The sequence below is a fragment of the Nicotiana tomentosiformis genome, chromosome 2 (assembly GCF_000390325.3).
Source record: "Nicotiana tomentosiformis chromosome 2, ASM39032v3, whole genome shotgun sequence".
Classification (NCBI taxonomy): domain Eukaryota; kingdom Viridiplantae; phylum Streptophyta; class Magnoliopsida; order Solanales; family Solanaceae; genus Nicotiana; species Nicotiana tomentosiformis.
The window spans coordinates 31552552-31624640 of NC_090813.1; the positions used below are offsets into that span (position 1 = coordinate 31552552).

The 72089-nt window shown below is 40.4% G+C and overlaps 2 protein-coding genes and 3 non-coding genes across 5 annotated transcripts; 1 reads left to right on the forward strand and 4 right to left on the reverse strand.

The window, feature by feature from the left end:
* Positions 1-18658: 18658 nt before the first annotated feature.
* On the reverse strand, positions 18659-18752 carry LOC117275101 (small nucleolar RNA snoR26). The gene has a single exon (XR_004505264.1). It is a non-coding gene; the product is annotated as a small nucleolar RNA snoR26 (small nucleolar RNA).
* A 43-nt stretch (positions 18753-18795) lies between these two features.
* LOC117275102 (small nucleolar RNA snoR27) lies at positions 18796-18892 on the reverse strand. Its single transcript, XR_004505265.1, has one exon. It is a non-coding gene; the product is annotated as a small nucleolar RNA snoR27 (small nucleolar RNA).
* Positions 18893-30429: 11537 nt separating this feature from the next.
* Positions 30430-37189, reverse strand: LOC104089779 (ataxin-3 homolog). Its single transcript, XM_009594744.4, has 2 exons — positions 36782-37189; positions 30430-31234 (listed from the first exon to the last, which is right to left on the reverse strand). Exons 1-2 carry the CDS (start codon positions 37013-37015, stop codon positions 30653-30655), a joined length of 816 nt encoding a protein of 271 aa, XP_009593039.1. The 5' UTR covers positions 37016-37189; the 3' UTR covers positions 30430-30652.
* Positions 37190-39121: 1932 nt separating this feature from the next.
* Positions 39122-43712, forward strand: LOC104089780 (proteasome subunit alpha type-4-like). The gene is made up of 2 exons (XM_009594745.4): positions 39122-39360; positions 42732-43712. The coding sequence occupies exon 2, from the start codon at positions 42740-42742 to the stop codon at positions 43484-43486; it is 747 nt and encodes a 248-aa protein (XP_009593040.1). The 5' UTR covers positions 39122-39360; positions 42732-42739; the 3' UTR covers positions 43487-43712.
* A 26628-nt stretch (positions 43713-70340) lies between these two features.
* LOC117275100 (small nucleolar RNA R71) lies at positions 70341-70447 on the reverse strand. The gene has a single exon (XR_004505263.1). It is a non-coding gene; the product is annotated as a small nucleolar RNA R71 (small nucleolar RNA).
* Positions 70448-72089: the final 1642 nt, after the last annotated feature.

Below are 72089 nucleotides of genomic sequence, written 5' to 3' on the forward strand. Positions count from 1 at the left end.
CGAATTTTTAAGATTTCGGTATCGATTCGGAGTCGGATTTGAGTGAAACTGGTATGGTTGGACTCGTAATTTAATGAGTTGTCGATTTTCGTAACTTTCGTCGGATTCTAAAATTTGGGCCCCACTGACGAATTTTTAATTAATTTCGGGATTTTTATTAAAAATATAGTATTTTCTTATAGAATTGATTCGTATAATTTTTAGTGATTGTATCGAATTATTTTGGCTAGATTCGAGCCAGACAGAGTTGGAAAATCGTGGAAAAGACCTTCTAGTGGATTAAATTGGAGCAAGACGAGGTAAGTCTCTTGTCTAATCTTGTGAGGGGGAAATTACCTCATAGGTGATTAAAATTAAATAATTATTGCTAATTGTGGGGACTACGTATGCACGAGGTGACGAGAGTCCGTGCGTAGTTACTATTAATGCTAAAGTTCAGGTAGTTTAGGACTCAAAGCATGAATTAATTGTGTTAATTGTGTAAATTTTATTCTTTGTTTAATTAATATTATTTGACATATATATACATATATATTGTGAATTGTAAGATAAAAATATTAGTGGATGGAAATCTCGTATACTTAATTTTTTTCTTCTGTTTAAATTTATTTAATTATTAAGAGAAATTGTCCACCAGTAGTCCGACCACCGAGAGGCGGAGGACAGGTGTGTAAGGGGCATCCTAGAGGTGGAGGTCAGCCAAGCGGAGGCCAACCAGTTGGCGATCCAGCTCGATTCTATGCTTTTCCGGCTAGACCAAATGCATAGGCCTCAGATGCCGTGATTACAGGTATTATTTCTGTTTGTGGCACAGATGCCTCAGTATTATTTGATCCAGGATCTACATATTCATATTTGTCATCTCTATTTGCTCCATTCCTAGGTGTTTCTCGCGAGTCCTTGAGTACTCCTGTTTATGTGTCCACTCCTGTGGGCGATTCTGTTGTTGTGAACCGGATCTACCGGTCCTGTATTATTACATTCTGTGGTTATGAAACTAGAGCAGATCTCTTATTGGTTGAGATGACCAATTTTGAAATTATTCTGGGCATGGACTGATTATCTCCATATCATGCTATTCTAGATTGTCATGCCAAGACTGTTACTTTGGCTATTCCAGGATCTCCTAAGCTGGAGTGGAAGGGTTCGCCTGTTAGTTCATTTAATCGAGTTATTTCTTTTATAAAGGCTCAACACATGGTTGAGAAGGGTTGTTTGGCTTATCTAGCCTATGTTCAGGATACTACTGCAGAGACTCCGGCTATTGATTCAGTGCCTGTAGTTCGGGAGTTCCCCGATGTCTTTCCGTCAGATCTTCCAGGGATGCCACCTGATCGTGATATTGATTTTTGTATTAACTTGGCTTCAGATAGCCAGCCTATATCTATCCCACCTCCGAAAGAATTGAAAGAACAACTTGAAGAGTTACTAGCCAAAGGGTTCATCAGACCGGGTGTATCGCCTTAGGGTGCACCAGTATTATTTGTGAAAAAGAAGGATGGAACAATAAGGATGTGTATTGATTATCGCCAATTGAACAAAGTCACTATTAAGAACAAGTACCCGTTGTCGCGTATTGATGATCTATTTGACCAGTTGTAGGGTGCTAGGGTATTCTCTAAGATCGACTTGAGGTCCGGGTACCATCAGTTGAAGATTCGGGATTCGGATGAACAGGGTATTCATGCCATATATTGATTCGTTTGTCATTGTCTTCATTGATGACATATTAATCTATTCGCGCAGTAAGGAGGAACATGAGCAGCATATGAGAGTAGTGCTTCAGACATTGCAGGAACAAAAGCTATATGCTAAGTTCTCTAAATGTGAGTTTTGGCTAGAGTCTGTAGCATTTTTGGGACATATTGTATCGGGCAAAGGTATTAAAGTTGATCCCAAAATGATTGAGGCAGTTTAGAATTGGCATCGTCCCACTTCGGCAACTGAGATCAGGAGTTTTCTAGGTTTAGCAGGTTATTATCGTCGATTTGTGGAAGGTTTTTCATCTATTGCAACACCTTTGACCAAATTAACCCAGAAGGGTGTTCAATTCTGATGGTCCGATGATTGTGAGTCAAGCTTTCAGAAGCTCAAGACAGCACTGACTACAGCACCCGTGTTAGTGTTACCATCTGGTTCGGAAATATATACAGTGTATTGCGACGCGTCACGCGTTAGCTTGGGTTGTGTATTGATGCAGGAAAGGTGAGTTATTGCATATGCTTCTCGTTATCTGAAGCCCCACGAGAAGAATTATCCAGTACATGATTTGGAGTTAGCTGCGATTGTTCACGCTCTAAAGATCTGGAGGCATTATCTTTATGGGGTGTCTTGTGAAGTTTACACTGATCATCGCAGTTTGCAGCATTTGTTCAAGTAGAGGGATCTAAATTTGAGGCAGCGCATATGGCTGGAGTTACTAAAAGATTATGATATTACTATCTTGTATCATCCGGGCAAAGCAAATGTGGTTGCAGATGCCTTGAGCAGTAAGGCGGAGAGTATGGGTAGTTTGGCTTTCATTTCAGCAGAGGAAAGGCCATTAGCCTCGGATATTCAGTCCTTGGCTAACAAACTTGTGAGGCTGGATATTTCAGAGCCCAACCGAGTTCTTGCATGTGTGGTGGCCCAATCTTCACTATTTGAGCAGATCAAGGCTCGCCAGTATGATGACCCATACTTGATGGTTCTTCGTGAAACAGTACTACGAGGTGGTGCCAAGGAAGTTACTATTAGAGCGGATGGTGTTCTGCGACTCCAGGATCGTCTATGTGTTCCTAATATGGATGGACTGAGGAAAAAGATCCTAGAGGAGGCACACAGTTCTCGGTATTCTATTCATCCAGGTGCTACTAAGATGTATCGTGACTTGAGGCAACATTATTGGTGGCGACGAATGAAAAAGGACATAGTTGAGTATGTATCTAGGTGTTTAAATTGCCAGCAAGTTGAATATGAGGACCAGGGGCCAGGTGGCCTACTTCAGCAGATGACTATACTAGAGTGGAAATGGGAACGAATTACTATGGACTTTGTAGTTGGGTTGCCGCGGACCTTGAGGAAGTTTGATGCAGTTTGGGTGATTGTTGACAGGTTGACTAAGTCGGCACATTTTATTCCTGTTGTGACTACGTATACTTCAGAGAGGTTGGCCCAGATTTATATTCAGGAGATAGTTCGGTTGCACGGTGTGCTAATTTCCATCATATCAGATAGAGGCCCTCAGTTTACTTCACATTTCTGGAGAGCAGTACAGAGTGAGTTAGGGACCCGTGTAGAGCTCAGCACAGCCTTTCATCCGCAGACCGACAATTCAGATTTAGGAGGATATGCTCAGGGCATGTGTGATCGACTTTGGAGGTCAGTGGGATCATTTCCTGCCTTTGGCCTAGTTTGCTTATAATAACAGTTACCAATCCAGTATCGAGATGGCTCCATTTGAGGCTTTATATGGTCGGCAATGCCGTTCACCTATCGGATGGTTTGAGCCAGGTGAGGCTAAGTTATATGGTACTGATTTGTAAGAGATGCCTTGGAAAAGGTAAAGTTGATTCAGGAGCGACTTCGTACAGCACAGTCCAGACAAAAGAGTTACGCGGGTCAGAAAGCGCGTGATATATCATTTATGGTAGGTGAAAAAGTTCTCTTGAAGGTTTCGCCGATGAAGGGAATTATGAGATTCGGGAAGAAGGGCAAGTTGAGCCCAAGGTTTATAGGCCCATTTGAGGTGTTGAAACGAGTTGGGGAGGTTGCTTATGAGCTTGCATTGCCTCCCAGCCTATCGGGAGTTCATCCGATTTTCCACGTATCTATGCTCCGGAAGTATCATGCCGACCTATCACATGTGTTAGACTTCAGCACAGTTCAGCTAGATAATAGCTTGGGTTATGAAGAGGAGCCAATTGCCATTGTTGATAAACAGGTTCGCCAGTTGAGGTCCAAGAGGATTTCTGCAGTAAAAGTCCAGTGGAGGGGCCAACCAGTCGAGGAAGCGACTTGGGAGGCCGAGGAAAATATGCGGAACAGATATCCACACTTATTCAGCAATTCAGGTATAATTCTAAACCCGTTCGAGGACGAATGTTTGTTTAAGAGGTGAAGAATGTGATGACCCAAAATATCATCTTTAAATTTAAAAATTAATTATGTGTTCTAAGACCTCCAAAAGTACTATTTATGATTCCTCGACTTGCGTGCGCAATTTGTAAAGATTTCTGGAAAGTTTTTATGTGAAAAATAGATTAAAATATGAATTAGAGCTTTAAAACTCAATTGAGTTGACTTTGGTTAACATTTTAAGCAAACGGACTCGGATCAGTGTTTTGACAGTTCCGATAGTTCTGTATCAAGATTTGGGACTCGGGCGTATGCCCGGAATCAAATTCTGAGGTCCTAGCCCGAGATATAGAATTTTGATAAAAAATTAAAAGTTTAAGTTCAAATAGCGACCGGATATCTAATTATGTGCAAACGACCCCGAAATAGAATTTTGATGATTCCAACAGCTCCGTATGTTAATTTTGGACTTAAGAGCGTGATCAGAATTTTATTTGAAAGTCCGTAGTGAAATTAGGCTTGAAATGGCTAAAATAGGAATTTAAAGTTTGGAAGTTTGACCGGGGAGTTGACTTTTTAATATCGGGGTCGGAATCCAGTTCTGAAAATTTTTATAGCTCTGTTATGTCATTTATGACTTGTGTGTAAAATTTGAGGTTAATCGGAGTTGATTTGATAGGTTTCGACATCAAATGTAGAAGTTAGAAATTTTAAGTTTCATGAAGCTTGAATGGGAGCATAATTCGTGGTTTTAGCGTCGTTTTATGTGATTCGAGTTTTCAAATAAGTTTGTATGATATTTTAGAACTTTTTGGTATATTTGGTTAAGGTTCCGAGGGCCTCGGGTGAGTTTCGGATGGATAACGGATCAAAGGTTGGACTTAAAACAGCTGCTGCAATTTTTCCTTTCTGCTGGAAATTCTGGCCCAAAATCGAGGCCCAAAAATCGATCTCCCAAAAATCAAGGCTGAGATTCGAGGCCGAGGATCGAGGCCGAGATTCGAGGCCGAGAATCGAGGGCTGCCTGGGCAGAATTATATAAGAGGGCATTCGTCTCATTCGCCATTTTTAACAAATTGGAGCTTGAGCAGAGGCGATTTTTGATAGATTTTCAAGAAACAATCATTGGGGTAAGTGATTCTAACTTGGATTTGGTCTATAAACATAAATATATCATTGTTCTCATCATTTAATTAGTGTTTTGAGATGGAAATTTGGGAAATTTTTAGAAATCTTATACAAACGAATTTTTAAGATTTCGGTATCGATTCGGAGTCGGATTTGAGTGAAACTGGTATGATTGGACTCGTAATTTAATGAGTTGTCGATTTTCGTAACTTTCGTCGGATTCCAAAATTTGGGCCCCACTGACGAATTTTTAATTAATTTCGGGATTTTTATTAAAAATATAGTATTTTCTTATAGAATTGATTCGTATAATTTTTAGTGATTGTATCGAATTATTTTGGCTAGATTCGAGCCAGACAGAGTTGAAAAATCGTGGAAAAGACCTTCTAGTGGATTAAATTGGAGCAAGACGAGGTAAGTCTCTTGTCTAATCTTGTGAGGGGGAAATAACCTCATAGGTGATTAAAATTAAATAATTATTGCTAATTGTGGGGACTACGTATGCACGAGGTGACGAGAGTCCGTGCGTAGTTACTATTAATGCTAAAGTTCAGGTAGTTTAGGACTCAAAGCATGAATTAATTGTGTTAATTGTGTAAATTTTATTCTTTGTTTAATTAATATTATTTGACATATATATACATATATATTGTGAATTGTAAGATAAAAATATTAGTGGATGGAAATCTCGTATACTTAATTTTTTTCTTCTGTTTAAATTTATTTAATTATTAAGAGAAATTGTCCACCAGTAGTCCGACCACCGAGAGGCGGAGGACAGGTGTGTAAGGGGCATCCTAGAGGTGGAGGTCAGCCAAGCGAAGGCCAACCAGTTGGCGATCCAGCTCGATTCTATGCTTTTCCGGCTAGACCAAATGCATAGGCCTCAGATGCCGTGATTACAGGTATTATTTCTGTTTGTGGCACAGATGCCTCAGTATTATTTGATCCAGGATCTACATATTCATATTTGTCATCTCTATTTGCTCTATTCCTAGGTGTTTCTCGCGAGTCCTTGAGTACTCCTGTTTATGTGTCCACTCCTGTGGGCGATTCTGTTGTTGTGAACCGGATCTACCGGTCCTGTATTATTACATTCTGTGGTTATGAAACTAGAGCAGATCTCTTATTGGTTGAGATGACCAATTTTGAAATTATTCTGGGCATGGACTGATTATCTCCATATCATGCTATTCTAGATTGTCATGCCAAGACTGTTACTTTGGCTATTCCAGGATCTCCTAAGCTGGAGTGGAAGGGTTCGCCTGTTAGTTCATTTAATCGAGTTATTTCTTTTATAAAGGCTCAACACATGGTTGAGAAGGGTTGTTTGGCTTATCTAGCCTATGTTCAGGATACTACTGCAGAGACTCCGGCTATTGATTCAGTGCCTGTAGTTTGGGAGTTCCCCGATGTCTTTCCGTCAGATCTTCCAGGGATGCCACCTGATCGTGATATTGATTTTTGTATTAACTTGGCTTCAGATAGCCAGCCTATATCTATCCCACCTCCGAAAGAATTGAAAGAACAACTTGAAGAGTTACTAGCCAAAGGGTTCATCAGACCGGGTGTATCGCCTTAGGGTGCACCAGTATTATTTGTGAAAAAGAAGGATGGAACAATAAGGATGTGTATTGATTATCGCCAATTGAACAAAGTCACTATTAAGAACAAGTACCCGTTGTCGCGTATTGATGATCTATTTGACCAGTTGTAGGGTGCTAGGGTATTCTCTAAGATCGACTTGAGGTCCGGGTACCATCAGTTAAAGATTCGGGATTCGGATGTTCCGAAGACAGCTTTTCGGACTAGATATGGTCATTATGAGTTTCTGGTGATGTCCTTCGGTTTAACTAATGTCCCGGCAGCGTTTATGGATCTGATGAACAGGGTATTCATGCCATATATTGATTCGTTTGTCATTGTCTTCATTGATGACATATTAATCTATTCGCGCAGTAAGGAGGAACATGAGCAGCATATGAGAGTAGTGCTTCAGACATTGCAGGAACAAAAGCTATATGCTAAGTTCTCTAAATGTGAGTTTTGGCTAGAGTCTGTAGCATTTTTGGGACATATTGTATCGGGCGAAGGTATTAAAGTTGATCCCAAAATGATTGAGGCAGTTTAGAATTGGCATCGTCCCACTTCGGCAACTGAGATCAGGAGTTTTCTAGGTTTAGCAGGTTATTATCGTCGATTTGTGGAAGGTTTTTCATCTATTGCAGCACCTTTGACCAAATTAACCCAGAAGGGTGTTCAATTCTGATGGTCCGATGATTGTGAGTCAAGCTTTCAGAAGCTCAAGACAGCACTGACTACAGCACCCGTGTTAGTGTTACCATCTGGTTCGGAAATATATACAGTGTATTGCGACGCGTCACGCGTTAGCTTGGGTTGTGTATTGATGCAGGAAAGGTGAGTTATTGCATATGCTTCTCGTTATCTGAAGCCCCACGAGAAGAATTATCCAGTACATGATTTGGAGTTAGCTGCGATTGTTCACGCTCTAAAGATCTGGAGGCATTATCTTTATGGGGTGTCTTGTGAAGTTTACACTGATCATCGCAGTTTGCAGCATTTGTTCAAGTAGAGGGATCTAAATTTGAGGCAGCGCATATGGCTGGAGTTACTAAAAGATTATGATATTACTATCTTGTATCATCCGGGCAAAGCAAATGTGGTTGCAGATGCCTTGAGCAGTAAGGCGGAGAGTATGGGTAGTTTGGCTTTCATTTCAGCAGAGGAAAGGCCATTAGCCTCGGATATTCAGTCCTTGGCTAACAAACTTGTGAGGCTGGATATTTCAGAGCCCAACCGAGTTCTTGCATGTGTGGTGGCCCAATCTTCACTATTTGAGCAGATCAAGGCTCGCCAGTATGATGACCCATACTTGATGGTTCTTCGTGAAACAGTACTACGAGGTGGTGCCAAGGAAGTTACTATTAGAGCGGATGGTGTTCTGCGACTCCAGGATCGTCTATGTGTTCCTAATATGGATGGACTGAGGAAAAAGATCCTAGAGGAGGCACACAGTTCTCGGTATTCTATTCATCCAGGTGCTACTAAGATGTATCGTGACTTGAGGCAACATTATTGGTGGCGACGAATGAAAAAGGACATAGTTGAGTATGTATCTAGGTGTTTAAATTGCCAGCAAGTTGAATATGAGGACCAGGGGCCAGGTGGCCTACTTCAGCAGATGACTATACTAGAGTGGAAATGGGAACGAATTACTATGGACTTTGTAGTTGGGTTGCCGCGGACCTTGAGGAAGTTTGATGCAGTTTGGGTGATTGTTGACAGGTTGACTAAGTCGGCACATTTTATTCCTGTTGTGACTACGTATACTTCAGAGAGGTTGGCCCAGATTTATATTCAGGAGATAGTTCGGTTGCACGGTGTGCTAATTTCCATCATATCAGATAGAGGCCCTCAGTTTACTTCACATTTCTGGAGAGCAGTACAGAGTGAGTTAGGGACCCGTGTAGAGCTCAGCACAGCCTTTCATCCGCAGACCGACAATTCAGATTTAGGAGGATATGCTCAGGGCATGTGTGATCGACTTTGGAGGTCAGTGGGATCATTTCCTGCCTTTGGCCTAGTTTGCTTATAATAACAGTTACCAATCCAGTATCGAGATGGCTCCATTTGAGGCTTTATATGGTCGGCAATGCCGTTCACCTATCGGATGATTTGAGCCAGGTGAGGCTAAGTTATATGGTACTGATTTGTAAGAGATGCCTTGGAAAAGGTAAAGTTGATTCAGGAGCGACTTCGTACAGCACAGTCCAGACAAAAGAGTTACGCGGGTCAGAAAGCGCGTGATATATCATTTATGGTAGGTGAAAAAGTTCTCTTGAAGGTTTCGCCGATGAAGGGAATTATGAGATTCGGGAAGAAGGGCAAGTTGAGCCCAAGGTTTATAGGCCCATTTGAGGTATTGAAACGAGTTAGGGAGGTTGCTTATGAGCTTGCATTGCCTTCCAGCCTATCGGGAGTTCATCCGATTTTCCACGTATCTATGCTCTGGAAGTATCATGTCGACCTATCACATGTGTTAGACTTCAGCACAGTTCAGCTAGATAATAGCTTGGGTTATGAAGAGGAGCCAATTGCCATTGTTGATAAACAGGTTCGCCAGTTGAGGTCCAAGAGGATTTCTGCAGTAAAAGTCCAGTGGAGGGGCCAACCAGTCGAGGAAGCGACTTGGGAGGCCGAGGAAAATATGCGGAACAGATATCCACACTTATTCAGCAATTCAGGTATAATTCTAAACCCGTTCGAGGACGAATGTTTGTTTAAGAGGTGAAGAATGTGATGACCCAAAATATCATCTTTAAATTTAAAAATTAATTATGTGTTCTAAGACCTCCAAAAGTACTATTTATGATTCCTCGACTTGCGTGCGCAATTTGTAAAGATTTCTGGAAAGTTTTTATGTGAAAAATAGATTAAAATATGAATTAGAGCTTTAAAACTCAATTGAGTTGACTTTGGTTAATATTTTGAGCAAACGGACTCGGATCAGTGTTTTGACAGTTCCGATAGTTCCGTATCAAGATTTGGGACTCGGGCGTATGCCCGGAATCAAATTCTGAGGTCCCTAGCCCGAGATATAGAATTTTGATGAAAAATTAAAAGTTTAAGTTCAAATAGCGACCGGATATCTAATTATGTGCAAACGACCCCGAAATAGAATTTTGATGATTCCAACAGCTCCGTATGTTAATTTTGGACTTAAGAGCGTGATCAGAATTTTATTTGAAAGTCCGTAGTGAAATTAGGCTTGAAATGGCTAAAATAGGAATTTAAAGTTTGGAAGTTTGACCGGGGAGTTGACTTTTTAATATCGGGGTCGGAATCCAGTTCTGAAAATTTTTATAGCTCTGTTATGTCATTTATGACTTGTGTGTAAAATTTGAGATCAATCGGAGTTGATTTGATAGGTTTCGACATCAAATGTAGAAGTTAGAAATTTTAAGTTTCATGAAGCTTGAATGGGAGCATAATTCGTGGTTTTAGCGTCGTTTTATGTGATTCGAGTTTTCAAATAAGTTTGTATGATATTTTAGAACTTTTTGGTATATTTGGTTAAGGTTCCGAGGGCCTCGGGTGAGTTTCGGATGGATAACGGATCAAAGGTTGGACTTAAAACAGCTGCTGCAATTTTTCCTTTCTGCTGGAAATTCTGGCCCAAAATCGAGGCCCAAAAATCGATCTCCCAAAAATCAAGGCTGAGATTCGAGGCCGAGGATCGAGGCCGAGAATCGAGGGCTGCCTGGGCAGAATTATATAAGAGGGCATTCGTCTCATTCGCCATTTTTAACAAATTGGAGCTTGAGCAGAGGCGATTTTTGATAGATTTTCAAGGAAAAATCATTGGGGTAAGTGATTCTAACTTGGATTTGGTTTATAAACATAAATATATCATTGTTCTCATCATTTAATTAGTGTTTTGAGATGGAAATTTGGGAAATTTTTAGAAATCTTATACAAACGAATTTTTAAGATTTCGGTATCGATTCGGAGTCGGATTTGAGTGAAACTGGTATGGTTGGACTCGTAATTTAATGAGTTGTCGAATTTCGTAACTTTCGTCGGATTCCAAAATTTGGGCCCCACTAACGAATTTTTAATTAATTTCGGGATTTTTATTAAAAATATAGTATTTTCTTATAGAATTGATTCGTATAATTTTTAGTGATTGTATCGAATTATTTTGGCTAGATTCGAGCCAGACGGAGTTGGAAAATCGTGGAAAAGACCTTCTAGTGGATTAAATTGGAGCAAGACGAGGTAAGTCTCTTGTCTAATCTTGTGAGGGGGAAATTACCTCATAGGTGATTAAAATTAAATAATTATTGCTAATTGTGGGGACTACGTATGCACGAGGTGACGAGAGTCCGTGCGTAGTTACTATTAATGCTAAAGTTCAGGTAGTTTAGGACTCAAAGCATGAATTAATTGTGTTAATTGTGTAAATTTTATTCTTTGTTTAATTAATATTATTTGACATATATATACATATATATTGTGAATTGTAAGATAAAAATATTAGTGGATGGAAATCTCGTATACTTAATTTTTTTCTTCTGTTTAAATTTATTTAATTATTAAGAGAAATTGTCCACCAGTAGTCCGACCACCGAGAGGCGGAGGACAGGTGTGTAAGGGGCATCCTAGAGGTGGAGGTCAGCCAAGCGGAGGCCAACCAGTTGGCGATCCAGCTCGATTCTATGCTTTTCCGGCTAGACCAAATGCATAGGCCTCAGATGCCGTGATTACAGGTATTATTTCTGTTTGTGGCACAGATGCCTCAGTATTATTTGATCCAGGATCTACATATTCATATTTGTCATCTCTATTTGCTCCATTCCTAGGTGTTTCTCGCGAGTCCTTGAGTACTCCTGTTTATGTGTCCACTCCTGTGGGCGATTCTGTTGTTGTGAACCGGATCTACCGGTCCTGTATTATTACATTCTGTGGTTATGAAACTAGAGCAGATCTCTTATTGGTTGAGATGACCGATTTTGAAATTATTCTGGGCATGGACTGATTATCTCCATATCATGCTATTCTAGATTGTCATGCCAAGACTGTTACTTTGGCTATTCCAGGATCTCCTAAGCTGGAGTGGAAGGGTTCGCCTGTTAGTTCATTTAATCGAGTTATTTCTTTTATAAAGGCTCAACACATGGTTGAGAAGGGTTGTTTAGCTTATCTAGCCTATGTTCAGGATACTACTGCAGAGACTCCGGCTATTGATTCAGTGCCTGTAGTTCGGGAGTTCCCCGATGTCTTTCCGTCAGATCTTCCAGGGATGCCACCTGATCGTGATATTGATTTTTGTATTAACTTGGCTTCAGATAGCCAGCCTATATCTATCCCACCTCCGAAAGAATTGAAAGAACAACTTGAAGAGTTACTAGCCAAAGGGTTCATCAGACCGGGTGTATCGCCTTAGGGTGCACCAGTATTATTTGTGAAAAAGAAGGATGGAACAATACGGATGTGTATTGATTATCGCCAATTGAACAAAGTCACTATTAAGAACAAGTACCCGTTGCCGCGTATTGATGATCTATTTGACCAGTTGTAGGGTGCTAGGGTATTCTCTAAGATCGACTTGAGGTCCGGGTACCATCAGTTGAAGATTCGGGATTCGGATGTTCCGAAGACAGCTTTTCGGACTAGATATGGTCATTATGAGTTTCTGGTGATGTCCTTCGGTTTAACTAATGTCCCGGCAGCGTTTATGGATTTGATGAACAGGGTATTCATGCCATATATTGATTCGTTTGTCATTGTCTTCATTGATGACATATTAATCTATTCGCGCAGTAAGGAGGAACATGAGCAGCATATGAGAGTAGTGCTTCAGACATTGCGGGAACAAAAGCTATATGCTAAGTTCTCTAAATGTGAGTTTTGGCTAGAGTCTGTAGCATTTTTGGGACATATTGTATCGGGCGAAGGTATTAAAGTTGATCCCAAAATGATTGAGGCAGTTTAGAATTGGCATCGTCCCACTTCGGCAACTGAGATCAGGAGTTTTCTAGGTTTAGCAGGTTATTATCGTCGATTTGTGGAAGGTTTTTCATCTATTGCAGCACCTTTGACCAAATTAACCCAGAAGGGTGTTCAATTCTGATGGTCCGATGATTGTGAGTCAAACTTTCAGAAGCTCAAGACAGCACTGACTACAGCACCCGTGTTAGTGTTACCATCTGGTTCGGAAATATATACAGTGTATTGCGACGCGTCACGCGTTAGCTTGGGTTGTGTATTGATGCAGGAAAGGTGATTTATTGCATATGCTTCTCGTTATCTGAAGCCCCACGAGAAGAATTATCCAGTACATGATTTGGAGTTAGCTGCGATTGTTCACGCTCTAAAGATCTGGAGGCATTATCTTTATGGGGTGTCTTGTGAAGTTTACACTGATCATCGCAGTTTGCAGCATTTGTTCAAGTAGAGGGATCTAAATTTGAGGCAGCGCATATGGCTGGAGTTACTAAAAGATTATGATATTACTATCTTATATCATCCGGGCAAAGCAAATGTGGTTGCAGATGCCTTGAGCAGTAAGGCGGAGAGTATGGGTAGTTTGGCTTTCATTTCAGCAGAGGAAAGGCCATTAGCCTCGGATATTCAGTCCTTGGCTAACAAACTTGTGAGGCTGGATATTTCAGAGCCCAACCGAGTTCTTGCATGTGTGGTGGCCCAATCTTCACTATTTGAGCAGATCAAGGCTCGCCAGTATGATGACCCATACTTGATGGTTCTTCGTGAAACAGTACTACGAGGTGGTGCCAAGGAAGTTACTATTAGAGCGGATGGTGTTCTGCGACTCCAGGATCGTCTATGTGTTCCTAATATGGATGGACTGAGGAAAAAGATCCTAGAGGAGGCACACAGTTCTCGGTATTCTGTTCATCCAGGTGCTACTAAGATGTATCGTGACTTGAGGCAACATTATTGGTGGCGACGAATGAAAAAGGACATAGTTGAGTATGTATCTAGGTGTTTAAATTGCCAGCAAGTTGAATATGAGCACCAGGGGCCAGGTGGCCTACTTCAGCAGATGACTATACTAGAGTGGAAATGGGAACGAATTACTATGGACTTTGTAGTTGGGTTGCCGCGGACCTTGAGGAAGTTTGATGCAGTTTGGGTGATTGTTGACAGGTTGACCAAGTCGGCACATTTTATTCCTGTTGTGACTACGTATACTTCAGAGAGGTTGGCCCAGATTTATATTCAGGAGATAGTTCGGTTGCACGGTGTGCTAATTTCCATCATATCAGATAGAGGCCCTCAGTTTACTTCACATTTCTGGAGAGCAGTACAGAGTGAGTTAGGGACCCGTGTAGAGCTCAGCACAGCCTTTCATCCGCAGACCGACAATTCAGATTTAGGAGGATATGCTCAGGGCATGTGTGATCGACTTTGGAGGTCAGTGGGATCATTTCCTGCCTTTGGCCTAGTTTGCTTATAATAACAGTTACCAATCCAGTATTGAGATGGCTCCATTTGAGGCTTTATATGGTCGGCAATGCCGTTCACCTATCGGATGGTTTGAGCCAGGTGAGGCTAAGTTATATGGTACTGATTTGTAAGAGATGCCTTGGAAAAGGTAAAGTTGATTCAGGAGCGACTTCGTACAGCACAGTCCAGACAAAAGAGTTACGCGGGTCAGAAAGCGCGTGATATATCATTTATGGTAGGTGAAAAATTTCTCTTGAAGGTTTCGCCGATGAAGGGAATTATGAGATTCGGGAAGAAGGGCAAATTGAGCCCAAGGTTTATAGGCCCATTTGAGGTATTGAAACGAGTTGGGGAGGTTGCTTATGAGCTTGCATTGCCTCCCAGCCTATCGGGAGTTCATCCGATTTTCCACGTATCTATGCTCTGGAAGTATCATGTCGACCTATCACATGTGTTAGACTTCAGCACAGTTCAGCTAGATAATAGCTTGGGTTATGTAGAGGAGCCAATTGCCATTGTTGATAAACAAGTTCGCTAGTTGAGGTCCAAGAGGATTTCTGCAGTAAAAGTCCAGTGGAGGGGCCAACCAGTCGAGGAAGCGACTTGGGAGGCCGAGGAAAACATGCGGAACAGATATCCACACTTATTCAGCACTTCAGGTATAATTCTAAACCAGTTCGAGCTTTAATTATGTGTTATAAGACCTCCAAAAGTACTATTTATGATTTTTCGACTTGCGTGCGCAATTCGTAAAGATTTCTGGAAAGTTTTTATGTGAAAAATAGATTAAAATATGAATTAGAGCTTTAAAACTCAATTGAGTTGACTTTGGTCAACATTTTGAGCAAACGGACTCGGATCAGTGTTTTGACAGTTCTGGTAGGTCCGTATCGTGATTTGGGACTCGGGCGTATGCCCGAAATCAAATTCCGAGGTCCCTAGCCCGAGATATGGAATTTTGATGAAAAATTAAAAGTTTAAGTTCAAATAGTGACCGGATGTCTAATTATGTGCAAACGATCCCGGAATAAAATTTTGATAATTCCAACAGCTCCGTATGTTGATTTTGGACTTAGGAGCGTGATCGGAATTTTATTTGGAAGTCCGTAGTGAAATTAGGCTTGAAATGGCTAAATTAGGAATTTAAAGTTTAGAAGTTTGACCGGGGAATTGATTTTTTAATATCGGGGTCGGAAGCCAGTTCTGAAAATTTTTATAGCTCCGTTATGTCATTTATGACTTGTGTGTAAAATTTGAGGTCAATCGGAGTTGATTTGATAGGTTTCGACATCAAATGTAGAAGTTAGAAATTTTAAGTTTCATGAAGCTTGAATGGGAGCATAATTCGTGGTTTTAGCGTCGTTTTATGTGATTCAAGTTTTCAAATAAGTTCGTATGATATTTTAGAACTTTTTGGTATATTTGTTTGAGGTTCCAAGGGCCTCGGGTGAGTTTCGGATGGATAACGGATCAAAAGTTGGACTTAAAACAGCTGCTGCAATTTTTCCTTTCTGTTGGAAATTCTGGCCCAAAATCGAGGCCGAGAATCGAGGGCTGCCTGGACAGAATTATATAAGAGGGCATTCGTCTCATTCGCTATTTTTAACAAATTGGAGCTTGAGCAGAGGCGATTTTTGATAGATTTTCAAGGAAAAGACATTGGGGTAAGTGATTCTAACTTGGATTTGGTCTATAAACATAAATATATCATTGTTCTCATCATTTAATTAGTGTTTTGAGATGAAAATTTGGGAAATTTTTAGAAATCTTATACAAAGTAATTTTTGAGATTTCGGTATCGATTCGGAGTCGGATTTGAGTGAAACCGGTATGGTTAGACTCGTAATTTAATGAGTTGTCGGATTTCATAACTTTCGCCGGATTTCGAGACTTGGGCCCCAATGACGAATTTTTAATTAATTTCGGGATTTTTATTAAAAATATAGTATTTTCTTATAGAATTGATTCGTATAATTTTTAGTGATTGTATCGAATTATTTTGGCTAGATTCGAGCCAGACAGAGTTGGATAATCATGGAAAAGGCCTTCTAGTGGATTAAATTGGAGCAAGACGAAATAAGTTTCTTGTCTAATCTTGTGAGGGGAAAATTACCTCATAGGTGATTAAAATTAAATAATTATTACTAATTGTGGGGACTACGTACGCACGAGGTGACAAGAGTCTGTGCTTAGTTACTATTAATGCTAAAGTTCGGGTAGTTTAAGACTCAAAGCATGAATTAATTGTGTAAATTATATTCTTTGTTTAATTAATATTATTTAACATATATATTGTGAATTGTAAGATAAAAATATTAGTGGATGAAAATCTCGTATACTTGATTTTTTTGTTCTGTTTAAATTTATTTAATTGTTAAGAGAAATTGTCCACCAGTAGTCCGACCACCGAGAGGCGGAGGACATGTGTGTAAGGGGCGTCCTAGAGGTGGAGGTCAGCCAAGTGGAGGCGAGCCAATTGGCGATCCAGCTCGATTCTATGCTTTTCTGGCTAGACCAGATGCATAGGCCTTAGATGCCGTGATTACAGGTATTATTTCTGTTTCTGGCACAGATGCCTCAGTATTATTTGATCCAGGATCTACATATTCATATTTGTCATCTCTATTTGCTCCATTCCTAGGTGTTTCTCGCGAGTCCTTGAGTACTCCTGTTTATGTGTCCACTCCTGTGGGTGATTCTGTTGTTGTGAACCGGATCTACCAGTCCTGTATTATTACATTCTGTGGTTATGAAACTAGAGCAGATCTCTTATTGCTTGAGATGACCGATTTTAAAATTATTCTGGGCATGGACTGATTATCTCAATATCATGCTATTCTAGATTGTCATGCCAAGACTGTTACTTTGGCTATTCCAGGATTTCCTACGCTGGAGTGAAAGGGTTCGCCTGTTAGTTCATTTAATCGAGTTATTTCTTTTATAAAGACTCAACACACATATTTATGAGGGATAATTATTAATTTTAAGGCTATAAAGAACATTATTAAGCTTCGGGAAATAGCTGTATGTTTCTTTATTGTGTTTCCTAACTACTTTATTATACGAATATCTATTACATTTATATATTCCAAAAAATAATAGCATTTTCATACTCCTTTGTATCTACCCTCTTTTCCAACATATATTTTCTTATAAAAAATTATATTTATACGGATACTAGTTACTAGAAAATGATGATATTGTCTCGGTTATTCATTTTCACTTTATGACCGCGCAAATTAACTAGTAAGACACATATTTGAGGTGTTTCATTTAAAGAAATGTCACGTTTAGTTCCACGTGTCTTATGTTGGCATGTCTATGACACGTGAAACACTATTTTAATAATGTTATTAAATTAATCCATTTAAAAATAATTCTTAAATTTTTGCGTACTCTAAGTAATATTTGCCTTTCCTTGCACAATTCAGTAGTAATAATTCACAACTCAAATCACAATGTAACAAAGTTAAATTCAATGATCGTCTACGTTTTATAACTACTATTTTCCTAACTTTCAATCCCATGGCTTTTGGATTGAAAATTGTTAATGTAGGAACATATAAATGATCTATATTGAATAGATTGACTAAAACAATGATTGATTACTATGTCTTACACAATGCAATATAGGCTTTAAAGAGGGCTTTCATGAAGGATTATTAGATAGCCGTTAGATCCTTTCCCTTGCGGACAGGCTGTTAAATGGCGGCCAAAGCCACTAGTGTGGTAATTGCCACATTATGTAGAAGCAATTACCTCTATCACAATCTAACCTCTAACGTTATGCAATAGAATTCTATCTTTTTATATTTCAATCATACATCGTATACAATAAGGTTAATAATAATTATTAAAATTACTATTTTATCTCATGTAAGTAAACTTATATATGAAAAATTAAAGTTAATAAGTACTTACTAAATTACTAATATATTATACTTGTAGACTTTTAGAACATCCTTTATGAATGAACTCTTAATTCCTACATCCTCGCTTGGAGTGCTCATCAAATATGAGAAACTCTTATGCATCTATTAGGAGCATATAAGCTTTCAAAAAGTAGGAAATAAGAGTCCACCCATAAAAATACAAGAATTATAGTATGTTTGGCCAAGCTTCTAGTTTATTTTAAGAAACGTTTTTTCTCAAAGGTACTTCTCAAAAATACTTTTGATGATAAAGCAATTTGTGTTTGGCTAATTAATTTGAGAAACACTTTTGAAAAACAATTAATATTTGGCCAAGCTCTCCTAAAAATCTCAAAATCAAAAACATAAAAGTATTGAGAAACTTGGCCAAAAAGGCTATAAAACATGTTAACCCTATTTTCTCTTAGATAAACATACCTAAAATTTAGGATTAATAAAACACGAGACAAAACTCTCATTCCATTATCTCAAAATACATCCAGATTGCACTCAATAATGGGTGAATCTCAGTTATTGTAAAAGTAAATTTAATAGGAGCATAATACTAGAAAAAGCATCTCAGATTAATTTTCCCCATAATTTTCTTCATTTCAAGGATCAAAGTGCAAGGATAACGAGTTATATATTACTCATCATTGATGCTTTTCTCAAACTGTGAAAAAATTACAAAAAGAAGACAATAGAAAATGTTGGATCTCAGTTACAAAAAAATCTTCTTCAATCCCATAACTGGGAATTACAGAAAGATAACGCAGTAATAATATACAAATCATCATAGATCCAAATAAACAATCCAATTCCCCAAAAAACAAAAAAACAAAAATGAAAACTTGAACTAGAGCTTTGAAAAGGGATCTCAGCTAATCAAAAAAATCTACATTTCCAGATTGGAAATTTCAGAACTCGGATAAATTCTTTATCACATCCTCGATCCCATCGAAAATTCATGACAAATAATGGATATGGAAACATATAATTAGGAAATTAAAGTAATTATTGGTTGGATCTCAGAAAAGTGAAATACCGAAAAATTGATATATCCTCATGTTGAATATTTCAGTGTTTTCTGTTTCCTCATCGATCCATTGCAAAATAAAGATAGAAATACTAACAATAAAAGCCCAAAACAAAGGAGAGCTAAAAAGTGCAGCCTGGTGTACTAAATTTCCGCTATATGCGGGTTTAGGAGAAGCGCCGGACGACATTAAAAAGGAAAGCACCAGTTTGAATTTACTGATATGTAGGAGAGATAATGTGAGAGAGATTTTGAGAAACCCTAGCGCCGATGGGAACAGAAGCTGAAATTTGCAATATATTTATAGGAAAAACTTTGAGAAGCAGAGAGAGTGCACCTTACGACGGCGGCGTTTTGAGGGAGTCCTTCGTGTTGGCAAATGTATTGGACGAACCCTAGCTTATTGGATAAAATAAATTGCAAAAGAAGTCCACAATTCACTAATATCTGCTAACTTCAACCTTGGACTTCTTAGAAATATGCTCAGTTACCTTTTGGTTGGCATTTCAGAAATTTTACCTCTTATAATAAAGATATACACCTTATTTATTATAAACCAAAATTATTTTAAAATATCATTTTCTATAGCTACCTTTTCTATTTTATAGCAAAATAAGTATTTATGGTATATACTATCATTGAGGCATGGAATACGCTATTTATGTTTTCTCTCTCCAGATACCCAAAGCCCAAGAAAAGCAGGGCTCGAAAGTCGAAGACTGATCCCTCCGTTCTGTCTGCCGATGTAGCTCAAACGCTACGAGATGAGGACGAGGAGGGAGAAGATGTCGACTGCCTGCTGGTGGCTCGGAAGAGGGAAAGCATCAAAGCTTCGATAACTGCTGAGCCGGTGACGGTCGAGGAGGTTCAGACACAAATCGAGGTGATCTCGAGGGAAGGTCCGAACAGAGTCCTCGAGTCATCAGCTATTGATGATGCATCCTGCTATGATGAGCAACCGGTGGGTGTGCCCGAAGGGTCTAGTTCTGAGGCTCTTCAAAGAGAAGAGAATGCCCCGAGTGACTCGCTCGGGGCAATTAATATCGATGATTCGTCGCCCGGTCCCACGTTCTCCGAGGGGCAATTTCGGGATGCCCGGTCCATGGGAACCCCCGAAGGGGATGATATATTTCGTGGTTGCTTCGCAGGGGTCGATGATGTTTCAGACCTTGGCGCATCACTCATTTTTGATGAGGCTCAGCGGCTTCTGAACCAAGTGAGTTTTAGCCCATGCTACCATGCTTGCGTTTGTTCTTATTTCTATAAGTCTGATTTCCTTTCTTTCTATACAGGCTACAATGCTCCATCGAGAAGCGTCTTCCAATTATCGAGCTGAGCTCGCCCAATGTGAGGTTGATCTCAAAAAGCTTTACGAGGGAGAGAAACGCCCTCAAACTCCTCTATGTGCAAAAAGAAGAAGAGATCGTAAGCATTCGAGCCGAGCTGACAAGAGCTCATCGAGATCAGACCGAGCTCGTTGAACGGGTAATGTAAATTTTTGGGAGCTTGTTATGTATTGACTTAATATTGGCAACTAACACTTTGATCCTGCAGGTTCAGCAGAAGGCCGAATTGGTTGAGCAGCTTTGTGAGGAGGCCAAGATAAAAGAGGCAGAGACTTTGGGGTGGAAGCAGAACATGGACCGTCTCGCCTCGGAGAAAGAAATGGTTCGAGCCCAACTGTCTTCGGTTGAACGTCAACTCCAAAGTGTGAAGGAGGAGAACTTAGCCCGAGCCCAGAAGGTTGAAGAGCTCGAGATTCGGTTGGCTGCTGAGCTTGCAAGGGCCACATCCGAGGCAGAGGTGCTCGTGGCCTCCAACCTAGTTGACGCCGAAATCGCTAACACTCGAGCAAAGGAAATTTCTGATACTGCTGAGGTTAGATTGTCCCGTATTGCCGAGCATGCTAGGCGCTAGTCTCGAAGAAAGACTCTTGGGGAGGTGCATGCTCGTGGCTTCGACCTCACGGCTGATATCGAGAATGCGAAGGTTTTGGAGGACGAGGTCGGAGCTTTGCTTTTCGATGAAGAAGACTCTGCGAGTGGGTTCGAGAGCGGAGATGAAGATGAAGCTCCCGAAGATGCGGCTCCTGAGGTGGACTAGGCACTTAGGGTCTTTTCTCCTTTTTTTGCGTAAGATCCTGAGTGGTCTTTGTAAATACTTTGCATATATGAAAGATTTCTTTTCTTTCCGTTTCGTTGATTTCTGATTTATGATAAATTTTGTTTTGCCTTTATTTTGTGAAAACTTTGTTGCAATCGGGTTATTGTAGCCTCTATAGTGGAGTGAGCAATAGCTCGAACTCAGAGTAGAACAAACCCTTAGGTTTTTTAGTTAAGTGAGGGCGAGTCCCCGAGATTAACAATATGTTCGGGATTTTTAATTCCGGATGGCTTGATCGAAGCCGTAAATGTACTGCTTTTATAGCCGAGTTCGAGTAAGTTTCGAACTCACAGTAACATACCCCTTAAGGTTTTATGATGAATCCTGGAGCTATATTTTATTTGAGCTTGGAATAGTGGAACCCTTAGGTCCGAATTGAGTGAGAATAAAATCTCGAACTCTAAGTGTATCGGCCCTTAGGCTCTTTAGATTGGGACGATATGGCCTCTAAAATATGACTATCTTTTCCCTTTTTCAGCTTAGAAGACTTAGTAAAAAAAAATTATTTATGTCTTAACATGTATTCTTTACCCATTGGGTTTTTGAGGGTTCAATGTCGATTGAAACTCCCTTTGCTTTTTTGTGCCTTAACACGTTTGTGTTAAGATAATTTGGTACCTCTTTAAGGTTTTTCGAGGGCTGATTTTATCGAGGCCCTTTTGATTACATGCCGAGGGTAGCCTTTTTTAACCAATTTTTTAAAGAATTCGAAGGCCTATTTTTATTGCGAAATTCGGACGTCTCCGAGCCGCTTTAATTTGGTCGTAGCCTTTAGTATGCCTCTTGGGCTTATTTCCTAATAATACTTCGAACTTGCTCGAAGTGTTAGTCCCCGAGAATGATGGTCTTGGCATGTAGATTGAGGAGTGCCTCTTTGAGGTCTTATGAATTTGAGTTTAGATTATTCGAATATGTCGATCGTCGACGGTAGTCCCCGAGGTATATTTGCACTTGGCCCTTGAGCCATTTCTCACAAAATCATAAGTATGGAGCTTGTACAGTAGAAAAATTTCTTTGGGACACAAGATGTTTGATATAAAAAGAATACTTCTTTGTATAATTTATACATGCATACATGTTTTGCCATCGGGGCTTCGACTAATCTATACGGACATGGTTCATTCGACCGTTTGGCCCATTACAAAGTTTCTTTATCGAGTCCCTTTGACACGAAGTATTTTCCTCGAAAGTATAACATTCGAGGGTGATGCCCCCCAGTATTCGAGGTTGACTGTAAAGAAGCCTTGGATACCGTTGAATGGTCATGAGGTAACACATAATTGTTACCTCGTTAAAAACCTCGCCGGAAAAACCCACTTGGGACAAAAACCGATCTAAGGGAAAAAAAGTGCAACGCGTGCTTTAAAACCTGAGGACTCGATATCTTCGATAGATCATCTGCAATGAGTCAGTGTCGAATATATAAATGAAAAAAGAGGAATAAAGTCATACCTTAGCAATAATACCGTTTGAGAAACGATATGTTCCAATTATTTGGCAGTTGTTCGCCGTTCATCATGCCGAGCTTATAAGATCCCTTTCCGACAATGTCGAGGACTTGGTAGGGTCCTTCCCAATTTGGGCCAAGCTTTCCTTCATTAGGATCTCGAGTGTTGATGGTGACTTTCCTCAGGACTAAGTCCCCGACTCTGAAGTGGCGAAGGTTGGTTCTCCTATTGTAGTATCTTTCGATTCGTTGCTTTTGTGCAGCCATTCGGACGAGTGCGGCTTCTCGTTTTTCATCCAATAATTCGAGGCTAGTATTTATAGCCTCATAATTTGATTCTTCTGTTATATGTCGAAACCTGGCACTAGGTTCCCCGACTTCGACTGGAATCAAGGCTTTGGAGCCATATACTAAGGAGAACGGGGTTGCCCCCGTACTGGACTTTGACATTGTTTGATATGCCCAAAGGGCTTCGGGTAGAATTTCTCTCCATTTCCCCTTAACGTCGTTCAACCTTTTCTTTAGGTTTTGGATAATAGTCTTGCTCGTCGACTCGGCCTGTCTGTTCCCACTAGGGTAATACGACGTTGATAATATCCTTTTTATTTTGTGGTCTTCGAGGAATTTTGTCACTTTGCTGCCGATAAATTATTTTCCATTGTCACACACTATTTCGGCAGGTATCCCAAATCGACATACGATGTGATCCCAAATGAAGTCTATAACCTCTTTCTCTCTCACTTTCTCGAACGTCTGTGCTTCAACCCATTTAGAGAAATAGTCAGTCATAAATAAAATGAACTTAGCTTTACCTGTGGCCGATGGCATAGGACCGACAATATCCATCCCCATTTCATGAATGGCCATGGGGATAGGACTGAATGAAGTTGTTCTCCAGGCTGATAGATCATCGGTGCAAACCTTTGACATTTATTACATTTTCAAACAAACTCCTTAATGTCTTTTTCCATGCCATCCCAGTAGTATCCTGCTCTTATGATTTTGTGAATCAGTGATTTGGCGCCGGAGTGGTTCCCACAAGTGCCTTTGTGGACCTCTCGTAAAACATAATCAGTGTCTCCTGGTCCTAAGCATACTGCCAATGGTCCATCGAATGCCCTTTTGTATAATGTTCCATCTTCACCCAATATGAATCGAGCGGCTTTGGTTCGTAGGGCCCTCGACTCTTTAGGGTTCGATGGGAGCTTTCCGTTCTTCAAGTATTCAATATATTTATTCATCCAATCCTAGGTTAAGCTTGTAGAGTTTATCTCGGCATGACCTTCCTCGATCACGGATCTCGAGAGTTGAACGACAGTCCCCGAGCTGATCTCATCTTCCTCGACCGATGACCCTAAATTTGCAAGTGCATCGGCCTCACTGTTTTGTTCTCGAGGCACATGCTGTAAAGTCTATTCCTTGAAACGGTGCAAGGTTACTTGCAGCTTGTCCAAATATCTTTGCATTCTATCCTCTCGAACTTCGAAGGTTCTGTTTACTTGGTTCACCACCAGTAAAGAGTCACACTTGGCTTCAATGACTTTCGCTCCCAAGCATTTAGCTAGCTCAAGACCTGCAATCATGGCCTCGTACTCGGCCTCATTGTTAGTCAACCTAAAAGTTTTGATAGATTGCCCAATAGTGCTACCCGTGGCCGGCTTCAAAATGATGCCTAGCCCGGACCCCTTCATATTCAAAGCACCGTCTGTGAAAAGGGTCCATACCCCTGATAATGTACCTGATTTTAACAAAAGTTCCTTTTCAACTTTAGGTACGAGGGTTGGCGTAAAATCGGCCACGAAGTCCGCTAAAATTTGAGACTTGATGGCCGTCCGGGGTTGATATTCGATATCGTACCCACTGAGTTCGACGGCCCACTCGGCCAATCGGCCCGATAGTTCGAGCTTGTGCAAAATATTACGAAGTGGGTAAGTGGTTAATACGCATATGGGGTGACATTAAAAGTATGGTCTTAAATTTCTAGAGGCGCTTATCAGTGCAAGTGCTAATTTCTCCAAATATGGATATCTAGTTTATGCTTCTCCTAAGGTTCGACTTACATAATAAACGAAAAATTGCGTACCTTGCTCTTCTCGAACTAGGATGCCACTTACCGCAATTTTTGATACTGCCAAGTACAAGTAAAGTTTCTCATCTACCTTTGGAGTGTGAAACAGTAGTGGGCTCGATAGGTATCACTTCAATTCCTCTAATGCATGTTGGCATTCCGGGGTCCGGGCGAAATCATTCTTCTTTTTGAGCAGAGACAAAAATATGTGACTTCGATCCGATGACCTCGAAATGAATCGGCTTAAGGCAGTTATCCGTCTAGTCAGCCTCTGCATGGCTTTTACACTGTTCACAACGGTGATGTATTCGATGGCCTTGATTTTATCGGGGTTGATCTCGATCCCCCGATTCGATACCATGAAATCAAGGAACTTGCCCGAACCGACCCCGAAAGCACATTTCTTGGGGTTGAGCTTCATGTTGTGTTTCCTTAAAATATCGAACGTTTCCTGCAAATGAGCCAAATGGTCCTCTGCTCGTAGAGACTTAACTAGCATGTCATCAATATAAACTTCCATTGATTTACCCATTTGTTCTTCGAACATTTTATTTACTAGGTGTTGGTAAGTAGCTCATGTATTTTTTAGACGGAAGGGCATTACATTATAACAATATGTTCCATACTTGGTGATAAATGAAGTCTTTTCTCGGTCCTCCGGGCTCATTTAGATTTGATTGTACCCGGAATAGGCATCGAGAAAAGTAAGGATCTCATGGCCGGCCGTGGCATCAATCATACGATCGATGTTAGGCAGTGAAAAAGAATCTTTGGGGCACGCCTTGTTTAAATCCTTATAATCTACACACATTCTAAGTTTGTTCCCTTTTTTAGGGATTACAACTACATTGTCTAACCATTCGGGATATTTCACCTCCCGAATGGACCCTATTTTAGGAAGTTTAGTTACCTCATCCTTTATGAACGCGTGCTTTACCTCGGACTGGGGTCTTCTCTTTTGCTTCACCGGTTTGAACCTAGGGTCCAGGCTTAGACGATGTATTGTTATCTCCGGTGGGATCCCTGTCATGTCTAAATGGGACCAAGCAAAACAATCTATGTTATCAATAAGAAATTGAATAAGCTTTTTCCTGAGTTCGGGGGTTAACCCCGTTCCCAGGTATACCTTTCGCTCGGGTAGGTACTCGATCAATATAACCTATTCCAGCTCTTTGACCGCTGATTTGGTAGAGTAAGAATCTTCGGGAACAATAAAAGTTCGAGGGGTCAGAAAATCCTCCTCTTCTTCTTCTATCTCCTGCTTCCCTGATTCGGTCGAGGCTGGTGGCTGTGATTGGTATTTGACTTCCTGTTTACTTTTGATGCTCGATCTTTCCGAGGTTGATAGTGCCGATATCGGCGTTACCTCATCGACCGTAAATATTTTCTTTGCAGCATACTGCTCCCCGTATACTGTTTTTACACCGGCTGACGTCAGTAATTTCATCAATTGGTGGAGAGTCGAAGGTACTGCCCTCATATTGTGGATCCAAGGCCTTCCGAGTAGGACATTGTACCTCATGTCGCCCTCGATTACGTGGAACTTGGTATCTTGAATGGTTCCAGCCACGTTTACCGGTAGAATAATCTCTCTTTTAGTTGTTTCACTAGCCATATTGAAGCCGTTTAATACCCGAGCTGTGGGCACGATTTGATTTTGTAGGCCGAGCTGCTCCACGACCCTCGATCAGATGATATTTGGCGAGCTATCTGGATCCACTAAAACACGCTTAACTTGAACTTTGTTTAACAAGATAGAAATTACCAGAGCGTCGTTGTGGGGCTGAAAAATGCCTTATGCTTCTTCGTTGTTGAATGATAAAGTGCCTTCGGGCACATAATCTCAGGTTCGTTTTTCCCTAGTGATTGATACCTTAGTGCATTTGAATATAGGTCCTTGTGGGGTGTCGATCCCACCGACGATCATATGAATGATATGTTGGGGTTCCTCCTGTTCATTTTTCCTATTGCGTCCCTTTCTCTGAAGTGATTCTTGGCTCGATCGCTGAGGAATTCTCAAAGATGTCCCTCATTAAATAGATAGGCTAGCTCCCCCCTTAATTGTCTGCAATCCTCGATCTTGTGGCCATGCGTGCCATGATACTTGCACATCAAATTTGGATTTCTTTGGGAAGGATCGGTTTGTATGGGTCTGGGCCATGTAGTATCTTTGATCCTTCCGATTGCCGATACAATGCCCGATGCATCGATGCTAAAGTTATATTCCGATAACCGAGATGCCTCTATGGGATCGGCATACTTTTCAAAATCACTTTTGCTCATAAGTCCCCGAGAATTCTGTCCTCGATCACTTCTTCGATCACTCCGGGCGGAATTACGTCCTGAACCATTATTCCTTCGATCTGTTGTATATGGTTGCTATCGGTATTTGTACGATCTTGGCTCCCTGTCGACGTCCCTCTGGTTTTTAACTGCCGACCTGTTTGTATGTACTGAACTGGAAGGGGTTCCTAATTGGTCGTCCTCGACCCTGATCTTCGATTGATATCGATTGTGCACATCTGCCCAAGTTACAGCTGGATACTCAATCTAGTTTTGTTTCAACTGTCGTGATGCTATCGAACTTCACTCGTTCAACCCGTGAGTGAAAGCTTGAACGGCCCAATCATCTGTGACCGGTGGCAACTCCATGCGTTCCATTTGAAATTGAGATACGAACTCTCTCAGCATTTCATTATCCCTTTGTCTTACCTTGAAAAGGTCTGATTTCCTCGTTGCGACCTTTATGGCCCCGGCGTATGCCTTTACGAAAGAATCTGCTAACATGGCAAATGAGTCGATGGAATTTAGTGGCAGGTTATGATGCCAAATCATTTCTCCCTTCGAAAGGGTCTTTCCGAATTTTTTCACCAGCACAGATTCGATTTCATCATCTTCTAAATCGTTACCCTTGATGGCGCATGTATATGAAGTAACATGCTCGTTGGGATCAGTGATCCCATTATATTTGGGAATGTCTGGCATACAAAACTTATTTGGAATAGGCTTCGGAGCCGCACTTGGAGGAAACAACTTTTGTACAAACTTCTTCGAATCCATCCCTTTCAAGATTGGCGGTGTCCCCGGTATCTGGTCAACTCGAGAGTTGTATGTCTCCACTTTTTTATCGTTGGCTTCGATTCTCTTCTCCCCCGATTCAGTTCTTTTGGTAAGCTCCTCGAGCATTTTCATTAACGTAGGATCAGTCCCCGATTCGTTACCATTCGACCTTTCCGGTACTGGCTCGGTACGGCAAGTAACTTCCGGTTCGACCTTATTCGGAGCTCTATGTTGATTTTGTAACTGAGTAATAGCAGCTTGCTGAGCCTGAAGCATCTCGAATATCACTTGGGGACTGACTCCTTCGTCTCCTCTGCCCTGTGTTCCTTGGTCACTACTTCAGCTTTCTCTGCGTATGCTCCCCTCGAGACATGCGCCTAGGTTCGCATTTAGAGCAACGTGCGAACTGACATCGACTGGGTTGGCAACCGGTGCTCCCCCGAAAGTAGCCTGTGGCAGCTCGACTCTTGGAGCAATAACATTTTCGTTTTCACCGTGGAATCCGAGGCCATTGTCACCGTGTGTGGATGCGTTTTGTGAGTTTGACATGTTTTAACCTGAAAGCAAAGACACTTGACAAGAACAAGCATAAAATAATGCGTTTTACCATAATCAGTACTGAACAATCACTATTATCCTTAGCCCCACGGTTGGCGCCAAACTGTTTACCCAGAAAATCGAGTAACAATTAAACTTATATTGTGGTTGTAAGGATATGTGATTTAAACTAGTACCAATTGATAAATAACGAATTAAATTGATAAATTGGACAAAAATAAATCTGACTAGTCTGCAAACAATGCCTCGATCTCGATTCGAGATAATCTCGAAGTTAATTAATAAGAACAACAGAGGATGGAACAAGCAGTGATGAACGGTAAGTAAGACAAAGAAAGCAACATATATGTATGTGTTTATCAGTGAATCATGATCCCTACAAATGACTGAAACTCCTCTTTATATAGTAGAGGAAACCTAATTATGGTATGTCTCTAATTACAGAAGAAAATCGTATAAACAGCTAGTTAACCGCTTCTAATTTGGTCCGTTCCGAGATTCACGCCATGATCCTCGACCAGTCTCGGATATCCGTTCTGAGATTCACGCCGTGATCTTCGACCAGTTACTGATATCTCGCCATTCCGTTATTATGCTGCCCTCGAAGTCGGTCATACTTGGTCTCGATTGTTGCTGGTCGGTCTCAACGTATACTTCGATCTCTAGGCTTGTTGTCTCATCCTCGAGCTCGGGTCTGATTTATTACGAGGCTACCCTCGATGCAACTCCTTTGTCTCGATCAAACAACAAGACCGTATACAGATGTATTCATAAATACAGCAGCGCGAATATAACGAATACACTACCGTAACAATTGAATAGTAGCTATAGGAAATAATTATGTATATGGTAGCTATATGAAGTTAATATCCACTAAACAATAGTGGTTTCTGAAAATTCCTCTTCTAAAAATTGCATTTACATTTTTAAGTTTTTGCCTTCTTGCTTGTTTGTACAGTCATCTTTTATAATAACGCTTCACTATAAATCTATAACAACCAAATTTTATTTGGAATCAACTTTTTATATTACTCGTACCTTACAATATATGTTCTATATAATAATACTTTACTATAGCAGCAAAAAAATATCAGAATAGACAAGGCTGTTACAGAGGTTTAACTGTATTATTTTTACAAGAGACCTTTACTTTTTCAAACTCATTTATTGAGTTTTTGCAAAAACTTGAAAACATCACCGGGCCAGCTTTGAGTTTTTTCTGAGTCTGAAATCAAACTTTTTTGAAAGAAAAAACATGTCAAAAGTGCCAAATCCGTCACGTTAAGTTGTTTTGTGGAAGTTTATTATTTTAAAAAATAAAGTGAATGGAGGAAGAAGAAAATATAATGTAAGCAAATGATAACTGTAACTAATTTGTATCGTAAAAAGAGATTGAGTGGTGGAATTAAACAACTTTAAAATTTCTTCAAAATACGAAACTATGTCCCATGAATCGGGCAAAAAAAGCAATATGTATAGGAAAATATTTCATATAAGAAAATAGACTCAACTTGGAACTAACGCTTATACAAAATTAATTAGTCAAATTGTCATATAAAGAGAATAAACTGAGAAGCGCAAACGATTCTTTCATTCAAAAGTAGTTTTACAGTAGTCTGTATCGTGGATTCACAGATCGCGAAGCCTAGAAATATACATGCGCAGTTGAGATTGACCCTTCTCCAAAGGTCGGTAGGTTTATCCTCGCTCAATCGACTCCTGTGTGGAAAAAAGAGATAAAAAGAGAGAAATAACAGTAGGAAAAATAACTACCCACCCTTCTGCTTTTCAACCACCGTTTTCTCTTCTAACCTAACATAAGAAGAGCATTCTACTGCTAATGACTAACGAGTGACAGGCCCAAAACCAGCAAACAACTCAAAATTTAATCATCAGCTCACCAGGTATAAAGCAACATATACACCCAGGAAATGTACAAGCAGCAAATAAGAAAACAAGGAAAAACAAAATAGAGGAAAAACTGTACCAAATTAACGACTACAAAGAACAATTTCCAGAAAGATTTGAGGTTTTCATTTTTCTTTTCAAATTGTATAGTTCCATCATGGTCTCAGTCAACAAACAACATCTCTGTGTATTTTTCTTTTTAAATAAGTAAAAACATCACTGTTTAGGCTGCAGATTATGAACTAGTATCCAGCACTGGATGCAATTTTGAATAAAAACTGTTCATAAGTTTTTTTCGGCTTAAAACACTGTAAAATGTTTCCTTGTCATGCATTAGCTGAACTTTTGTCCTTATTTTCGTTTTCTGAGGTGTCAGGTTTGTTGCTGACCGCCGGGGAAGAATCCATCAAGCTGGCAGCAATAGCAGCTTTCAGATCCTCATCCTCTTGATCTAAAAGCATTCCTTCTTCCTCATACTGGCGGTGTGGATCAGAAGGCCACGAAGTTTGACCACTTCTACCACCAGTTCTCTGTGCTGCGTTGCAGGACTTGGTAATCCTCTCTGCATCTTCTGGTAACAACCACTGTCCATATCCATTAGAAGCTTCAGAAGAACTGATCGGACATTCCTTGGGAAATTTTCCCCTCACTAGAAAAATGCTCCAGCCAAACCCTTTCAAAGAGTCTAGATAAGCTGAAAGGTAAAATTTGGAAAGGTGCTCAGGCGCAGCCTTAAGACTGTCAAAGTTGTACCACTCCCCATTTACTTTCCTGATACAGAACCAATGGTCCTGCAAGTGACAGATAAATGCACTTTCCAGTTCTGGATCAATCTGAGCCGGCTCCGCAACTGGACTATCCAGTGGAATGATTTGCAGATCCCACACCCCCAATGCCTTTTGCAAAACCTGCCACCCAATTTCAAGTCAAAATTTAGCTCTGCAGATAAAGCAGAATGGTAATAAGAAAAGCAATGGAAAAATAGATGTCACAGGAACGAGCAAGTTGTATGATTTCCTAGTTATGTCATCCGCCATTTGTCTCACTCAAACTCAAACAGTTCAAACAAATATTTGGGCTAGATAAATGAGCAGTAAACCCAGCTAAAGATAGACACTTCACTTGGTAACGGGGCAAACTAGGTTTGCATTTCCACCATACTTCTATTGTCTAGCTAGTATATTTAGTGGTGACCTCAAAATCAATACCACCTGCATATCCAATGAAGAGGTAATCATTTACCAGAGAGGATAAACAACATGAAAATAAATAAAATGCATGTTGGTAGGTTTACTTTTGGGACTATGAGGCGGTACCTCGGGAGCGCCCCTGTTGTTTATCTCTATTTTCTATTGAAGAAAGGAGAATTACAAAAAGGGTAACAAGAACTTTTAAATTCCAAACCAGCGTACAAACATGTAGATCTAGTATCTCTTTATTATCACCTGTTGATTTACATGCTTTTGATAGGGACAATTAATTTGTGATCTTCAAGAAATAAGATGACGATGAGCAGCACTCCTGCCTCTCAACACCTTATTTACAAAAATTTCATCCCATAAACATGCTCTTACTATACTAAAGTAGACCACTAGGGATATTGACAACTATTATAATTCCTTCTTTATTTTGGAAGAAGGTAAGTGTATCATTATCTTTCCTTCTATATCTGTTGAAAAAATAGGCTTGCCAGGCTTATGTTTTCAATTGATCGAAATTGGGACTCTACCAGATATTTAAATATTTGAAAAGGGCTTTATATCATGTGTCCTTAGGGCACATGACTACTCTTCATATTGGAAAGAGAAGATGTGATGATTGATTAGGAGACTAACATCAGACAACATTTACTGCAGTCACAAATGCTACTCCTAATCTTTTATTTTTGCTTTTTTTAATAATGGAGGTGTTTAAGCCCGTGTGCCGGCACCTCGACTGTTCCATCGAGTACCTAGTACCTATCACTAGCACAAGCATCACCATACTATTATTCAAAGCTCTTTCACAACTAATATGCCCTAAATTATAAATAAAGTTCTCAAAGAACTTTCAAAATCAGGATAAAGAGAAAATTATAACTAAAGAAGAAACCAGGGTCATTTGCCAAACAACATTAGCAAACAACGGGAATCAGAGCAAAAGCTCACCAACAGTTTTGAAAATGAAATTCCATACAAATACATAGTGATTTTCATCCATATTATGTTCTCTCCTCATTGTTGCTCAAATTCTATCACTTTTTTTTCTCTCTTTTTCTCTATTTTTCCGTTTTTGATACAGTGGTGTCAAGCCAGCTTTGCATCTCGGCTTGTCCATTAAATACCCACTACCTCTCACCAGCACATGTAACGGGTAAGTCTGCCCACCAAGACCTGGACAGATGACACAAGTTCACCTAGTTTCATCTCTATTCAGATTTCACTAGATTGTTACTCCACGTCTTTGACCTCTAAGTCACCCCTGAGGGCCTCTTTTCTCTTTCTTTTTATAAAAAAGTTCTTTTGTGTTCAAAATATGACATGTCATACTTTTGCGTATGCTGGTGTTCAATCATTAGATATAAGAATGAATACAAAACCATCTCATATTTACAAGTTACACCCATCAGCACTCAAACTAAATATTTTTGATAGTATTTCTCCTTTTTAAACTCAATCATGTCAAGAAAGAAACTAATTTACTTCTTTGACGTTGAGCTTGATTCTAGTCTCCTAATTAGGGATCTCTTCTTTAGTTTCCACAAACGAAGAATTCATTATGCTTGGTACAGATTTACAGAAGTCCCATAAGAAAATTAGACTTTGTTACCTGAAGAGAATATAAAAACAGATTGCATTTGGTAATAAAAAAATTTATTTACCAATATATATATATATATATAACCAGAGGAAAAATCTTGCACACTTAACATATGGAGCCTTCTCTTCAATAGAGACTCAAATTCCATCCCAATTGCATAAACACTAAATGTTATAGAAATAGTTGACAAAATAATCTGATAAGATTCTTATTGTGCTGGAATATAGATATCCATTCCATTCATAGACAGGATATATCATATTAAACTTGGATTTTGCGTCCTTTAAATACAAGATTTCATTACAATAAAGGGCTGGATCCTGTGTTCCTTCATAATCAATAGTTATATGACCGATCAAAACTGATGAGATATTTCCTCAGTTTATATGTCTACATATTTTATCAAATCTGAAATTGCACTCTTGCTGAAATCAGCTCTGCCTAAAGTGAATAAACTCGCACCATAAGTCAACTCAATTACTATGACAGAAAGTGATACAATTTCTACCGTCATGGAAGTTCAATTGATGAATATGTTTTTTTTTTTATAACTGAGGAATATCCGAGGGCGATTGGCGCTCCGTTTGAAATTCGGTGGATAACGGGCCCAATCCTCTACCCTTCTCCAATTAATACCAAGCTTTTGTTTTCGCCAGGGTTAAATTAGATATTGCATTAAAGCTGGACGAATTCCTACATTATCAGTACTTAAGTAATATTTAAAATTGATAAGATATTTGTTTACGCAATGAGGGGGCCAGTGTTGGCTTGGGGAGTCGGAGGGCGGGGGAGGTAGTGCAGAGACAATATGTTGAGGATCGCTTTCCTGGTGGGAGATAGCAGGTACCGGGTAGAACTATCGAGGTGCACACAAGCTCGCCCGGACACCACTATCATTAAAAATGAATACGGTTATGATTCTTGTAAATGGAGTTAGGGCGTCGTGCACGATTCACAGTAAGGAGGTACTATGGTAAGTTGCTAATTGCCATTTAGAGAGAAGTCGGGTTTCCTTATCTATCAATTTGGATTCTAGGGCGCCAAGAAAGATGTACTTTATACGCTTGGTTAGCGGTTAGGGGTGCGGTTCAGTCAAAAACCTGGGAAGAGGAGGATCACATATGTTTGTTAGTGTTTAATGTGCAAATATTTGGGAGAATCGTGGATGATCTCTTACTGCATTGCCAAGTAGCATCAAGTTTGTAGTAGGAGCTTTTAAGATGGTTTGGCGTACAATGAACATGCCGAATACTATGAAGAATGCACTATTTAGTAGGCCGTTTAAAGGAAGGAATTGAAGACACCTTGTGTGGGTTGTCATTCTATTAGCATTTATGTGACAGACAGCATGGGGGGAAAGAAATAGTTAACTTTTGAAGGGAAGGAACTTTGATTTTGTGCACTAGAGGAATAACCTCATGTTTTCAGTTTTTTTTTGGCGCACCCATGAGATTCTTATTTGTATAGAAAATTAGGTGTCTTTCGTAGAGAATCATATCTTCATGTAGATTCTCTAGTTCTTTGGTATATCTCTATCCTCTTTCATGAAGTGCTTTTCTATTATTAGTAAAAATATTCTGTAGGAATATGCAAACACGCAATACGCGAATTTCCACCTTGTTGAAGATCTGGTAGCACACGAGAATTTCTACCTTGTTCAAGATCTAGTGGTACTAGAGGAAGGCTTAAACGAATAACCATCGTTGCAAGAACTTTACTTTTTGAAATGGAAAGTAGAAAATTTGTTTACGCCCGGTGCACTAAGCTCCCGCTATGCGCAGAGTCTGGGGAAGGGCCGGACCACAAGGGTCTATTGTACGCAGTCTTACCCTGCATTTCCGCAAGAGGTTGTTTCCACGGTTTGAATCCGTGACCTCCTGGTCACATGGCAGCAACTTTACCAGTTACGCCAAGGCTCCCCTTCAAGAAAATTTGTTTACGCATTTTATCAAATCCAGAATTCGAGACTGTGTCTGGAATCCAACTTTACCAAAAACGAATACGTAATAAACATCAACCCTAAATACAATTATAGGAAGCTCCGCAATCTCTGCCTTCATGGAAGTTTACTTGACTGCTTAAGCTATGTTTCCATATTTTAGAAAGCAACATAGTAAATTGATCTGACATGCGTCTCCCAAGGTTAAATAGATAAAATGCCACGATAGCAACGAGAGTCCACATCAGCAAATTCAAAATGAAAGTATCTCATCATAAATGATCATTTAAATCTTCAAAATGTAGCCAAATTCATTGGGAACTCAAAACTTCCAAATTTAAATATCATTACTATTTACATTAACAAATTAACATTTTTCGCACCCAAGGATGTAGCCCAATGGTCAATGATGGGTGAAAACCTTGGAGACCAGGGTTCAAATCTATAGACAAAAAAGGCTAGGTTGTTTCTTCCAATCAGCCTAAGCCTTGGCAGACAGAATTACCCGATACTTACGTTGGTGGAAGATGGTAGGCACCCGGTGTAATAGTCGAGGTGTGCGCAAGCTCGCCCAAGCACCATCCTTATAAAAAGATTGAAATTTTCCAAAATATGGTAGGGCACATTGACAAAACATGTTTATATGCATGAACTATATTCAAATGGTAGCAATACTGGTAGAGAGGAATGCAAGGGAAACTACGTCATGCACCCTTGATTATATTGCAGGTTTTGGATACGAAAAACAGAGGAATAGGTTTAGAAGATACAAAAGTGAGTTCTCAAATGATGTTCGGATCCAAGTACCATATCATTAGTATGAAATACAGAAATGTAGTCTCTGGTTCTCATTAATCAAGTACAAACTGCAGATATTGCTATCAGTTTACCACTCTAAGCTATACAAGTAAGACTTGATTGTGAATCAGCAACTCCATGAGAGAAGTGTCATCCATTAGGACTTAAGAGAAATTTCAATTCAACAATTGAGCAAGTGAACTAGGTCAGATGTGGAGCTACGCAGAAGATTGACCTGGCTCTTTTCCTATTCAAGCTCGATTAAGTTTCTGGCAAATCAAGTTCACCTAATTACATGCTTGTGTGTATTATACACAATCAACCAAGCTTGAATCAAATACACTTAGCACACGCATGACACATTACAGGAGTATGTATACCAAAAAAAGTGTTAATTTTGATTTTATGGATCTAATACAAGGGTTTCAATTAAAAAGCGAGTTGAAATTGCTGGAACAGTTCAAACCTTAGCACAATAGGATAATGAATTTCAACACAGGATTTCAAAAGGGTTTAAACTGTTCAACACTACTGCTTTCACATCAATACCAAAATAATCAAGATAAACATCATACAATAAAAAAGCTTTAGCCTACCGAAAACCTATCATTTCCTTATCATTCTTAGTTTTGAATTAGCATTATACAAAAGCTGACTAAAATTGACTCCTGAGTCACACCAATAGTCACCCGATGTCAAATATAGTACAAAAGATACAAAGCAGTATTCAAAATAAGCCATTTACACATCAATTTTCCTAAAACAATCCTGTCTTTACTTCCATATATGCTCAATTAAAAAGGTAAAAACATTAATTACACATAAATTTAACTTCCATTCATAAATCACCGCAAAATCACAAGACTTCAAATAGTATAAAGCGCATAAACATAAAATACACGTGTGTGTGTGTGTGAACCTGGATGCTGAAATCGCCGTCAAGGGAAACATTATGAGACTGTTCAGGAACAAAGTCGCCGCCGCCTTGTACCATCATCTGCCGTTCCGCACGGTCCAGATCGGAAGCCACCGCCGCCAAATCGAACTCTGAGAAGAACGGCCCTTGTAAAACGGTGTTCACACAATGCACTGCGCATAGCTTGGATTCTTGTACCTCATGGTACAACATCCCTCCATTGCTTACTCCTTCCATTTCCCCCTCAACTCTCTTTGCCTTATCACGATGCCAAAGCAAAAAACCCTAGCTTTTCGATCAGTACGAGCCTTTTTATCTTTTTATTCTCAAAATATAGTTTATGCGAGAAATGTGAATGTGAATGGGAAGTTCAGTTAATTTTGGAAGGTAGAACAGGTTAGACTTGAGAGTGCAGAATCAGATTTTGGTCGCTTCTTTATCCTTTTTTCCGTTTGACGCGTCATCTGCTGTTCTCGGACCAAAGGTTAAAAAAAATATTTATTTATTTATTATTTTTTTTCGTAAATAATTTTTTATTAATTACCAAGTAATCTTTGTACAGCTCAAAAAAAAAAACAGCACTAAAATTGGCATCATCTCAAGCACTACTGTACCCCTTAAACAACTACAACAACAACGTCATAAGGTATTTACTAGGCTAACTAAGGATAAAAATTTAAGCTTTTCAGTTTTTTAGTCAATCGAGCCTACATAGAATCTGTGCAGAATATCTCTGGAACAATTTGTCTTGTAACTTGCTCCTCTTGCCTTATCTTATTTTGAAATATTTTCATGTTTCGCTCTGTCATATATGATATACACATTCACCTATTGCCATTCTGAATACCTCGAGAGCGCTCCTACCCCTCTCACTAACTTCCATCCATGCCATTTCATGTTGCCAACTCATAGCCTTTGTTGTCAATCCTTGCCATTGTAATAATCTGTTCTATATTCCACTTGAGTACACACAGTTGAAAAATAAATGGTCAATAGTCTCGTTAGCAACATTACACAGAGTACACACCAGTGTATCAGTCACACCCCAACTAGCCAACCTGTCCCTTGTGCTTAGCCTCCTATGAGCTGTCAGGGTAAGTATAAAAATCCATCTTGGTGCACCATAGTTATTACAAATCAACTTTCTCCATGGAACTTTTTGATGGACCCCCTCTTCTTCTGGTATACCGCTTTGATAGAGAAAGACTTCATCCTTTCTAGCTCACTTTGATTTATTGCAGCACGTTCTAAGTAAAGTTTAGCTTTCAGCACCTTTTTGACTATCCAAAATGCTTGTTTCCCCTTTATATCCCAAACTTGCTTCCCTTTACCATAGTATGTATACACCCAAACTACCTACAATTTGTCTCTTTTCTGACATAGGTTTCATAGAACATACTGCTGCCTTATTCGATATTGATATATCCAGAATGTTAAGACCCCCTGCAACCTTAGGACAACACAGTTTCTCCCATGCCAATAGTGCTCTTTTGGTTATCTCTCATCCACCCGTCCAGAGGAAATTTCGGCATATAGATTCTACCATCTTGATCACTTTCTTTGAAAAAATAAAGATACGAGACCAATAGGATTGGACTGCAAATAAAATATTTTTAATCAATTGTACCCTTCCCGAATAAGATAAGTACTTAGAAGTCCATGATGTAGTTCTTCCCATCATCCTTTCCAAATTAATAAATAAATTATTTTATCAATCACACAAGCTCTTGTCTATTAATGATAGTTAAATTGATGAGTATTCTCATCCTTATTAATCAATTTAATTATGATAAAATAATATAAATTGACGTATATACTAAGTGTGAATTAATATTTATCGAGCCGACGAACCTCTATTTTTTAATTGTCTTTTTTCCTTTCAAAAGTTGTTTTCGTTAATAAAAGAATCTTGACATAACTGAATCTCAAAATTTAGTTTACGAACTAAAATAATACTAAACTATATAAAGATACTATTACTCATTCTCTAAACCAATATTATAATATAATCTAGACGCTCAAGATTGAACATATGAAACATTGGACCTAGTTGTTACTCAGTTCCCAAAATTGACCTCGAAAAACTGTATCCCATGTTTTATCCAAAGAAAAAATATATTATATGCTAGTATGTCGTTAACCAATATAAGACTCTAACAACTTGAAAATTCATATTATCTTTCATTTAATCTTTTCGAATTCTTCTTATTCATAAAAAAACTACGTCAGCCAAATAATCTTATCTTTATTTGTTTTACTCTAAAAAATCTATTTACAGTTTGTACATAAAAAAAAATTCCAAATATATAATTTTCAGGATTTACTCCATCTCTAGTAGATTATGTTAGAAACGGAATATTTCCCAAATCAAACGATATCTGGCCAATTTGGATTGAAGGGCTTTGGGCCAATAGATTTCAAAGTTACAGGCCCACATTTCTGCTAGCGGGTTGAACGGACTCTTAATTCGGATCCAAATTCTTCTTAATTTCTCACTACTTCAAATTATGCTGAAGTTTCTTCTTGGCCAAGTTGGAGACCATTTTACCTCTCTCGATTCCTTTCCCCGGCGAAATCCAGTAGTAAGTTCTCATTTCTTTCTTTGCCTAAATTTTAGTGACTCGTTTTAAGATATTCTCGTTTTCATTATGCTTTACTTGTTTATTTAGTGTTATTAGGTTACATATCTACTCTTTATACCTTTAGCTTAGTGTAGAATGCATCATCTATTTACATGAAACTTTTTAAAGCTTAAGGTAATAGTTTTTGTGAGAGCGATAGAACTTTTGGTTAAGAAATGGTTAGAAGAATGGATCATTATAGAGAGCTGCTGGGTAAATTAAAGCAACTATGCATCATAAAAGAAGATACTTTGTTTGATTTCAAAAGCTCGACAACAAACAAAAAACACTGATAATCTAGGCGAATTAACTTGATAAAAGAAAATTAGATGTGTTTTTTCAAAGTTACCCGGTACTTGTGCCGGTGGGAGGTTGTAGCTACCCGGTGGAATAGTCAAGTTGCGAAAGCTGGCCCCCGATACCACCGTCATAAAAAAAAAGAAAATTTTAGCGTCAATCCTAAGCTAGTTGAGGTCGGCGGTATGAATTCTCATTATGTGTTTTACTCCATTTTGATCCGTCTCATTCCGATGTTCAATAAACAAGGTTTTCTAACCTTAGAAGTTATCTACTGATGTACTAATCCTTGAAAATATTAGATGAACTCTTACAAATATTGGACTAATGAAAGCGTACCGACATGACTAAGCCTGAATTCAAAAGCTCAATTTATTATTATTTTTCTTTTGAGTTTAAAAGTTCAATAGTGAAATGATTATGAAAGTGAAAGTGTTGAACGGGGCACCTTACTATGGTGAGTCTACATGAAAATTGGAGCTTGTATTATTCATCATGAATGCAAACTTTGTGGCTGGCTCTTATGGACATGGCTCTGTTGTGACATTGAAGAAAAAATGATGAGTTCTTAAATGCTATAAATGGAAAGGCGTGAACAACTAGAAAAAGCTGATAAAGTTTGGGAAAATTTGGTTATGAGCATAAAAATAAAGTTTATTGCATATGAAGACTGGCCAGAAGCCAAAGTTAGAGCCGAAAACAAAAGAAAAAGAGGAGGCAATGTGGGTTATATTCCTTTTTATTGGGCTATAAATCTGTGTTTGATATGCTGCGGTTCAATGTCTCTTTGAGAAATCATAGCATTGACGCCGGGTGGATTGTGTTGTTATGCCTGTGACCACGCTGGGCGGATTGTGATATAGCCTGTGACCATGCCGGGCGGATCCATCACATTGAGCCTGTGACCACGCCAGGCGGTTGAGTTGTTCAAAAGTAGCAAAACTGCAGCGCGTAAGGCTGCGAAGGCATGGCTGCCATTCGATTGCTTTAAAGAGCTGCGTCAAGATTTTTTTATTTTTTTTGGATTCAATTTTATGAACAGCCTTCACTATGTTTTCTTGAATCAGAGTGTGAATGCTATCTGCTACACAAAAGTTAGACTACCCACAGTTGCAGAACTATCAGGTTACTAGATGCCCTGATTAAGTGGACAGAGTAATGCACAACATGCAGAAATGCTGATTGCATTACCTTGCCTATACAAGGTAGCTTAGCCAATATAAGTATCACTAATGTAGAAGTGCTAAACAAAAGGAATTTTGTGATTTTGTCGTTTAAGTCATCATAATTTTTCTTTTGATATGAAATGCAAATCACCATAGAGTTGCCTAGGATTTAGTGAATGATGTAGTTGTGATTCCATCAACTCTTCAGTCAAAGTAGCTCCGGTTCGTGCATCAAGTATATACAACAGCATACCCAGTGTAATCCCACAAGTGGGGTCTGGGGAGGGTTGTATGTACGCAGACCTTACCCCTACCTTCAAGAAAGCAGAGAGGTTATTTCCGGAAGACCCTCGACTTAGGAAAGATAAAAGGAAGAGCAGCAACAAATACACCAATTAGAAACCGAAGCAAAAAATACAAAGATACAAAACTAAAACAGAGTACTGCCATCAGAATGCCGGAACGAAAGTAACGACAAGTAATCACAGAAGTCAAGGAATACGAAAATACATAAATAACACTAACATATGTACTAAAGCTACTGTCACAGACATTGACAACCCTAGGCGACCTATCCTAACCCTTTACCTTAATTCTTAACCTCCACACCTTCCTATCTATGGTCATGTCCTAAGTGAGCTGGAGCAACGCCATATCTTGCCTAATCACCTCTCCCCAATACTTCTTTGGCCTACCTCTGCCTCTCCTTAGGCCCTTCAGGGCCAACCCTCTCACACCTCCTCACCGGAGCATCTGCGCCTCTCCTCTTCACATGCCCGAACCATCTAAGTCTCGCCTCCCGTATCTTGTTCTCCGCAGGGACCACACCCACCTTGTCCCGAATAATTTTATTTCTTATTCTATCCAGCCTGGTATGCACGCACATCCATCTCAACATTTCAGCCACCTTCATCTTTTGGACATGAGAGTTCTTGACTGGCCAACACTCCGCCCCATATAACATAGTCGGTCTGACCATCGCTCTGTAAAACTTACCTTTAAGTTTTGGTGGCACATTTTTATCATACAAAACACTTGAAGCGAGCCTCCATTTCATCCATCCTGCCCCAATATGATGTGTAACATCCTCGTCGACCTCTCTATTCCCTTGTATAACCGACCCAAGGTATTTAAAACTCTCTCTTCTAGGGATGACTTGAGAATCAAGCCTCACTTCTTCGTCCACAACCTGAGTCGTACCACTAAACTTGTACTCCAAGTATTCTGTCTTGGTCCTGCTCAACTTGAAACCTTTAGACTCCAAGGTCAACCTCCAAATCTCTAACCTCTCGTTAACACCGCCTCGCGTCTCGTCAATCAGAACAATGCCATCTGCAAATAACATGCATCACGACATCTCTCTTTGTATGTGGCGCGTAGATCGCCAAGGCAAATAGAAATGGACTGAGGGCTGATCCCTGATGTAACCCCATCATAACTGGGAAGTGTTCTGAGTCCCTTCCCACGTTCCTCACTCAAGTCTTAGCTCCATCATACATGTCCTTAATAGCCCTAATGTAAGCCACATGAACATACATCTCTAGCCTCCAAACATCTCCACAGAACCTCCCTTGGCACTTTATCGTAAGCCTTCTCAAAGTCGATGAACACCATATGTTAATCCCTCTTCCTCTCCCCGTACTGCTCCATGCATCAAATATATCCAGTTTAAAAATGTGTGTTTCATTGCGGCATCAGCCACTTGAGTATGTTGTGCTTACAATTCTTTGTAGTGGAAAGTTCTTGTTGGATGGTTTTGGTTGCACAAATTTAATCTTCGAAGTTTCTAGAACTCATGCCTCATGGCCACTATAAGTTACACAATGAAACCTTGACAGGATTCTATGAATTTTTTGGTATTTGCTGCAGAATTCACAATGTCAAGAAGATATGATAGTCGCACAACTATCTTCTCCCCAGAAGGTCGTTTATATCAGGTTGAATATGCAATGGAAGCTATTGGAAATGCAGGAAGTGCAATAGGTATCTTAGCTAAAGATGGTGTGGTGTTGGTAGGTGAAAAGAAGGTAACTTCAAAGCTTCTTCAGACTTCAACATCAACTGAGAAGATGTACAAGATTGACGACCATGTTGCCTGTGCTGTAGCTGGAATAATGTCAGATGCTAACATCCTCATTAACACTGCTAGGGTTCAAGCTCAGCGCTATACTTATGCTTATCAAGAACCAACGCCTGTTGAACAGCTAGTTCAGTCTCTGTGCGACACCAAGCAAGGCTATACACAGTTTGGTGGGCTTCGCCCATTTGGTGTTTCATTTCTTTTTGCAGGCTGGGATAAGAACTATGGCTTTCAACTGTACATGAGTGATCCAAGCGGCAATTATGGTGGTTGGAAAGCTGCAGCGATTGGGGCTAACAATCAACCAGCACAGTCAATGCTGAAGCAGGGCTACAAGGATGACATCACAAGGGAGGAAGCTGTTCAACTTGTTCTGAAGGTGCTTAGTAAGACTATGGATAGCACTAGTCTTACTTCAGAGAAGCTTGAACTGGCAGAGGTATTCCAAACCAATGGTAAAGTCAAATACCACGTGCACTCACCGGAATCCTTGAACAGGTTGCTCCTACGGTATGGATTGACCCAACCTGCTCCGGAGAATTAGTACACTTATATTTGCGCATCTTTTCAGCATTATTTTCATTGTTTCCGAGTTTTATGCTTAGAGATTTCTGTTTCTATTTCACTTCCTAAGATGGCGAAGTCTTTTGAATCCTGCTCTGGGTGAGAAACTGGAAATCCACTTAGATACCTTTTTTTGGTGCATCTGCTCCATGTTCGTTTTGTTTGAAACTGATATTAAGGCTCAAATGCTGGGTTATTCTTCTGCTGTTTCTGGTATTACAAGCAAGCCATCGCTTTTGAAAAAGCTTATTTGGGATTAGTCGGCTTTGCCAGTTCAAGAGTTATCATACCACAAATGAGAAAGGTGTTAATATTTTAGTGCCGGTCTTAACTTTTGATTAAGTTTCAAGTATCTATTACTTCAACGAGCAGAGATCGCACTCGATGACATTTAAGAACAGAGGTAATTACAGCCAATTAAGATGAACTGCAAAATTTGATCTATTCGACATGAAAGTGAAACATATCTACCACCTGCTAGCAGATGAATTCCCTTCTCAATATAGAGTGTTGAGTTAGTTGATACCAAGTCCAAGCAACCCACTAGTACATGAGTTCCTTTATTTTCTTCTCATCTTTCTTTGAATTTTTTCTCTTTTAGTTTATCGTTTATATTTTTCTTTTTGGAATGGGTTGGGGAGAGGAAGATGATTAGGTTAAGCTTAGCTTTGAAACAATGTATAATATCTTCCAGATAGCGATCATTAAGTGATACAGACACCAATTTAGCAACCACAATTACTCTGACTGGTGGGTATATTATCTTGTTATCCTCTAAAAATGTTGTGCAATATTATGATTACTCTCCTCCCTCGCACGCGAAATATAAAAACGTAAATTCAAATTCCTGTCCTATCTTCTTCATTTCATAATTTCATTAACAATTTTCTTTCAAAATTTGGTGAAACAACTCTTCTTTTGGGGAGGGGGAGGTCGAGGTGGGGACAAGAAGATTTGGTTATTTGTTTTATTTTACAAGTTGCTAAGTTTAAAAATCCACTTATTCATCATAATTACATAGAGCAAACCAAAGTGGAACTATATACTGTAAATCCACAATGGCATGTAACATTACTAAATTATAGTAGTAATGTATAATATACTACTCTTTTGAACCAACAAAAACAAAAGTTGTTAAGTTTGAATTATGGAAATTACGATTAGTATAGCTGGTCTGATGTCTGAACTTTGAAAAATTAGTAGCTTGTATTTGACGAGACAACTCCACAAACCTCCATCTCCCGAAGGACAACAAATAACTAACTAATTTTCACATCATTCAATTTTATTTCATTTTCTTTTCCTTCTCTGTTATTGGAGGTGAGGACAAGAGCAAACGTGAGGGATGATGAATGATTAAAATAATACTTGTTGTCGTTATTTTTTTTTGGTTGAAAAGAGGATATATGCTTAGTTCTTTTGTTGATGTTGACTTATAAACAAAGCTTGCATAATTCTTGCGATCTCGACCTACTTTAATCCCTTTCATTTATTAACGTATTTTTGATTTTTTACTCGGTGGTTGATATTTATATTAGAGCTTTGATTAATTCGAATCGCACAGCATAAAGTTATGATTAACCGTACCTTTTGGCGTCTGAATTACTGTGGCAGTCTGCTTACTCAATTCCTTCAATGTTATCCGCTAAATATTTTATGACTACCCTTCACAAAATCTGAAGAAAGTAGAAACTTCTTTATTGAAACACAAACAACTTTTTTTTAAAAAGATTTCATGCACAAAATGCCTCGGAAATGCATATGAGATGTATCCCTACAATACGATTTACAATGAAGTTTCCTGCTTTAGTACAATAATAATCTTATTTTATTTTTATTTAGTTGATCGTGTCTTAGAGTGTTAAACCATTTTTCTTATTTTTTCTGAATATATTGTTAATTTTAAATCCCTCGGGCACTTCTCCAAAGTTATACACTAATCTCTTCAATACATACAGCAATGGTTGCACATCGACTACTCACAATTACCGCAGTTTAAAGGATATGTGGTTTAATTCAATACGAATAATTAAGAACAACAGATAAACGAGTTAAAGCCAAAATAAATGATCAAACCAATCACAATGTAGTGACCAAGCCTCGTTTTAGATTGTACAGTGGAATCCACCCTCGGTTGGACCTTCGATACAAGTTCGGTCGCGAGTGAAGAAAAAAATAAATGAATAATGCTTTGAACAATAGCTAGAAAATAAAAGTAAGCTTTTATTGCTTTGATTTATGTGTCACAGTATGTTAGAATAAAGAAAACCTTTCCCTTTATACAGTAGGGAAATTTCAGTCCCAGTACAAATCTAAATAAGATAAAAATCTTCTTTTTCCGGTAAATATCGATCTATAGTTGATACCGGACGGAATTCGCGCCGTAATATCCGTTTGAGGGAGAATTTTATGGCCCTCTACTTGTCGTGCTTAACCGTTCTCTGTGTTTTCCGAAGTCAAGAAGCTATACTTGGTCTTAGTCCGTTATTTCACTATACCGGACCTCAGATACATCGTTTGTTACTCTGGGTTTCGATACGAGGGGTTCTTGGGCCTCGATCATAATCACGCCGAGCCATGCTTCTCCTCCGTTTTCACATCGGGGAAAACTCTGACTCCAATTTTACCCGTACACAGATAGTCCCCTCGTTTCTCGGAGAGTAGATTTATCGAAGCGATGGGAAGCGATAAATTAACTCTGGTTCCTTCTTCCGTACGCTAGAACCGAGTTGACGGGTCAACAAAACGTCCCATCAGTCGCGTCATTCTGACTTCGGACACGTGTCAGCCGCCAGTTGACCATCCCCGAATCCGAAACGTCACGCATTGATTACCCTTTCTCTATAAAAGCTTCGATCTCTTTTTTACTTTTTTACTTTCCGATTCCGCAACTCCTTGACTTACCCTCGAACTCTTCACTTATTCCTAACTCCTTCCAATCTTCATATATTATTTTCCGGATCTTCATATTTTCATCTTCAAATCTTCATACTCCTTCCTCAAATCTCCAAATCTGACCTTCATACCTTCATCCTTATCTTCAAATCTTCATCCTCACCTTCAAACCTTCACATTTTCCAGAACCCGATGGCAAAAATGTCCAAATCTGTGCCTCAACATGTCGCTCCTTCAACTTCCAACCCGGTCATGGATGCCGAGGTGGCCCCGAAACCTCCTTTGAAAATTTTCATCCCCGGAGGCTACTCAATTGAGAACGACTTCAAAGTCGAGAAAGTCTCCAGTCAACAGGACCGAGGCGAGGGAGCATGGAGGTACATATGCTCCGTTATCGAGGATACACTCTCTACAGTTCGGGAGGACTGCCACTGGGAGGGTAAGGAGGTGGTCGTCCCTGGGCCCAACAAAGACATTACCATTCATGTGGAAGGTTATCTAAGTATTTACACTTACCCCTTCATGCTTGCCCCGGTGGACCCTATAATTCTCAGTTTCTGCAAAAGGTACGAGGTCTGCCTTGGGAAGATTCACCCGTCCTTTTGGAGGATCGTAATCCTCCTCTGCCACTTCGTCAATAACATCGAAGCATCTCGGTTCACCCTCGACCACCTGCTTCGTCTTTACAGTCCCCGAGTTTTTTGAGGGGGTTGATCAAGCTCGTCCGTCGAGAAAGCAAAGCTCCGTTCTTGAGCATAGATGAAGATCGAGATCGAGGTTGGCAGGGGAGGTTCATTCATGTGAAAACCGAAGACCTCATTCCCTCCGAATTTTAACCGTTCCTTGAAAAGTGGAAGTTAGCCCATAAGTTTCCCTTCATTTATGAGTACTTGATACTTCCTTTGTTCTTTTTCTAATTGTCTGTGCCCATTGTTGTGCAATGGTCATCCAAGTTCCCAATGCAGTCCCCTGCCTCAAGGAGTAGATCGAGGGGATGTGTAAACAGATGTCTTATTTTGAGCGCGAATGGCACAAGCTTTCAAAGGTCAAGTTGGAGGCCCGTTCCCACGGTGAGCCCTCCTCCCGAATAATTCTACTTTCATACTTAACTTTTATTTCTACTAAGTCTTTTTCTTTTTATAGGTTTGCCCAAGACCACTGAGCTTCGGCCATTGGACGAGGGCGAGGCCCCGTCCTAGGTTGCTGGACCCTCCGCTTCGGAATAGCCCGGAGTTGTTGCATAAGAGGAGAATAGAAGAAAAAGAGGAAATCCTCGGGATCTCCGGACGCCGAGGTCAAGAAGAAGAGGGTAGCTGTCCGGGTCAAGAAAAGCAATAAAAAGAGTACCCAAGCTAGGGTACCGAATCCTGACTCCCTTTTCTGGTTTAGGGATTACCACGAATACGATGAACTAGAGTTCGTCGCTCATGGGTCGACCATTGACGAAGGAGATCATGCGACAGCTGGGGAAGGTAGCCGAGAGGCCAATCCTTCTTTAGCTCGGGAGCTAGAAGAAAAGTCAAAGGCTACAGCCTCTCAAGAAACTATCCCCCACTCCGAAGGGAACAATGATGTCATCAACATCGCAGAGTCTCCATCTCACACAAAGTCTATGTTCGACGAGGCTCAAGCCGATAAAGAGAAATCAAATGTGTCACGACCCGGAATTCCCACCCTAAGGACCGTGATGGAGCCTAATATTTTACTTGCTAGGCAAGCCAACGTTAGATGTATTTATTAATTATTTTTAACAAACTTCAAATATGATGACAATAAAGAAATTGAATAGTCTGAAACAAGATAAATAAGCTAATAAGTGACAAAATTCAAATACAACCCCGGATCTGGTGTCACGAATACATGAACATCTAAGATACTAAAAATAATAGTCTGAAATAAATATAACTGTTTGAATCAAATGAACAACTAAAAGAAGTAGAAGGGGACTTCAGAGCTGCGGACATCGTGCACCAGTACCTCAGGTCTCCTATGGGTAGCTGGATCCGAGCAAGTCTACGGTATGCCGCTGGGACCAACTCTGGTATCTGCACAAGTTGTGCAGAGTGTAGTATGAGTACAACCGACCCCATGTACTCTGTAAGTGCCGAGCCTAACCTCGACAAAGTCGTGACGAGGCTAAGGCGAGTCACTTACATTAACCTGTACGCAATAATAGTAATAACAACAGAAAGACAGGAATATAAGTAAAGCAGGTAACTCATATCAACGAAACTCAAATCAACCAGTAGAGTCCCGAATAACCAGTCATGTAACTCATCTCAACAACCGAGGCCAATTCAACAATCACAACAAATATAACTTTCATCAATATGTTGCGACGTGCAGCCCGATCCCACAATATAAACTTTAAACAAATCCGTTGTGCCGCGCAACCCGACCCCTCCATATAATCATCTGTCAATATCATAGTCCATCCTTATTCCGCCTTTTCAATTCATTTCTTTTCAATTTCTGTTGCGGCATGCAACCCGCTCCCCAAACAATGTCAATTAACAATAGTAACTCAATAACTAAGATTTACAAGAAATCATATATCAAGAGAACAATTGTACGAGCAGTGGAGAACAACATGATAATCACGAGGCTCGAACTACTCGGATGTCTCAACTTTACCAACTCAACGGTATCTACTTTTAACAATATGTACAAGTGAAACTACTTCAATGAATACAACAATTATTACGAAACTATAAGGATAATTTAGATATATGGGGGAAACAAATCGAGACAAGTAGTAAATAAGTATGGAATCAGGGAGGGGATGGGCATTTTGATACAAGAAATGCTAAATGGCAAGTAGCAATTATGGCATGGAAGTTAAATAAGCATGTAGCAATTAAGGCATGAAGACAAGACATAATATTAAGCAATGAAGATAGGAAAAACAAGTAATGTAACGGTTAAGTCACGGAACAAAGTAATTAATAAAATACAAAAAAGCATGGAAACAAGTAATTTGACGGCGTATATACACTCGTCACCTCGCATATACGTCACTACACATGTAATTCACAGCACATACCTCAAGGGTTCTTAATTCCCTCAAATCAAGGTTAGACCCAATACTTACCTCACTCCGCAATCAACTCAAAGTTCAACCACGACCTTGCCTTTCGAACAAGCCTCCAAACCAAACAAATCTAGAAAATTATTAACCAAACGATTCAAAATAAGCCTTAGAAACTACCCACAAATGAAAGAGGTTCAATTTAGATCATTATTGAAAAAGTCAACAAAAGTTAACCCGGACCCATTTAGTCAAAACCCGAGGTTCGGACCAAAAACCGATCACCCATTCACTCTCAAGCCCGGTTATGCAATTCAATTCGAAATCCGACCTCAATTCGAGGTCTAAATCCCAATTTTACAAAAACTCCTAATTCTACCCAAATCCCTAATTTTTACCATGAAAATCCTAGATTTGATATTGAAATCTTATGAAATGTAATGGGTAATTGAAAAGAAGTAGATTAAAGACTTACCAATGAATATAGGAATAAAATCTCTTGGGAAAATCACCTCTAGGGTTTTTAGGGTTGAGAGTTTGAAAGAAATGAACTAAATCCTGTTTTCCCCCTCTTTTACCCAACTGCAGTTATCGCAATTGCGACACATAGTTTGCAATTGTGATGATCGCAAAAGCGATCAACCCCTCGCAAATGCGAAGAAGTCCCTGAGCCTGTCGTCATCGCAAATGCGACAATTCGTTCACAATTGCGAACACCCACCCTCCACAATTGCGCACTTTTACTTCGCAAATGTGAAGCCTGCTCTAACACTGTTGAGTCGCAATTGCGACTCTTGGATCGCAAATGCGATCGCTGCTATGTCCGCAAATGCGAACTTTTCCTCGCAATTGCGAGTCCTGCCCGGCCAACCCATGCTCGCAAATGTGAAGTATCCTCCACAAAAGTGAGGCTCGCCATTTGCGAGCGAGACCTCACAAATGTGATATTTGCAGTCCAGCACCAGATGTAAACATGCACCAGTTATGCTTCTAAGTCAAAAATCACTCCGTAGCTTATCCGAAACTCACCCGAGCCCCTTGGGCTCCAAACCAAACATGCACACAAGTGTAATAACATCATAAAAACTCGCTCGCACGGTCAAAATACCAAAACAACACTTAGAACTATGAATCAAATGCCAAAACTAATGAAATTCTCAATGAAACTCAAGAACATGCAATTTCTCAACCGGACGTCCGAATCACGTCAAATCAACTCCGTTTTGCACTAAATTTTGTAGACAAGTCATAAATAATGAAACAAGCCTATACTAAATTTCGGAACCAAAATCCAAACCTGGTAGCAACAAAGTCAAACTACGATCAAATTTATAAATTCTTTAAACCTTTAAACTTCTAGTTTTCAACAAATTATGATAAATCATGTTAGGGACTTCTGAATTCGATTCCGGGCATATGACCGAGTCCCAAATCATGATACGAACCCACCAGGACCGTCAAAATACTGATCTGGGTCTGTTTGCTCAAAATGTTGACCGAAGTCAACTCAAATGAATTTTAAGGCACGATTTCACATTTTTCTCAATTTTTCACAAAGACACGGACTGCGCACGCAAATCAAAGAAGGCTAAACGGAGCTAATCGAGGTTTCAAAACAAATAAATGAGGTCTAAAACTGAAAATGACCTATCGGGTCATCATATTCTCCACCTTTAAAATAAACGTTTGTCCTCGAACGGACATAGAAAAGTATCTGGACTGGTGAAAAGAACTGGATATCAACTCCACATGTCCGACTCGGACTTCCACGTGCCTGCCTCAATTGGCTGACCTCTCCACTACACTCAAACTGAAGGATAAAACTTAGAACTCAATTGTTGGACCTCCCGGGCTAGAATAACCACCGACTCCTCCTCATAAGTCAAATCCTTGTCCAATTGGACTGAGCTAAAATCTAATACATGGGACGGATCACCATGATACTTCTGGAGCATGGACACATGGAACACCGGATGGAATGGTGATAAACTAGGTGGCTATGCGAGCTTGTAGGCCACCTCACCCACTCCCTCAAGAATCTCAAAGGGTCCGATATACCTAAGGCTCAACTTACCCTTCTTTCTAAAATTTATCACACCTTTCATGGGTGAAACCCGGAGCAATACCCTCTCTCCAACCATGAATGCAACATAACGAACTCTACGGCTGGCATAACTCTTCTGCCTAGACTAAGTGGTACGAAGTTGATCCTGAATAATCTTGACCTTATCCAAGGCATCCTGTACCAAATCTGTACCCAACAACCCAGCCTCCCCCGGCTCGAATCATCCAACTAGATAACGACACTGCCTCCCATACAAATCCTCATAGGGAGCCATCTGAATGATACACTGGTAGTTGTTGTTGTAGGCAAACTACGCAAGCGGCAAGAATTGATCCCAAGAACCCCCGAAATCCATAACACAAGCGCGAAGCATATCCTCCAATATTTGAATAGTGCGCTCAGACTTCCCATCTGTCTGGGGATGAAATGCTGTGCTCAACTCAACTTGTGTGCCTAACTCATGCTGTACGACCCTCTAGAAGTGCGAGGTGAACTGCGTACCTCGATCAGAAATGATAGACACGGGCACACCGTGAAGACGGACGATCTCACAGATGTAGATCTCATCTAACTGATCTCCTCCAAGTTCACACCTCAATTCGAGGTTATGAAAACGGTCAATGCAATAATAATACCTAACAAGAGTCTGGGTCGAATTCCATATGGAGCTATATGTATGGGAGTTAGTAGTATATATCATAGCGTGTGAGTTTGTATATCTAAATTTGCACTTCCACAAAATTGGGTTGTTTTAAAGTCTAATTTGAACTACGATTACAATTTAAGAAATAAAACTAGAAAATTATTTTTGTTGTTTTTCAAATGTTGTGAAAAGACCTAGGGCTATGACCTTCACCTAGGTGTTTGCCTAATGAGATATAAACTTTAAAGCTTGTTTTATTCGTCGGGGTATATTATAGCTATCAACACTTAATTACCCACTCAATACCTCTCGGTCAGAGAGTGATTTTGCCCAATTTGGATTTCTCAAGTCCAAATGTGTATTGACCAAAACGATTGATAAAAGCTCAAGTCGGGTTGTTACTATCTCTAGGTTCAACCCTTAAATTGGGCTTATCAATCTCTCGATTGACCCAATTTTTTATTATCCAAGTTTTCCTAGACTAAGTCTCTCTTTCTCAAGTAGAGACCAAGTCAAATAGGCATGAACTAATATTTGCAACCATTAATTCCACAATTAAAAGCAAGAACAAGGCTAAATAATAAACGCCCAACCATAAACAAGTAATAAATTAAACACCCATTAAGTTTACACACTAGGGTTGGGTCACAACCCTAGTAAGAATCTAGCTACTCATGCTTGAAATGGAAGAAATAGAAGAAGAAATGATAATTACACTCATATCGCTAATTAAAATGATAAAATCTATGTTCAAATAGCTCAAAATATGAAAAACTACTAAAAAGAGTAAAAGGAAACGGCTATTGTAGCAGCTGATATCAAAAGTTGACCTAAAAATGTGAAACTTGTCTACTTATACAAGGTTGGAGATTTCAGACAAAAATGCCCTTTCGGAGGTTCTGCGGCCGCACAATTCCATGTGCGGTCCGCACAATTCCATGTGCGGTCCGCACTTTTCTTCAGCTTGACCAGATTGGAAATTTGCGGCCGCATAATTTTAAATAGCAGCCGCAATGCACTCCTTCTGCAGTCCGCATCTTGCTCCTCTGCTGTCCGCACAATTGCATCTGCGGCTGCATAGCTCTTCTTCTACGACCGCACAATAATTGTGCGGTCCGCACTTTAGATGGACTTAAAATGCAGGTTCTCTAAAATTTGCTCTTGACCCAGCTTCTGCGGCCGCATAATTCATGTGCGGAACGCACATTGCACCAGTCTCTGATGGATTTTCCTTCATATCCTGTGGCCGCAGATGATATTCTGCGGTCCACACTTTTGAGATTTTGTGCCTTTTTTGTCCTTGAGTTCAGATTACTCCTTCTTGAGTTGGATTTCATCTCTGGAGTTCATCTTCCAATATTCCTGCAATTAAGCACATTTTATCAGTTTTCAGGAACACAATTAAATGCTTTTGGACTAAAACGAAAGCTAAAAGGCACTAATAAGTAGTCAAAATCCCCACTTATGAATTATAAACAAGGCACAAAGTTAAATTTTTAAGCACAACTAGTTCTAATGTGACACTTGAGCATCTAGAGTTGACTTTATTTATCAAAGAAGCTCGCTCTTTTATGTAGGTCATTGTGGATCCCAAACTCCTCCTCCTCTACTCTCCGTTTGCCTATCTCACTTAAGAATTTAGCGCTCAATCCAAAGATTTGCAAAAGGTTCACTCATCTCTCTCAAAATAATATCGCAAGTACGACTTTAAGTACCATAGGCTTGACCCTCATGTAGATCACTACTAATGTAAGCTCACTCGGCTTGAAATCACGTAGGGCTTTTTCGGAATACAATGAAGGCTTTTGGACTAAGGTTGGATATGCTATGATAGAACCTGTTCATCTTTCCTTAAGCACTCCATTTTCTTTTCTTGGCTCATGCTTTGCCATTTCTTTGAGGCATTTTCTTTTCCTTAGGAGAACTAGAGAGATTTAACATCAGTCTTTCTTGATCATGATATTCATTTTCTCCTTCTTTGATTTTTTCCATGCTTTTCCTCATTACTCTTCTTTGAATCCCTTCAACTTTTCACCTTATTCACTTTCTTTTTGCATTTTTATTTTTGTTCTTCCTTTTTCTTGCCTTTTCTTCTCATCATTTATTTTCTCTTTTTTTGCCTTGATACCTCTTTCAAGTTCCTCGTCTCTCCCCCAAACTTACGTTTTTAGCCAATTATTTCACAAGAGTGTTAAGGAAAGCTCGGGTGCTAAGAGAAAGTCACGACAAAATGGGTAAAGGCTTGTAACATGGTTATCAAATGAGAAAGGTTTTAGGCTCAAATGGGTTGACTAAGGATAACAACATTGGTGGGCCATGGAAAACTTCAAGCGGGTCAAGTAGAGCCTACAATTACTTCTCAAGCCAAGCAAAACTTAAAGTTTTGCCTAGAAACATATTCGGGGCAAGTTCTAGACCATTCACATGGGTACTTGGACTTGCAACAACAACATCTCACCTATCACGCAGCTGGATTGTTAAAAAGGATAGAGTCGAGGGTCCACAACGACTATATTCAATATTAAAATTCACTATAGTTTGGTAAAACCACTCAATGATAGCTTAAGTCAACACAAGAGTCACAAGGTCACTAACAAGAGCTATTTATTTCCAAAAATCTTGTTTTTAACCATAGGCATACAGTTAAGTGTGTTGGTATCAAGTGAAGCATGTTTGACTCTTCGAGTATGACTCAATTAGGTCTTTTTTTATTTATTACTAGTACTATTATTACCTAAACACCAAAAATGGACTCAATCCCTTAAGAAGGTTGTCACGCCATCCATCATTGGGAAGAGCTACCGGGTTCACACAGAAACCACCTTTGGAAAGAACCGTGGCATTAAAAAAATCAAAGGCTTATTATCCACTAAGATAAAAAGAGAAGCTATTAAATCAAAAAGAAACTACTAATTCAAAAAGAAGACAAACATAAAGATAAAGAAGCTATAAAACAAAAGAACTATTGAAGGATAAATGAATATACATAATGAGAGATAAAAGGGAATATATACATAATGAGAAAGAGGACAAAATTAGTAATAAGTTAATTACAGGCCAAATATCTCATAGTTATCAAAATACAGAATCATCAGAATATGTCAACGAAACTCCACCCTCCCTCACTCCGCCCCTGAATAAAACTAAGCATTGTCCCCAATGCTTAACAAACTAAGAGTAAGAGAAGGGTGAGAGTGAAGAAAACTCCCTATGGCTTTGTGGCCATCTTTGTGTCCCCAGCAGGGGCTACGACCTCAGCCTCATCCAATTGGATCTCATCATCCTCAAGTCCGGGAGTGGCTGGATTGGTGAACATCTGACGGACTACCTCAACAATGTCAGCAGCAGTGTCTGGCTCCCCAGACTGGCCAGCTGGTGTTATAGGTGCTGTAGGAGCTGGGCCTGGGTGGTGCGGATCTATCAACATATCAAATGGAATGTCTCCGGCTGCTGCAAGCTTTGTAACTTGGCTCCGAAGCTCATCCACTGACTTCTTAGATGCCTGCCACTTTCTCATTTTCTTTACCTCTTTGCCCAACTCTTCGATCACTGCCCCATGTTGCACTAAAGTGGCCATGATCGTGTTTTGATTTTTCAGGAGCTTCTTCAAAGTTTCATCAACTGTGGGGGGGAATATGGGGTGCCGGAAAGGATGACTGTGCTGCGACATGACTGGATATGTCAGTCAGGTTTGCAGTAGCTGTCTGCATCCAGTTGTTGAGGCTCGCCAGTATCTGGGAGACTAGCAGTGCAAAGAGTGGAGCGGATGGCATAGGCACCGGCTTCAAAGCCGAGGTTGGAGGCACTGAAGCTGAAGGTGGAGGCATGGAAAATGCACTAGTAGAAGGCTCTGCTGAAATGGATGGCATATCAACTGTTTCTGTACCCACCACCGATACGGTGGTAGTCGGCTGACCCTTTCTCTTTGGGTTGTGTGCATCCATCAGAGAATACCAAGAGAAGGGCTTCTTCACCCGAACCTTCGTGTCATAATATCTGGGCTCTACCCGTGCATCCGTAAGGTACTCAGTGATGGTGTTGGGATACTGGTATGAGGTATCATCTTGCATGGCAACCATTGACATGTTGGCCAACATCACGACACCCATATTGATCGGGTACCCGGCCATAATAGAGGCGACTAGAACTGCCCGTGGAATAGGTAGGTTGGTTTTATTCTGGCACGAGTCTAGTCTGCTGCATACGAAGGTCTGCCATCCCTTCGCATCAAAATTTAGGGTGTTCCGCTGAATAGGAACCCCTGCAGTTATCCATGGTGGTGGTGGTGGCACCGGGGCTGCAAGAAGCTCAGCTAGCCATGGGCGAGTTGCATCACCCAACGCCAGCTTCTCCAAGTACTGTACCAACTCCACATCCTCAAACCCCAAATAGGAGTTCAGTGTGTGTTGGTCAAATCTCACCTTCATATTTCTCACTTTTGTCACTTTGGTCCCTTTCTTGATGTGTGCCACATTGGCATAGAACTCCCGAAACAACTACTCCTTGGAGTCCACAATTGTCTACGTGAACCACATCCACCCATTCCTCTCTCGGAACTGTCTCAACACAGCTGGATTATACTTTTCAAGATCTTTAAGCTGGAACTGTTGCTCAAGAGTGAGCGATCTCACCGGCCACCACCCAGAAAGTTGGTGAAGGCAGGTAAACTCACTAAACGGTCCTCCCAGACCTCTTTCTTCTTCGACCTATCAAGGCCGGAACTGTAGTATCACCCCCTCGGCCATCATCCGGACTATCATCAATAGTGGTTGTTGGTGCCTCAGGGACAAGTGTAGAAGAGGGCTCCGAAGCCTGACTGGCACTCTCCGAACCCTCGGAGGTGCTATGTGAGGAGGAAGGTTCGTCCCGGAGTTGATACCTTCCCTGTGGTTGCTGTGGCTGTGATTGGACAGTAGGCTGCTCTTGCACTGAGTCACCCTCCGATGCTTCCCGAGATGGGGCATATGAACTAGATTCGGAGGGCTCTGGATTTATTTCTCAGCCTGCTGTAGCTTTCTTGGTGATTATCTTTTGGAGGGCGAGGGGTAAAGTGCTTTTGCCTCGACCTCTGGAAGGTTCACCCCTCCCCTTTGAAGTATCACCACGGCCACGAGATCTAACCATTTTCTGTAACAAGCAATAGCAGCAGTCAGTTGTAATTCAAATTCATACAGACAGTATTATACAATGTAGAACATGAGTACATGGTGGGGAAGTGCGGTCCGCACAATTACAAGTGCAGCCGCAGATTGGGTTGTGCAGACCGCAAAATTTGAACTTGCGACTGCAGCAATGGAACTGCAGTCTGCACAATTTTTAGTGCGATCGTAGATTTGAAGTGCGGTCCGCACAATTATCATTGCGAACGCACATTGGACATCCCAAGATGTCAACTCTCTGAAGACAGAGAATAGGCTGTTTTGCAGCCGCACACACTTTTCTGCGGCCGCGGTGGGATTTCTGCGGTCCGCACAATTTCAAGTATGGCCACAGAATTTACTTGACCAAAGACCCTAAATCTCACACTTCTGCGGGCCGCACAATTTCTTGTGCGGCCGCAGATTTCATACCTAAATCGATTAGACTTTTAGGGTTTTCAATTTTTCCACAAATTCAACATGGTATTAACAAGTAATCATGCAAATCAATTTACCTAGTCCCTATAAAGCAATTAGAAATTGACCCATTACAGATTAAACCCCACATGGTAGTAAAATTGAAATCTATTAACAAATGGCCTAAACTACCTAAAAAATTATGAATTAAACTAAAAATAAATTTAGAAATTCTATGTGAAATTGAAGCATACCAGATATGATGTATTGCAAATGAGTGAACACAGATGTGGATTGAGTGTGGCAAATGATTAAATAAGTGATTTCACTATTTTAGAGTTTTGAATGCTCAGAGAGGGAAAAAAATGTACAATGGCCCCTAAGGTCACTATTTATACTTAACGATCAAACTGCAGGGACACTGGTTGAGTGCGGCCGCAGAATTCCTTCCACTATCTGCACTCTGTTACATGAAGGCTTAAATGCCTTGATGATCTGCGTCCGCAGAATTTGTGGTGCGATCGCAGATTTTTGGTGCAGACCGCAAAATTTTGGTGTGCGGCCGCACTTCGGCCATTTCTTTGACAGACCAAACTTCAGAGAGTTTACAATTTCCCATTTCAATTTGTGCGGTCCGCACTGTAATTGTGCGGTCCGCAGTTCCCTTCTGCTTTAGCACCCACAATTGTGCGGTCCGCACTTTTTTCACACTTAGCCAATTTTTCTGAGCACAGTTCCTATAAAGCACACTCATTCCTACAACACACTTCAAATCTAATTAGCACAGAAACAACACCTATCTACAAAAGAAGAAAAGAAAAGAAAAGAAAAAGAAACATAGGTTGCCTCCCAAGAAGTGCCTGATTTAACATCGCGGCACGACACATATTACCATCACTTCAAATGAATAATTGCCACCACGTGGCCATCATCAGCTTGTCCCAAATAATGCTTCACTCGGTGACCATTGACTTGGAATACCTCGTCATTTTTTTTCTTCAAGTCCAATGCACCAAAAGGTATCACACCCATAATTTCAAAGGGACCACTCTATTTAGATATTTATATTTCAGCTTTCCGGGAAACATCTTCAATCGTGAGTTGAACAACAACACGAGATCGCCCACCTTGAACTCCTTGTTTTGGATGTATTTGTCATGCATGTACTTCATCTTCTCTTTGTACAAGGACGAACTTGCATATGCATGGTACCAGAACTTATCCAATTCATTCAAATGTGCAACCCTCAAGTTAGCGACTGCATCCCAATCAAGATTCAACTTCTTTAAAGCCCACATGACTTTGTGCTCAAGTTCCACCGGAAGATGACAAGCTTTGCCAAACACCAATCAGTATGGAGACATCCCGATGGGAGTTTTGAAAGCAGTCCGATAAGCCCATAGTGCATCATCAAACTTCTTTGACCAATCCGTCCGATTAGCATTCACTATTTTGGACAAGATATTCTTTATCTCCCAGTTGGAGACTTCCACTTGACCGCTAGCTTGTGGATGATAGGGAGTCGTAACTTTATGAGTGACACCATACTTGCCAAGCAAAGTGTCAAAAGCCTTGTTGCAAAATGCGACCCCCCATCGCTTTTGATAGCCCGCGGAGTACCAAATCTTGTGAAAATATTCTTCTTCAAGAACGCCACCACACTTCTCGCTTCATTGTTGGGTAAAGCAACGGCCTCCACCCATTTAGACACATAATCAACCACGACCAAGATGTAGGTGTTTCCACAAGAACTCACAAAAGGACCCATGAAGTCAATACCCCACACATCAAAGATATCATTCTCCAAAATGGTAGTGAGAGGTATTTCATTCATCTTCGAGATTCCACTGGCCCGTTGGCATTCATCATATCGCTTCACCATATCACTTGCATCTTTGTAAAGAGTAGGCCAATAGAAACCACAACTTAGCACTTTGGCCGCCGTTCGTGCTCTGCCATAGTGACCACCAAAAGGCGAAGAATGGCAAGCCTCAAGAATAACATTTTGCTTTTCGTCCGATACACATCTTCTAATTACCCCATCCATGCAAATCTGGAATAGGTATGGTTCGTCCCAATAATAATCTTGACAATCCCGTTGAGCTTCTTCTTTTGATTTGAAGATAACTCATCTGGGATGATTCCACACACAAGGAAGTTTGCTAGATCCGCGAACCATGGCACCTCCTTCATTGATATAGCCAAGAGTTGCTCATCGGGGAAGGAGTCATTGATTTCAAGGCCATCATACGGCCTCCCCTCCTCTTCCAAATGAGACAAGTGGTCCGCCACTTGATTTTCACTCCCTTTTCGATCTTGGATGCCAATATCAAACTCTTGCAACAATAGCACCCATCTCATCAACCTAGATTTTGAATCTTTCTTGCTCATAAGATAGCGAAGTGCCGCATGATCCGTATGAACAATAACCTTCGCACCCATCAAGTACGGGCAAAATTTCTCAATAGAAAACACAATGGCAATGAGCTCTTTCTATGTAACGGTATAATTGGCTTGGGCATCATTCATGGTCTTACTAGCATAGTAGACCAGATTAAAAATCTTATTGATACGTTGCCCCAAAACTGCTCCAGTCGCTACATCACTAGCGTCACACATGAGCTCAAAGGAATACTCCAATTAGGAGTGGTGATAATAAGAGTAGTTGTCTACTTGAACTTTAGCAATTCAAAGGCTCTCATGAAATCGTCATTGAAATGAAACTTAGTATCTTTCTTTAAAAGTTTGAACAATGGGTTCACCACCTTAGAAAAATCCTTTATGAAGCGCCGGTAGAACCCCGCGTGACCCAAGAAACTTCTTACGCCTTTCATTGAGGTTGGAGGTGGAAGTTTAGAAATCACCTCTATCTTCACCTTGTCAAACTCTATGCCATTATTTGAAATCTTGTGGCCAAGGACAATGCCTTCCTCGACCATGAAATGGCATTTCTCCCAATTTAATACCAAGTTCGTTTCTTCACACCTTGCTAATACTCTATCCAAATTTGCCAAGCAATCATCAAAGGAATCCCTGACTACCGAGAAGTCATCTATGAAGACTTCAAGGTAGTCCACTACCATATCCGTAAAGATCACAATTATACACCGTTGAAAAGTCACCAGTGCATTGCATAAGCCAAATGACATCTGCTTGAAAGAGAGAGTGCCATAGGGACAAGTGAAAGTTGTTTTATCTTGATCTTCTGGGGAAATAAGGATTTGGTTGTAGCCCGAATATCCATCTAGAAAGCAATAGAAATCAAGGCCGACCAACCGATCAAGCATTTGGTCAAGGAAGGGGAGTGGAAAATGGTCTTTCCTTGTGACTTTGTTTAGCTTCCGATAGTCCATACACACTCTCCACCTGGTCACCATTTTTGTGGGAACCAACTCATTCTTGTCATTGGAGACCACTTTTATGCCCCTTTTTTCGGGACACATTGCACTAGAGAAGTCTACGAATTGTCGGAAATAGGGTAGACCACCCCATTATCTAACCATTTGATGATCTCCTTTTTTATCACATCTTGCATGGCTTCATTGAGTCTCCTTTGATGTTCAATTGATGGTTTGACATCTTCCTCCAAGTAAATCTTATGCATGCAAAATGTGGAGCTTATTCCCCGAATATCCGCCAAAGTCCAGCCAATAGCTTTCTTCCTCTTGTGGAGCATCGCCAAATGTAGAGTCAACCTGCACGTTAGTCAAACAAGAGGATAGAATAACCGGTAAAGTAGAACAAGGGCCAAGAAATTCATACCTAAGATGTGGAGGCAATGGCTTCAATTCCAAGGTAGGAGGCTCTTCAATTGAAGGCTTTGTAGGAGGAGTCTTCCTATTCTCAAGATCCAAGAAATGTTTTCGGGGTGCATAGTTATACGACCCCATTCCTTGCAAAGAATTCAAACATTCCATGAGGCCATCCATCTCGTCATCGTCATAGTTGAGCAAGACGGCCTCCAATATATTGCCCACATTAACCGTGGCACTTGTATCATCAATAATCACATCGGTCACCAAGTCCACGAACGAACACACTTCATTGCAATATGCTTGGCAAGATTTTGAGGATATGGAGGAGGTGGCTTAGGCAATGGTGCCATAGCCTTTTGCACTACCGGTTCCGGTATGTCAATCACATGCTCCCTAGACGGGTTCACTTCCTCTTGAGTCTCTTCCACCATGTCATCAATATCAATTTGCACTTTATCACTTGCTTGCACTACATTGGTTGGGATCTCCTCTTCTTCTACCACTTGCTCATTATCCACAAGTTGCCTTTGATTTGAGGTGGGTACATTCCCACCTCTTCCACTTCTTATAGTAACGGCCATGGCATGCCCCGTATTGTTTTCACCCTTAGGGTTCACCACCGTATCACTTGGTAGTGCCCACTTAGGACGAAAATTTAAAGCTTGAGAGATTTGACCCATTTGCACCTCTAGATTGCGGATTGAAGTGTTGTGTGAAGCAAGTTGGGCATTGGAAATGACATTCTTCTCCATCATTTGCTTGAACATATTCTCAATACGACCTATTTCATTGTTGGAAGAACTATGACCATGGGAAGGATAAAGGGGTGGGTTGCTCGGTTGTTGATACATCGGGGGCCTTTGAAAATCCGACCCCCGATTTCCTTGATTGTTATTCCACCCACCTTGATTGTTACATCCCCCATTGCCTTGGTTATTGTTGTTATGCCAATTCACTTAATTATTTATTCCACTTCAATTGCCTTGATTGTTGTTATTCTAATTGCCTTGATTGTTTCCACTATTCCAATTACCTTGGTTGTTAGAATTCCAATTGCCTTGATTATTTGAAGGTCTCTATTGTTGTTGACTAGGGCCGTGAAAGTTGTTTATTTTCCCTTGAAAGTTGTTCACATAATGTACCTCTTCCTCTTGGTCATTATAAGAACCATCTTCATCAAATCCATTATCATCTTGCATAAAATTTTCCACTCTTTGTTGCACTTGTGGACCTCTTGTTCTTCGCTTGTTCACCATTATATTTACACCCTCCATTGCATTGACTTGACTCGGGTTTTGCACTTGTTGAACTTGAGCCTTTGCCAATTGGTTCATGGTGGTAGTCAACTCGGTTATGGCTTGTCCATGATCATGCAACTTTTTGTGAAGGTGAATCACATTGGTATCACCTTGTGGAACATTAGCCCGAGATTGCCATGCCGAAGAAGTATCCGCCATCTCATCCAAGATATCACACGCCTTCGCATAAGGCGTAGTCATGAAGTTTCCACCGGCAAGTTGATTCACTACATATTGGTTTGTGGTATTGATCCCCCGATAGAAAGTTTGTTGAATCATGTTCTCCGTCATATCGTTGTTGGGGAACTCTTTCACCATTGTTCTATACCTTTCCCATGACTTGTGTAATGGTTCATTGGGCTCTTGCTTGAATGCTAGAATTTCATCCCGAAGAATAGCCATGTGCCCGGGAGAGAAGTACTTAGAGATAAATTTCTCCACTAGTTCATCCCAAGTATGAATGGAATGATTTGGTAATCCTTCCAACCAATCTAAAGCTTTCCCCCGCAGAGAGAAGGGAAAAAGCCTTAGCCTCAAAGCATCCTCGGAGACATTTGTTTGTTTGCTCCCCCAACACGTATCGATGAACCAATTCAAGTGTTTATATACATTTTGACCCGGTGCACCGTGCAGAACCCTCGTTGCTCGAGAAAATTAAGCATCACGTTAGTTATTTGGAAGTTGCCCACCCTAATACGGGGATGGATTATAGCACTTGCATACCCTTCATTCGGAAACACCCGGTGTGGAGCTGCTCGTGGTGGAGGTGGGGGTGGAATAGGCACATTGTCATGAGGCGGTCGGCCTCGTCTATTGGCTTGAGGTTCAAGAGGGACCTCATCCATTTGATCATCCTCAACGTCCACATCCCCCAAAGGTAAGTTTTCGAGCTCATTGTTTGCCATGATTGCACCTACAATTTCTCAACACGTTAGTAACAAGAAAGGAAAAGAAGATATCCCAAAACCACACCTAAATATATAACTAACACCATTTTGTAACTCCCCGACAACGACGCTAAAAATTGATCTCGTCCAAGTTCACACCTCAATTCGAGGTTATGAAAACGGTCGATTCAATAATAATACCCAATAAGAGTCGGGGTCGAATTCCGCAGGGAGCTATATGTATGGGATTTAGTAGTATATATCGTAGCATGTGAGTTTGTATATCTAAATTTGCACTTCCACAAAATTGGGTTGTTTTAAAGTCTAATTTGAAATATGATTGCAATTTAAGAAATAAAACTAGAAAATTGTTTTTGTTTTTTTTCAATGTTATGAAAAGGCCTAGGGCTATGACCTTCACCTAGGTGTTTGCCTAATGGGATATAAACTTTAAAGCTTGTTTTATTAGTCGTGGTGTATTATAGCTATCAACACTCAATTACCCACTCAATACCTTTCGGTCAGATAGTGATTTTGCCAAATTTGACTTTCTCAAGTCCAAATGGGTATTGACCAAAACGGTTGATAAATGCTCAAGTCGGGTTGTTACTATCTCTAGGTTCAACCCTTGAATTGGGCTTATCAATCTCTCAATTGACCTAATTTCTTGTTAGCCAAGTTTTTCTAGACTAAATTTCTCTTTCTCAAGTAGAGACCAAGTCAAATAGGCATGAACTAATATTTGCAACCATTAATTCCACAATTAAAAGCAAGAACAAGGCTAAATAATAAACACACAACCATAAACACACAATAAATTAAACACCCATTAAGTTTACACATGAGGGTTGGGCCACAACCCTAGTAAACATCTAGCTACTCATGCTTGAAATGGAATAAATAGAAGAAGAAATGATAATTAAACTCATATTGCTAATTAAAATGATAAAATCTATGTTCAAATAGCTCAAAATATGAAAAACTACTAAAAAGAGTAAAAGGAAACGGCTACTGTAGCAGCTGATGTCAAAAATTGACCTAAAATAGTGAAACTTGTCTATTTATATAGGGCTGGAGATTTTGGATAAAAATGCCCTTTCGGAGGTTCTGCGGCAACACAATTCCATGTATGGTCAGCACTTTTCTTCAGGTTGACCGGATTGGAAAACTGCGGTCGCATAATTCTGAATCGCAGCCGCAATGCACTCCTTCTGCGGTCTGTAGAATTTTAACTGCGGCCGCACCTTGCTCCTCTGCTGTCCTCATAATTGCATTTGCAGCCGCATAGCTGTTCTTCTGCGGCCGCACTTTAGATGGACTTGAAATGCAGGTTCTCTGAACTTTGCTCTTGACCCATCTTCTGTGGCTGCACATTGCACCTGTCTCTGATGGATTTTCCTTCACATCCTGCGGCCGCATATGATATTCTGCGGTCCGAACTTCTGAGCTTTTGTGCCTTTTTTGTCCTTGAGTTCAGATTACTCCTTCTTGAGTTGGATTTCATCTCGGGAGTTCACTTCCAATATTCCTGCAATTAAGCATATTTTATCAGTTTTCGGGAACACAATTAAACGCTTTTGGACTAAAACGAAAGTTAAAAGGTGCTAATAAGTAGTCAAAATCCCACTTATCACGCTCTAAATAATAGGTAACTGCCACTGGAATGAGTTGTGCCAACTTGGTCAACCTGTCCATAATGACATATACCACGTCGATCTTCTTCTAAGTTCGTGGGAGTCCAACAACAAAATCCATGGTGATACGCTCCCACTTCCACTCAGGAATCTCTAACCTCTGAAGAAAACCACTAGGCCTCTGATGCTCGTACTTTACTTGCTGGCCATTTAGACACCATGCTACATATGCAACTATATCCTTCTTTATCCTTCTCCACTAATAATACTGCCGCAAGTCCTGATACATCTTGGCGGCACCCGGATGGATAGAATACCGGGAAACTGTGGGCCTCCTCAAGAATCTACTCACCGAGCCTGTACACATTGGGCACATATATACGACCATGCATCCTAAAAACCCTATCATCTTCAACAGTAACCTGCTTGGCACCACCGTGTCGTACCGTGTCCTTAAGGACAAGCAAATGGGGATCATCATAATGACGCTCTCTGATGCGCTCATACAAGGAAGACCGAGCGACTATGCAAGCTAGCACACGACTGGGCTCTGAAATATCTAACCTCACGAACTGATTGACCAAAGCCTGAACATTTGCTGCAAGTGGTCTCTCACCGAATAGGATATATGCAAGGCTACCCATACTCACTTCCTTTCTACTCAAGGCATCGGCCACCACATTGGCCTTCCCGAGATGATACAAAATGGTGATATCATAGTCTTTCAAAAACTCCAAACACCTCCTCTGCCTCAAGTTGAGATCCTTCTTCTTGAAAAAATACTGTAGACTCCGATGATCCGTGAATACCTCGCACGACACGCCATAAAGATAGTGCCTCCAAATCTTCAGCGCATGAACAATGGCTGCCAACTCTAAGTTATGAACAAGGTAATTCTTCTCATAAACCTTCAACTGCCGCGATGCGTATGCAATTACCCTTCCATCCTGCATCAATATTGCACTGAGCCCAATACGAGATGTATCATAATACACCATGTAGGATCCTGAACCTGTGGGCCATACCAACACTGGTGCCGTAGTCAAAGCAGTCTTGAGCTTCTGAAAGCTCAACTCACACTCATCCAACCATCTAAATGAGACACCCTTCTAGGTCAATCTAGTCAATGGGGCTGCTATGGATGAAAACCCCTCCACGAAGCGGCGATAATAACCCGCCAAATGTAGGAAACTCCGGATATCTGTCGCTAAAGTAGGTCTAGGCTAGTTCTGAACCACCTCAATCTTCTTAGGACCCACCTTTATGCCTTCTGTCGATACAACATGCCCCAAAAATGAAACGGAGTCTAACCAAAACTCACACTTCAAAAACTTGGCATATAACTGCCTGTCTCTCACAGTCTGAAGTGCAATCCGAAGATGCTGCTCATGCTCCTCTCGACTGCGGAAGTAAATCAAGATATCATCAATGAATATGCTCACAAACGAATCCAAGTAGGGCTTGAACACCGGGTTCATCAAATCCATAAATGTTGCTGGGGTATTTGTCAACCTAAATGACATCACTAGAAACTCATAATGCCCATACCGAGTCCGAAAAGCTGTCTTAGGGACATCGGATGCCGTAATCTTCAACTGATGGTAATTGGACCTCAAATCAATCTTCGAAAACATCTTGGCACCATGAAGCTGATCAAATAAGTCATCAATCCTCGGCAGCAGATACTTGTTCTTGATAGCAACTTTATTTACTGCTGATAGTCTATACACATCATCATCGATCCATCCTTCTTCTTCACGAATAACACAGGCGCACCCCAGGGCGAGACACTAGGTCTAATAAATCCCTTATCAAGCAAGTACTGCAGCTGCTCCTTCAACTCTGACGGGGCCATACAGTATGGCCGAATAGAAATTGGCTGAGTGCCCGGAGCCAAATCAATACAGAAGTCAATATCCCTGTCGGGTGGCATCCATGACAGATCTGCAGGAAACACCTCTGGAAACTCACAAACGAATGGTACTGAATCCATGGAAGGAACCTTCGCACTAGAATCATGGAATAGGCCAAATAAGATAGACATCCCTTCTTGACCATACGTCGAGCCTTCACATAATAAATAACTCTACTGATAGAGTGGCCAAGATCCCTCCCCATTCTAATCGAGGCAACCCCAACATGGCTAAGGTCACCGTCTTGGCGTGACAGCCCAATATAGCATGATAAGGTGACAGCCAATCCGTACCCAAGATAACATCGAAGTCCACCATATCAAGAAGTAAGAGGCCTATACTAGTCTCAAGACTCCCAGTAGAAACCACACACAAGCGATAAACATGATCTACAGTAATAGAATCTCCCACAGGTGTGGACACATACACATGAGCACTCAAAGAATCACGAGGCAGAACCAGATATGAAGCAAAATAGGATGACACATAGGAATATGTAGATCCCGGATTAAATAGAACTGAAGTATCTCTATGGCAAACTGGAACAATACCTGTGATAACGATGTCAGATGACTCGACCTCAGGCATGGCTATGAAAGCATAACATCGGGGCTGGGCCCTACCACTTTGAACCACGTCTTTGGGATGGCCTCTAGCTGGCTAGCCTCTACCTCTAACGACATGACTTCTACCTCTGGCTGCCTGACCCCTACCTTTAGCTGGCTGTGCGGGCAGTGGGGCAACCAGTGCCGGTATAATGGCGTGAGAACCTTGCTGAGATATGCTGCTCGCCAATCTAGGGCAATACCTCCTGATGTGATCTATTCCCCCACACTTAAATTACCCCCCGGCTGCTGAAATGAGGATTGACCCTGACAATCCGAATAGCCACTGTAGTAACTCTGGAGTGGTGGTGCACTGATAGGAGCTGAATGTGTACTGAATATTGGCTACTCAGTGATGGTAGTCTATAATTGCATGATTTAGTCACTTATTGCACTCTAATTCACTGCACTTTACTTGTGTTGAGCTTTAATTGGTAGTGTTTTGCACTTATTGTATATTTTATGCCTTGCAGGAGTGATTCTGAGCTATGTATATGTTGTGGAGCTAATTCAAGCAATTTGGAGCTTTGAAGTCTGAGTAAAAGTCAAAGGAATTAAGCCGGGATCGTGTTCGGGGGTCGAGGACCAAGTCTGGACGTCAAAACGCAAGCAAAAAGCCACACTCTGAGAATTTTGCACTACTGCGGCGCGTGGTGCACCGCAGCAGTGCAATTCCTACTGCCTAACAAATGATGAGCTCTCTAGATTTCTCCACTAATGCCCCGCATGGCGCGCCGCCCCATGCGGCATGCCTGTGTATTGTTTATAGAGTGGATATCCTATTTCGGCTAGGAGAGGGTGATTTCGTCTGGGACCGACCTTACTTGGTATAAATATATGGAAAAATATTATTTTCTGGACTTTTGACGTACTTTGGACCGAAGGAGGCTAAGGAGGAGTTGGAAGAACACAAGCACAAAGATTTCATCATTCTTTCCTCACTCAAGACCCGAGTTTGGATTGAATTTATGTTTTTCTATACTTTAATTTTATTTGTGATGAATTTCTCACTATATATGGAGTAGTTCCATTTAGGGTTTGATAATTGTTGTAGATTATAACTCTAGTTTTATGTATTGAATCATTTTGGATGATTTAATTGTTGCATCTATATTCACTAGTTCATGTAATCGAGAGAGGCATAACTTGTGATATCTTTGCATTACATTGTTGGTTGAGTTCATTAATTTTTCTTAGTAATTGGAAGAGGATAGTTGAATCATTTATTAAACCTAGTTAGGAGAATAATCGATAGAGGTTTTCCTAAAGACCAATCCATTACGCATTCTTGCATATCTTCACGTGCTTAAATTGGTTTATCTTGTGAGGTTAAGACTTAATCAAGAGAGAATTTTTTGCTGAACGTTTGAACTAATAATCGAGTGAATTTGAGAGACTCAGTTGAACATTAGAAGTGAATTATCTAGAGTTGGAACCCGAACAATTACCTTGCACCTATCCTATCAAAACCCTATCTTCTCCCATTAATAACCTTCTTTCCTTATTCTTTGTTTCGATTTTCATTAGTCAATAGCTTTAGATTCTTAGTTAAGTTTAGTTAGACATCTTATAAATCTCAACTGTTGATCATCTTGGATAGAAACCAATCTAGAAACTACGAGAATACTGTTTAATTCCTATCCATGTGGATACAATATTATACTATACTATATTTAATTAGCGAGTAGAATTTAAGTGTGTGTTTTGCTCGTCAAATTTTGGCGCCGTTGTCGGGGATTAGCAATCAATAGTGTTTGAAATAGTTTGTAGTACTAATTCAGGAAATTTTTCTTTTTATTTCCATTTTCTCTTTTTATGTTTGGTGTTCGTCGACTGTGTGCATGTTACAGGTTTAGATTGGTGCGTCGATCTTCTGCGAAAGAAGTTCTACCATACGAGCCCGAGATAGAAAAACAACTGTGACAGTTGAGGAAAGAAAGAAATCTCACCGAGATATCAGAAAAGGTTGGGCAGTCCTCAACCAAAGAAACTATGGCTGGAAACGGCGATGATAATATAGATTTAGATGCAATAGAGGCAACACAACAACGAGAAAAGGCTGCACGGGATGCTGAGGAAGCAACCATTAGAGAAACACAAATTATCTATGAAGAAGAGAGGGGTCGGAGAATTGCTCAAAATCAATCCTTGGCTGCAGACCAGTTTGGAAATATAGCTCCCATGCCTGGGAGATCACTGGGCGATTATGCTAGACCGGTCTACAATCAAGGCTTATCAAGTGTTAGACCACCTCCAGTTGTAACTCACAATTTCGAGTTGAAGCAAGGGTTGCTTCAAACTATTCAGAACTATTGTGTCTTTAGAGGAAAGATGAACGAAGATCCAAACACACATCTAATGGAATTCGAGAAGATTTTGAACACTTTTCAATACAATAGGATGTCCCAAGATGCAGTGTACTTATGGGCATTCCCCTTTTCACTTAAAGATGATGCGAAGTAGTAGGTTCGAAGCTTGCCCACAGGATCGATTAGAACATGGGAGGAGATGACCGGAAAATTCCTTGATAAATATTTCTCCTCAGCTAAAACGGGCAAGTTTAGAAGAGAAATTCATAACTTTTGTCAGAAAGAGACTGAAACTATTTTTGAAGCATGGAAAAGGTTTAAGGAGATTGTTAGAAAGTGTCAACATAGTGGAATTGAACTCTGGATGCAACTCCAGGACTTTTGGGATGGATTGACACCGACCTCATGTACAGCATTAAGCAATGCAGTTGGAGGCCCGTTGATGAAGAAGACTCCAGAGGAGATAGTTACAGTTCTTGATGAGTTATCTGAAGATGCTAATCAGTGGCCCTTGGAAAGTGCTGAAAGAAGAAGATCAACTGGTATTCACCAAGTTGATGTTAATACATTTGTGTAGGTACAAATTGATGCTATGGCTAAAGAAATACGAAAGTTGACCTTAGCCTCGATACAAAATGAGCCTCACACAGCTTGTGATATATGTGGAAGAGGACACCCTACTCATGAGTGCCAAGCCTCAACTGAGGAAGTGAATGCTGTGGGAAATTATAATTTTAATGCAATGGGTTAGAAGCACCCCGATTTTTCATGGGGTTCCCCTAGGGGTGCCGCTAATGGATGACAACAAAACAACCCCAGACTTCAGGGATAAGGAGCTCCTGGTTTTATGAATCAGCCGAGGCAGCGGTTTCAGCCTCAATAACCCAATCAGCATGGTCTAGAAGATCTCATGAAGGCCTTCATTATGAAAACTGATGAAAGATTTGAAGTACAAGGGGCAACAATTCAAAATTTAGAGAAGCAAGTGGGATATATTGCAACAATATTATCTGAGAGGATTCCAGGCACTCTCCCTACTGATACTGAAAGACATCCCAAAGAAACAGTGAATGCTGTAACCTTGAGAAGTGGGCAAGTGTTGATAGACCCAACTCCGATCCAAAAAGATGTGATACTTGAAAAAGAATTGGGTAGCAGCTGGGAAGTGATGATGACAAGAAGACGAAAGGCCCGATGAAAGCCGAGAAAAAGAAGAAGGTAAGAAATATCGAGAAGAGAGGAACATGAGGAGAGCAAGCATATGCCTGCGCTACTTTTCTCTCAAAAGCTATATAGAGAAAGGTTGGACAAGCAGTTTAAGAGATTTTTGGATGTGCTGAAATAGGTTCATGTAAACTTACCATTCATAGAAGTGCTCTCACAAATGCCTTCTTATGCTAAATTCCCGAAAGAGATCCTTACGAAGAAGAGGAAAGTAGAGGAGACCTCAGTGGTCAAGCTCACAGAGCATTGCAGTGTGATATTGCAAAATAAACTCCCACTAAAGTATGGAGATCCAGGGAGTTTTACTATACCTTGCTCTTTATGAACTATTAATTTTGATAAGTCTTTATGTGATTCTGGTGCCTCAATTAATTTAATGCCTCTATCTATTTACAGAAAACTGGAGAAGGAGATTGGAGAGATAAGGTCGGCACCAATATCTTTGCAGCTGGCAGACCAAACTACTTTTATACCCGAGGGCATAGTGGAAGATATGTTAGTTCGAGTGGATAAATTCGTATTTCCTATGGATTTTATAGTGGTGAATATGGAGGAAAACAAGGAGGTCACCTCATCCTAGGAAGACCATTCTTAGCGACGGGCAGAGCGATATTAGATATATATGAGAGAAAACTCATGCTTAGAGTGGGTGAGGAGGCTGTGACTTTCAAGATGGATGTAGAAAAGGGGGTGCAAAAAGGAAAACCAGCTGCAAGTGTTGAGTGAAAAATGAAGTGCTAGAAAGAAAAGGTTGCAGTGAGCGAGAAAAATA

What these genes read in the sequence shown, in the direction of transcription:
- LOC104089779 (XM_009594744.4), bottom strand. Translation starts at nt 37,015, where the DNA reads ATGGAAGGAGTAAGCAATGGAGGGATGTTGTACCATGAGGTACAAGAA. An exon ending in ACGGCGATTTCAGCATCCAG is followed by an intron (nt 31,235 to 36,781) that starts GTTCACACACAC and finishes ATTGGGTGGCAG; the next exon opens with GTTTTGCAAAAGGCATTGGG.
- LOC104089780 (XM_009594745.4), top strand. Translation starts at nt 42,740, where the DNA reads ATGTCAAGAAGATATGATAGTCGCACAACTATCTTCTCCCCAGAAGGT.